Raw genomic sequence first — 72,089 nt, 5'->3', positions numbered from 1 at the left:
TATCTCTACAAAATTTTTTTAAAAAATAGCCAAGCATGGTGTCATGAGCCTGTCCTTCTAGCTACCCAGGAGGATTGCTTTAGCCCAGAGTTCGAGGCTGCAGTGAACCAAGATTGCACCATTGTACTCCAGCCTGGGTGACAGAATGTGACTAGGTCTCTAAAAAAAGAAAAAGGAATTATGTTAGTACTTACCACATAGGGTTTTATGGAGATTAAGTGGACTACTATGTATAAAGCTCTGAGAACAGTGCTTGGCACATGGTAAATGCCAAATAAGTGTTAGTTATTACTACGTACTACTGCCACCACTACCTTTTACCATATTTGAATACCACTTACTTCTAAGACCAGAGGTCACGCTACTGAAAGTGGTCTGTTCTCTAATGTGGAGCTTTGACTATAGTATTATCAGGTATTGGTAACTGCAGCTGGGTTGCTATTTCAGATCCTCTTTTTCCTTTTATTCTCTTTGTTGGCCACAGTGAGAAACTGGGATGCTACTCCAGAAGAAGAAGAATTAGTGCCTCTGTACAAAGGGATCTTTGTGCTGCCAAAAGAGTAGAAAAGTTTATCCCAGAACCAAAATATTTCAGAATTGTGGAAAAGCAAGGTTTGAAAACCTACTCAAAAGAGAAGAAATATTGCTATCATGGAATCCCTGAATTAGTATATGCCTAGCTGCTATAACAAAGAAGTTCAAAAACATAAATGACACTGTAAAAGAAGTTTATTTCTTGTTCACATAACTGTCCAAGGCTGCTGTTCCTGGGCACCTGGCAGTTCTCTTCCATGCAAAGATCCGAGGACACAGAGTTCTTCCATCCTGTGACTCTACCATCCCCGAGAGCCTGGAAATTGAGAGTAAAGAGGGTACACCTGATTCTTAACCATCTTCACCTGGAAATGACATACATCACATTCACTCATATTCCATTTGGAAGAACTAGTTCACAGCCCACCTGGGGAGAAGTGAAGGTTAGTTCATGTAGCTGTGAAATAGGAAGCCCGCTTCCTGGTGACAACTTCATATTAAAGGGGAAACACTAATTTGGAAGGATCATGAGTTGTTTCCACCACAGTATCCTACTCTGGCCCTAAATAACTATGTATACCCTTCTTCCCAAACATAGAACATAATCAGACCTTTCCCAGGGGAGCCAACCCACAGTCAAGGAATCATTGCACTCAGCTCATGGTCAGGGATTTCTGAGTAAAGCGCTGTCCTACCTAAAGGTGTGTATGTGACTCCTTGTGGTCTGGTGCTTAAAAAAAAAAAATCAAAAGGCTAGTTAAGACTAGATAACTCATGTGTATCATGGTATCATGTGTATTGTGGTAGGTTAACTATAATAAATACTTTCAATTGAAAAAAGAAATGGAAGAATCTCAGAGGTCAGGAATCTATAGCAATGATGAAATTCTGCTGGATAGACATTTTGAAGATCCCCCTTCCCTGCTAATGGCAGAAGTTTCTTAATTAGACCCTGATTTTGCTATCTGATAAGAACTATCCAGCCATTGTTGTTTTTTTTATTTTTTTATTTTTTTTGAGACAGAATCTTGCTCTGTCACCCAGGCTGGAGGGCAGTGACACAATCTCAGCTCACTGCAACCTCTGCTTCCTGGGTTCAAGCTACTCTCCTGCCTCTACCTCCTGAGTAGCTGAGACTACAGGTGCGCACTACCATGCCCGGCTAATTTTTGTGTTTTTAGTAGAGGCAGGATTTTGTCATGTTGGCCAGGCTGGTCTTGAACTCCTGACCTCAGGTGATCTGCCTGCCTTGACCTCCCAAATTGCTAAGATTACAGGTGTCAGCCACCACACCTGGTCTGAGTCATTGCTGTTCATTCACCTGGCTCCATCCTCTGGGGAGGTTCTTTTTGACATTTAGTCTTTTATACTCATCCCTGCCACTAAGGGATAGGGGTTTTGTTTTTACTTTGTTTATCCCAGAACCTGCTGTATTCAAATGGAAACATTGTCAATAGTATACCTTAAAAGAGAGCATTTATTCAAAAATAGATTTTATTTAAAACATTTCTTCAAAGACAGTATTTATTCAAAACATTGCAAAGAATGCCTCAAATATTTTTCAATGTTTGATTCTGAGAATAAAAAATTAAAAAATAGTTTATCATGAAAACATTGGTGAGTAAAAGGGAGATGAAAAAGGTCATATAAAGGATGGTAAGGGTAGTCAGAGAAAATATGTGGAAATGTTTAAGTGTTATCTGCAAGTATATGACTTTCTGATATTTTTGAAATCAACAGGAGGGACAGCTCCACTTCTCTCATCAGCTGCTTCACCAGGTCCTTACAAACCAAGCTTCTAGGGTGTTTCAATTTTCCATCAGACGCTGCACCCTCCTGTAGACTCCTTTTGTGCCTAGTAAAAGGATGCAGGCAGAGACTCTCCTTGCCCCCACCACTTACTCACTCAAGGCCAAGCACCACAGGCTAAAATTCCCCCACAATGACAGGGAAGATAAGTATTATTATGAGATAAAAGCCCTGGTCCCTGTCTTTCTGGAGTTTGTAATCTGATTGCAAAATTAAATTTACATACATCTAAAGAGATGGAGAGAGGAAAGCCCTTCAAAACTGAAGAGCATATGGAATGGTTGGAGCTACTCCTGCTTTATTGGTAAATGAGACAATGGAAGGGGGTGTGTGTTCTCAACCGGAGCACAATAGCTCAATATTGTCATGCGAACTGCTATCAACTGGAGCACGATAGCATGGTATTGTAGTGTGAACTGCTATAGTTAGGCATGCGCCTTTTCATTTGCTACACTCTTGTTTATCACATTACTTGACAAACACTGGGAGTCCAATAAAGGTTTTTTGCACAGAAAGTAAATTCCCTAACAGTGATAGCAAAACAAAACAAACGAACTAGAGCAGCGTATGATAGACAGAGGACAGTGGTCAGAGCAATCTTCTGGAGGAGACTAATTTTTCAGAAATACTCTTTTGAGATGGATGCAATTATGGATGAGCAAAAAGAGTTGGAGGGCATTTTGTGTGTGTGTGAAGAGGGGGAGTGGATGGCTGGTGGTAGAGATTTTCCAGGGGAGACACCTGGAAATAAACATTAGTCAATGATGTACATTGATTAGTGTGGCTTTATACACAGTAGGAAGTTTGTGGAATGGACACTAAGGTGTTCACAAACATTCTGATCTAACCATCTTTGCTTCCAATTTTGTTTTGCTGCTTACTTTGTTTGACTATATTATATATACCAACCCCCTAGTCATGGACCAGTACCTGTCTGTGTCCTCTTAGGAACTGGGCCGCACAGAAGGTGGTGAGTGGCCAGTAACTGAGCATTACCATCTGAGCTCCGCCTCCTGTCAGATCAGTGGCAGCATTAGGTTCTCACAGGAGTGCAAACCCTATTGTGAACTGCCCATGTGAGGGATGTAGGTTGTGCACTCCTTATGAAAATCTAACTAATGCTTGATGAAACAGTTTTCCAGCTGTGTTTAACACCAGGCGAGGTAGTGGGAGGCGAAGGGAGAATGTACCCAGGAGACCCCTCCCCGCCTTCTAGTGTCTCAAGGAACCTTTTCCTGCTTCATTTCCTGTTTGCCTGAGAGCACGTTCAGGCAACGACTGGGGAGAGAGATTCTTCCTTTTGCTTTTTTTTTTTTGCTACACATTGATACCCTTAAATTTTTGGCATATGTTTTCTAATTATAAAAATAAAAATCTATATATTATAAACTCATCAATATAAACAAAATAAAAGTCTGAAGTTAAACTTCGATCATAATATCCTTTCATCACTCCCCACCCATGTTGTTTTGTAGCTGTGGTTTTCAATTCAATGATAAATCTTGGATATCTCTCCCAGTCAGTACTTATAATCTTGCTATTTTTTTCAAGGACAACATTTAATAGGCATATTTTAGTGTTTAATTAACCTATTTTTGCTGGACATTTAAGTTATGTTCAGATTATCACTATTACAAACAATGCTGAAATGAATATCACTGTACGTCCGTCTTTGTACAGTTGTCTGGGTTTTTCAATATGATGCATTCCAGAAATGAGAATTTCCGGGTCAAAGAAATTGACCAGATGCTTCACACCATGTCTTAAATCCTGGCCCCATTTTTTGTCCAAAATGGTGTTGAGCTGCTATTTAATTCACACATGGCTACCATTTCCCACTTCCTTACTGAAGTACGGTGCTTATAGCCCAGATTTAGGCTAGAAAATTCCTCTTTGCACTGTCAATTCTGTTACCTCTCTGGGAGCATGGGAAGGTCACTTTTTTTGTTTGTGGGTTTATATTTTCCTATTACTTTCTCAGGAAATGAATGGAGTTTTCTATCAATTGTTCTCTATCATCCCTTGTGGCTTGGCTCAAAGCCCTGCTCTCCAATCAAGGGTCATGACAAGAACTTTGTTCCTGCCAATACATTTGGAAATCTGGAATCCTTCCATAGATGCAAACCCCTTACACTCTTATCTTTCCCTATTTTCTGCCACCTGGTAGAAAGCAAATCCCTGAATGCATCTCCAAAACTCTCTTCCAGCCCTAGGACCACCCAAGGCCTCCCTCACACTCTTCATTTATCTGCTAATTCATTCTCTCTCTCATTTTCTAGAGAATAGTCCTCTTTGGCTGAACTGGTTGGAAATTAAACTCTCAATAAGGTGAGAGAGTAGGAATAAGAGGATATACCATACTATGGGAAGGGAGGGTGGTGGAAAGGCCAGGGTTCATTTCAGCTTTAAAGCACTGGAGCTCCAAATGGACACAAAGCATCACATAGGAACTCATGATCAGTGCAGCTTAGAATGCTTCTCATCTCCCTTTAGGGGTTATTCTATTTCTATTAATGTAGTCAAGAATGGTGGCTGTTTTTCTGGGGGCAGATCATTTGGTACTAACTGGTCTTTCACAGAAGCCATTTTATCAAGTATGTTATACATTAGCTATAAGCAATTGTTGGTAAAAACCTCTTATCATTCTGTATGTTGCCATTATATATATGTCTCTGTGTGTGTGTACATATGAAAGAAGACTATATATTCTTTTTATCAAAATATATTTAGACCATGTACATTCTTTTAATTATACTATATATAAAAGTAATTTTATATTCTATATTTTAAAATATAAATATATGTAAATAAAATTACTATAACACATATGTAAGTAGCATATATTTTGTGTTCTTCATTATTCCTTTTTTTAACCTAGAGTGAAGATTTTACATTTTTCACAATTCGATTATATTTTATGAGACTTCTTACTTTTCCAAAGCATAAAGAACTATTTGGAGCCTGTCTTTGTAATTTTATATTTTTGGTTAATATTCCAAACTCATATACCATTGCCAGGTCTTCCAGGTCTGAAGCAAAATACAGCAGCGTTTTAGTTGTGTGGCCCTGGGGAAATTGCTTAACCTCTCTTTGCCTCTGCTTCCTATCACAGATGTTTACTGTAAGGATTAAATCAGCTAAACCAAGAAAAGCCCCAAACTGCACGCTGTTAATACGTGTTACTGGACCCTTCTCCACACCTCCCTGCCGCACTAAAGCAGAGAGAATTATCTCCTGAATCATGTTTACAGACCTTCTGGGCACAATGACTCAACTCCTATCTATTCTTGCCACAGGTTTTATCTCTTGGAGTCAATCCAGCCATGGAGATCACTGGTCTTGTGACTTATTTTTTCTCTTTCAGTATGAAATCATTAGAACTGAGACAATGAAAACATTCCTGTTATTACTTCCTGAGAGAAAGAAACTGAGTAATATGTTTTGGTAGAAATTGTTCTTCTTTCTCTTGCTGTGACCCTCTTGTTGGTCCCACCAGGGTTCTTGGTCCTGAGCCTGATTTATACCAGGAGCATAATCTGATCAAAAAGAGGGAAACTGAAGAAAAGAGGCAGGATTATATGAGGGGTTCTCAAAATGGCAGTATATAATCCCTTACACCTCGCATTTATGTAGCCCTCTGTGTTTCCAAGTTATTTTTGTAATATAGGTAAGTGAGCATGAGACACTTAAAAAAAAATACAAAGAAAAACAAGAGAAGCATATTTACATAAGGAAAGAGTGCAGAGGGTTTCTTGTTTTCTTTTTTTTTTTTCTTTTTTTAAAAAACAACAACAACGTAGAGTAAAAGTCACTAGATAAGTTCAAATATAGTAGTACTTTGTTTTCTTGGAAGATGATTGAAAGAAGGCACCTTACTGCCTCCAATCCAGTCATATCTCTAAACCCAATCATGACCAGCAGAGGTTGTTCTAAATTGTTTCCTCCAATATAGAGATAATTGCCAATAATTTTTCAGTGGTTGTTCTCTCTGTGTTCTCTGTATTTTTCTGAATGACTGAGGAAAAATTTAGGGAAGTTGAACTCAGAAAACATACTTTGTCCATCCAGCCATCCATTTATCTTTATGGATCCATCTTTATTCATTCATTAATTCACTCAGTATATATTGAATTTCAACCATGTGTCAGACACTGTTCCTTGCCTCTAATGTTCTGCGTATAATGCAAGTAAAAATAAAGATAGCTTTATTTTTTGTAAAACTTTATTTACAAAAACAGGTGGCAGACTGGTTTAGGCCCATGAGCTGTAGTGTGTTTACCTTTGCTCTCTGGCCCTGTGAATTCTTCATGCTCACAGAGCATCTTGAAGAAATGAGGCCCAGTAAAATACCCGGTTTTATTTCTAATCTGCCTTCTTGCTATAAATGACCAATAGCTCAAGAATATCTCAATGAATACCCACATATGCTGTCTGTCTTTACATTGGCTAAGTCCTTTGACCAGATTATGAGTAATGTCCTGTCAGTTGTGGCTTTCTTCTTTCCCTAGCAGGCTCCTCACAGTTCCCCACTTCACAATATTTTTTTCAGCACAACACTTTTCAGGGTGTCAAAAATGTTCTTAACCATCAGCTCTGTTTCCTCAGAGCCTTTGTTGATGCTTTACAGAAGCCTAGGTAAATTGGGTTCCAGTCTCATGGTCTCCTGAGCTCCTGCTTCCCTGACACTGTGTTTATGCTGCTTATGTTGATCCAGATGTGAAACTAACTTCCCAGTACCCCCAAAATAGTCACACATAGTGCCACAAATGCTTCCTCTTTCTCATCCAGCTCCCCCTACCTCTAACTCCATTTTTCCAGAGGACACCCAGCTCCTCCTCTCATCTTCCTCCTACAATGAGGGACAAAATGTTCCACTCTGACTCTAGAAAATGTATCAAGTTAATTTCTTTTATAAACAAAAAGAAAAATAAAAAAAGAATTCTTTATGCTTCCCTCCCCTCCACCAAAAGAGGAATTCTGATGTTAGCTGTTTAGTCTTCATTTCTGTGATAGGGCACAAGGTTGTAGCTAGTGTTTATAACTTCTTTCTTTTACCTGTCTTCAGAGTGACCAGACAACCTACAGAATGGGAGAAACATTTTGCAATCTATGCATCTGACAAAGGCCTAATATCCAGCATCTGTAAGGAACTTAAACAAATTTATAAGAGAAAACAACTCCATTAAAAAGTGGGCAAAGGACATGAACAAACACTTCTCAAAAGAAGACATACATGCAGACAACAATCAAATGAAAAAAGTTCAACATTACTGTTCATTAGAGAAATGCAAATTAAAACCACAATGAAATATCGTCTCACACCAGTCAGAATGGCTGTTAATAAAAAGTCAAAAAATAATAGATGCTAGGGAGGTTGCAGAGAAAAAGGAACACTTTTACACTGTTGGTGGGAGAGTAAATTAGTTTAGCCATTGTGGAAGACAGACAGTGTGGTGATTCCTCAAAGACTTAAACACAGAAATACCATTCAACCCAACATTCCCATTACCAGGTATGTACCCAGAGGAATATAAATCATTCTATTATAAAGACACATGCGCATATATGTTCATTGCAGCACTATTCACAATAGAAAAGACATGGAATCAACCTAAATGCCCATCTATCATAGATTAGATAAAGAAAATGTGGTACACATACACTATAGAATACTAGGCAGCGATAAAAAGGAATGTGATTATGTCTTTTGCAGGGACAAGGATGGAGCTGGAGGCCATTATCCTTAGCAAACTAACACAGGAATAGAAAACCAAATACCACATGTTCTCACTTATAAGTGGGAGCTAAATGATGAGAACACATGGACGCATAGAGGGGAACAATGCACATTGGAGCTACTGGAGGGCAGGCAGTGGGAGGAGGGAGAGGATCAGGAACAATAACTAATGGGTACTAGGCTTAATACCTGGGTGATGAAATAATCTGTACAACTAACCCCCATGACACACATTTACTTATGTAACAAACCTGAACATCGTGCACATGTGCCCCTGAACTTAAAACAAGTTTTTTTTTTTTTTTTTTTTTTTTAAATTTTCTTTTTTAAGACAGAGTCTCACTCTGTGTGCCCAGGCTGGAGTGCAGTGGTGCAATTTTGGCTCACTGAAGCCTCAACCTACCGGGCACAAGTGATCCTCCCACTCCAACCTCTTGAGTAGCTGAGACTACAGGTGCATGCCAGTATATCTGGTTAGTTTTTGTGGGTTTTGTTTGTTTGTTTGTTTGTAGAGCTGGAGCTTCGATATGTTGCCCAGGCTGGTCTTGAACCCCTGAGGTTCAAATGATCTGCCTGCTTTGGCCTCCCAAACTGCTGGGATTAGAAGCGTAAGCCACTGCGCCCAGCCTATAACTTCCTTCTTTTACTACCTATTCCATATTACACTTGCCCTTGGCAAACACCGGTTCTTGTCATGAGTCCTTATCTGGTAAGCTCTCCCAGACCTCATTCTTAAAGGGTCAGTGCCATTAGCAGTCCTCACTGCATTGAATTGTTTTCATTTTAATATTGATTTCAGGATATGGGAATACAAAGAGGCACCCCAGAAGACCTCCTGCAAGCCACCATACTCCTTACCCACACTGTGTGGTAGCAACCCCATTTTCCCTTCATAGCCAGGATAAATCACCCATCAGAACAATAATCACCTTTTCTAAACCTGTTGGTTAATTAGCATAGGGAGTACAAAGTGGCTGGGGACAGTTTTACCTTCCAGATTAATGGAGCCACAAATCAATGTAAATTCATCACTCTGGTCATCTCTCCTTCTAGGAACAATGAATATCCAGGTGAACCATTCAAAGCTCTTTCCACTGGGGGAATCTCCCATAACCACTGTCTTCAGAATCGTCCCTAAATGTGACAGGAATACTGCATTGGCCATTTTTGGGTAATGCCAGTGTATTGTGCAGAACCATCTATAAAGTGTACCAAATAGTCTCTTCCTCAGTCAACTGGTTACATGGAACTCCCCATGAGAAGACAGATGAGAGAGAAGAGGCAATGTAGTATGCGTAGGGGTCATGGGAATCTTGCTCATGTGACTTGTGCCTTCAGGACCTATGTAAGTCTAACTTCATTTACCACTTCCGTATGATGGAATGCTGCTGTGCACACTCAACTTTAAAGTTTGATAACATCCAATTCATAGCTCAGGTCTTGGGCCATTGTTAAACATTCAGTCTCTACTAGAGCCCCAAAGTAAGTCAACACTGTTCATCAAAAGAATAGTTATCTGCAGGGGATGACATAGCTGTTCTCCAAGATCCTAAGGGTATCTTCTGTGATTTACCTGCTAAAGATGCCACAGAGCATCCCTATCCATCACAGACACTTTGAGCACCATCAAATCTGTTGGGTCATATGATATGAGTAGCAGAGCAGCTTGCCTTTAGCTTACAGCTGTTGCATTCTCTTGCTCTGGGCTCTACTCAAAGCTGGGAGCCTTTGCGGTTATTCAGGAAGTGGGCTAGAGGAGCAGGCCCAAATGAGGTATATGTTGACCTCCAAAGAGGTCCACTAGCATTAGTGCCTCCTTTTCAGTGGTAGAAGAAAACAGATACAGAAACGTATCCTTCACATTGGAAAGGACATATCAACATGCTCCAGACAATGGACTTCTGGAAATCGCGATAAGGTGGCAGTCCTCTGAATTTATAAGGGGTTTATTTCCCTCCCACTTGTGTCTTGCCAACGTGTCCAGAATGCGTGCTATTTCCTGCTTACTTGGTCTAAATCAGCAAATACTATCAGTATCACATTGGACCACATGATGTATTGTGAAATGGAGAAGTATAAGTTTTTGCTGGTAAAAATCTTTGCAGTTCTGGAGAATTACATATCCCTAAAACAGGACAATGAAGGTGGATTTCTGGCCCTGACTGGTGGAAGCAAACTGCTTCACCTGATCTTTACCAACACAAATAGACAACATAACATTTGTCAAATATATTGTGGCACACCACATGCTAGGGAATGTGTCAATTATCTCCAAGAAAAAGACATTTAGAATAGTAGCTACATTGGAGTGACCACCTGATTCAGTTAATAATAATCCACAGCTATTTACCAAGATCCATCTGCACTTTGCACAGACATAACTGAACAATCCTTCAAAGAGGAAGAAATTGGAGTAAAGGTCACACAACTTATGTCTGACCAGAATTCAAAGCACTCTGTCTCCAAAGTCTAAGCCCACATACCCACAACTTAAGACCTTAGTGGCTCTGTAATCTCATCAAGTTGCCACCTACAAATCCGTACCTGCAGATTCATGGTTAAAAATTAGTCTCAATTTTTAGTAAAGAATAAAGTTTTTAAAAAAACCTCATCCTCCCCCAAATTTTAAATACAGCAAAGTATGGAGGGTCAGTTATAGGACATTAACCTTTGGTAAGGAAATTAATATTTTTGAAGCTACAATTGCATTGCTGTATTGCCAATGTATCACTTTACATTTCCCCAAAAGAGGAGCACGTAAGCTTCAGAAACTCCAGCCTCTCATGTACAAACTTTCATGTCATCTTAAAGGATTATATGGCTGACTTCAGAGAAAAGTAATGATTATGTCATCAAAGTTTTATTTGTCAAATACTTTGGAGCCTTTACACAATGTTGAAGAGAAGAATAAAATATTAATTAGAGCAAAAAAAAAATCTTTGAAGATATACCTACATTACAAGTTTTGTTTCTAGGGCATGATCCCAGTGAAATTACCATGGCTATAGAGCTTATCCTGGCTTAAAAAAATAGAAGTAAACCAAACTTCTTAAAGAATTCTTTTTTTTTTTTTTTTTTTTTTTTTTTTGAGATGGAGTCTCACTCTGTTGCCAGGCTGGAGTACAGCGGTGTGATCTTGGTTCACTGCAACCTCTGCTTCCTGGGTTCAAGCGATTCTCCTGCTTCAGCCTCCCGAGTAGCTGGGACTACAGGCATGTGCCACCTACTTTTTTTGTATTTTTTAGTAGAGAAGGGGTTTCACCGTGTTGACCAGGATGGTCTTGATCTTTTGACCTCAGGTGATCCAACTGCCTCGGCCTCCCAAAGTGCCGGGATTAGAGGTGTAAGCCACCATCCCTGACCCTAAGTATTTTTAAATAAAGTAAATCATTTAAAATATTTTTACATAAAGTAAATCATTGTAACTCCAAATGACAAAATAATATATGCAACCATTAAAAATGATTTCAAAAAATGCTGAATGACATATTTAGATTTCTATTATTGAGTGGGAATAAAAGTGGATAATGAAATAATATATATAGCATGAGCCCATTTTTGTGAAATTATGTATCAGAGGAAAACAAGTTTGAAAGTACATACCAAAATGGTAACTATATTGAACCTACATAGTAACTAGAATCCATTAATAATCAGCAAATAATTTGGATTCATAAAAAAATTACTGTCAGGAAAAATATTTTAAAATACACAATCAACTAACATCGATGGAGTGCAAGGTGCTATTCTAGGCACTTAACACATACTATCTTGTCCAAACTTTGAGATGTCCCTAGACAATATTAATTCTATTTTACAGATGAGAAATCTGACTCAAGAAGAAGTTAAAATTCTTACACTAGTTTGCACAGCCAGCAAATTATAGATGTTGTCTTGAACGTGGGCAGCCTGACCCCTGAGTCTGCACTCCTAACTACAATCCTAGACCTCCCATTTTCCTCTTCCAAAGGAGAGTGAATAAAGATCATGTGAAGGATCTCTCACATGCAGCTGACATTGAGTATTTGGGGCACACATTACATGAACAGGAGGGTTGAAGATAATTTAAAAATAGATAATTTGTGGGAGTAGACTTGATGGTCATAAACAAAGATATTTTAAGTTTCATATTCATAGCCACCCACAGCTTATTCCCCATTTCTTATGTCCCCTGAGTTCCGCTTTCCATCATTCTCCACTCTACCCTGTAAAGTGGGAGGCTTACAGCAGACTATACTTGCAGGTTCCAGTGTCCTCCAGCTACTGGTTGGGTTTTGTTGACAGGTGGCACCTGCAGGAGATTGAAAAGAAGGAAAAAGTGATGGTAGAGTATTTATTTCTTTGGTTCTCTCCCTGCTGGGACTGCCTGGAGCAGGCTGTGTCAGTCTACTGAGGAATACTTTTCCTTTCAAGGAAGCTTCTATGAGACTTTCTCCTTCCATTTTCCAGTAACAACCTCATCTCTTTGAGCCTAAGGGTGGTTAACAGCTGAACTGTTACTTACCTGGGGCTACTGCACTATCTTATGGTTCCCCTGCCCAACAACTGTTAAATAGTCTGTTTGCAAATCAGCTGTCTTTGAATCCTTCCATTTTGAATGCCTTGTTAGGATCCTGACATACAAGTTGTGATCCCTGCGTTCACAAAGCTGACGTTGAGTATTTTGGAAACACATCACATGAACAGGAGGGTTGAAGACAATATGAAAATAGATAATGTGTGGGAGTAAACTTGATGGTTATAAACAAAGACATTTTATTTGACATTCATAGCCACCCACACCTTATTCCCCATTCCTGATTTCTCCGTCCTAGATAGGCTAGATACACTTTAGGAATATTTGTAAAGCATGTTGCATGGTAATCTGGATGCATCTGCAGTTTTACAGATGCTGCTATCTCAGAATAATCACACAAAAGCAATTCTCTCTGCAGTTCTCAGGGCAATATACAGAGATTCTGGCAAACACAGACATTAAGTCACAGAGCATTTTATAGACCACTCTTGCTCTGGAACATATTGACTGCCTTTAATTAGAAACTGGGAAATAGAAAATAGTCAGACATGAGAAAAACATTTTTTATAAAGTCTCTTTATTTTCTACTCAAGATAACATAAAGTACAGATTGAGTATCCCTTATCCAAAATGCTTGGGACTAGAAGTGTTTCAGATTTTGGAATATTTGCATATACATAATATTTCAGGCATGGGATCCAAGTCTAAATATGAAATTAGTATGTATTTCATATACACCTTATACACATAGCCTGAAGGTAATTTTGTATAAGATTTTAGATAATTTTGTGCATAAAACAAAGTTTGTGTACAGTGAACCATCATCAGAAAGTACAGGTGTCACTCTCTCAGCCACACATGTGGACAGTCTGTGGTTGTTTGGCATCACCATCACTCTTGACTCTGAATTTATATGCTACCAATACACAGTCATTTTCTTACATTAATTCACACATAAGAATTTTACAGTAAAAAAGGATATATCATTAATACAGTGAGAAAGAATGTGTCTAGGGTAACTAAACAGCACCATAGCATCACTGGCATATCTGCGTCAGCTGTTAAATGACAGCAACAACGAACAACAGCAGGCTTTCAGTCTCCACCTATGATGCTGTGTTTTGATTAAAAAGTTACTGTACAAGGTATTTTTTAATGTGAGAATCTGGGGATGTGTAGAAAACATATATCACAGCTGAAGTGGGCTGGGAGGTTCTTTCTTAGGGACGCTGAATAAACTGTGTGTTGCACACATGCATTTTGACTGCAACCTGTCACATGAGGTCAGAAAGGAATTTTTCATGTTGGCCCAAAAATGCTTTGAACGCCAGAGCATTTTGGATTTTGGATTTTCAGATAATGAATGCCCCAACTGTAATAATAACATAGCATTTTCTTTGGTTTTTAGTCCTCTAATGTTGAGGTCTCTCTCATTAACTAGTGAGCTATCCTACAAGTCTGAACACAGCAAAGATCGGAGAACTTGCAAGTTAGGAGGAGCCAAAGAAAAGGTTTGTCTATAGTCAAGCACCATGGACAACATCTTCTATGAGTTTCCAATCTTTCCCAGTGTTAGACACTAGACTGCACATTATCAATACTCACTAGATATTAATTGACCCTATGAGCAACGTTTAAAAATGTAAAAGAAAAGTAAAATAATTCCAATTCAAGTCCCAAAGAACAAAAGCATCTTTTCTGTATCACTTGTTTTATGTAGTTGAAAGCTACTTATACACTGTTCAAAAATGATTTTCCACAAAAGGATATGTTTACTGATTCTGATGGCAGCAGTGGCCCATCTGGAGTGGCCTCTGTGAAGATGCCAGCTGCACCAGGAGAGGTGTGACCAGGACTGTGTACTCCATGGAGCTGGCGGGAGCCCTGTCTCCTTCTGAGTTGGCAGGTCAGGAGCCCCACCCTCCCAGGCACAGCTACAGCTGCCTAGCTGTAGCTGCAGACCTGGTCATTCCTGCAGTTTGGGGGCCCAGGACCCCATGGCCCCCACTTCCCCAACCCTCCTGCATCCCACCCCTTGCCCCTTGCCCCTTGCCCCTGCAGGCTCAGAAGTGCCTGCTCCTACTGCCTGGCCCCTCCCTGCTCCTGGCACCCACTCCAGAGCAAAGCTGTGGCCAAGCCTGGGTGCTGTTGTGACCTGGTTAGATGTGGATGTGCTCAGGGTGGCACCAACATGCCAGTTCCCTGCTGCCTGGGCCTCCTCCAGAATTTGGGTGCCAATGAGCATGGGAGGGAGGCTGAGGAGGATGGTGCTGAGGGTTGCTTAGCATAGGCCTGCAGGTTTCCCTCAGCACAAACAACCCAGGTGCCGTGGATGACATGCAGATGGCAGCAGGAAGCAGATAGGCCCCTGGGCAGAAAGGGGCAGTCCCAGTGAAGCACCACCTTGAAGCCAGGAAGGGCCTGAAGCCTGGGGGCCGACCTGTCAGTTCCAGGTGGTGTCCACAGCCCAGAGTTAGAACTTATGGTGCTTTTTCTGGGCCCACCCATGGCCGCTCATGGACCAATCAGCATGCACTTCCTGCCTTCTGAGCCCACAAAAACTCAGGACTCAGCAGACTCAGATAGATGTCAGGATGACCTGCCTATGGATAGGAGCTACCCACTCTGGGTGTCCTCTCTGCTGAGGGCTTCTGCCCACTTATCAGGACAACCTGCCTGTGAATAGGAGCTACCCACCCCAGGTTTCCTCCCTGCGGAGGGCTACACACTTGGGATTACCTGCTTGTGGATAGGAGCTACCCACTCCGGGTCTCCTCTCCACTGAGAGCTGCACAGTCATTGGGACAACCTGCCTGAAGATAGGAGCTGCCCATGGGGGGTCTCCTCTCCACTGAGAGCTGATCACTTGTTGGGACGACCTGCCTGTGGAAAGGAGCTACCCACTTTGGGTCTCCAAGAGCTGTACTGTTGCTCAATAAAGGACCTCTTCACCTTGCTCATGCTCCAGTCGTCTGCATACCTCATTCTTCCTAGATGTGGGACAAGAACTCAGGATCCCCTGAATGGTGGGACTGAAAGAGCTGTAACACAAATAGGGCTGAAATATGCCCCCACCACCCTGCCTGCTTGCCATGTTGCTGGTGATGAGAAGGAGAGAAGGGCAGCAGAGAAAAGCAGAGGCCCTTCCAGGAGCCCAAATCTAGGGGCTCCCCAAGCCAGGGCTGTGACACCTTCTTTGGGATTTTGTGGTTTCTGGCATCTCCAAGTCTATGAAGGCCAGCACATTCCCCTCATCTAGACTTGGGTGCCCACAGCAGAAGCTGCTTGTGGTGCATCTTATCCAGCAGTAGGCTGGCACAGAGCTGGCTTCTGTACTGGTGCCTGCAGCTGCCCACCCCACCAGAGCAACTGGCTTGCCTGACTCTCTGCAGTGGCTGGACCCCACACTCACTTGCTCATGCACCCCTTGCCACTGTACACCTGGCCTGCCCTTGGAAGGCATGGGATCTGGTCAGTTAGCATGAGCCAAGCACAGCCTGCCAGGCCGAGTGGGCAAAACAAGCCCAGCAGGACTGAGTAAAGCTCAGGCAAAGGTGCCAATAGCCACAAAGGCTTCTGGCTGGAAAAGTGACACCCTAAGTATTTTATGACAGTTCCATATGCTATCAGAACTTCTTTGAACTAAATCTATGCTTCTCAAGCAACTTTTGATTAATCATAACTTTCTGTGTAGGTTTTGTATTGCTTTGGCATGACACGTTTGGTAGGGTTAGAGGACAGGAGAGTTTTTACCATGGCAAATAGAAAGGATCACAGAGATGAAGTTGTTTTCCTGAACATAAAACCAACAAAAGATGCAAGCATATCAAAAGTGTTATTTGTAGTTTTTGGTAGCAATCCACCAAAAGATATCTGGTAATTTCCCACAAAATGGAGCACTTAGTAAGTAAAATCCAATACCACTAACACGACCTTCTATTGTTTTTATAATCTTTCTAAAGTCAGAATAAGGTCACCAACCCTGGAGCAAAACCAAACCTGTTGTCATCCAGCAGGAATTCAGGATCTATTCATGGACCAATAGGCTTGCACTTCATTTAAGAAAGTTCACTGAGGGAGTCTTGGAGGTGGTGAAGGGCAATTAGGAGGAAGAGAAGTGAAAGTCAAAGCCAAATTGGCCCTGATACCCGATATCTATTTTGTATGTGAAGAGAAGTTCCGGGAAGAAAGGAGTAAGGAATGCATGAAGACTTGATGGGATCTCTAGTTGCCGCTCCTCTTTATTCTGCATCAGCTGCCAACAGCAACATGTTAGTATGTTTTCATAACTCCAACAACTGCACATGTGATTGGGCTTGGCAGTTTTTACTGTTCGCTTCACAAAAAGTGATTGTCAACTGTGAGGAATCCTAGATAAGGGCCCACTAGGATTTCTGAGGAAACGTGAGGAAAGGGTTTGGAATTGTTTTGATGAAATTTACTACAAATATGAAAAATACGTTTAACATATAGAATTAGAATCTTGTAAAGAGTGCTTCTCAAACATTCCTCATGGGAATCACCCCGGGATCTGATAAATATGCAGACTCTGATTCAATAGTTTGGAGGTGAGGCCGGAATTTTGGCATTTCTTACATCTTCCCAGATGATCTCAAGGTGCTGGGCCAGGGACCATTCTTTGTATAGCAAGGTTGTAAAAAGGCTGGGATAGTCTGAGGACATCTGCGGAGTGAAGATATAAAAATGTCAAGGTTTGCTTTGCAAAGCTGTGATTCAGACAGGAAGAAAGATACTGAGTTTCCATGACCCTGTGCTCATTGTGGTGTCATTTAGGAGCCTTAGGCTGTAGGTATAGAGAGAAAAGGAAAAGAGAGATGCCAACAAGTGCTGAATGGAGAATGCAGAGGCAAAGAGAATGGCTTGTAAACAGACTCCAGGGATGACCTGTGGCCACTGAGGGAAGACTTACTAGACACTCAATGCTGTTTAATTCATGCCTCATTGCCTGCATAGTAACTTGCCACTGTCAGATGTTATATTCTGATTTTTCATTTTGGAAAGTTCAGTCCATTTGTGTGTGCTAAATGAGAGAACTAGCAATCGTATCCTTTCCCATAGGGAATACCAGGAGTTTACAAGTCCTCAGCACCAGTCAGGTAACAAGAAAAATCTCCTTTTCTATTGTCTCATCTTTCCCTGATTCCAGCTTGAAGAAGCCAGCAGTAAGCATTGGGTAGGTGGGTAAGGAAAGACCTGGGAAAAGGGAAAGAGCAGATCACATACTATTTCCCATGGCTGGACTTCATCTTAAGCAGGTCTGAAGTAAAAAAGGGGGAGCACTTTGAATTGAAAAATGATTGGAATTGGATTGGTTACGGGAAAAAATCAACCGGGCTGTTAAGTGATAGGGAGGGGAGCTCAGAAACAGCACATTGCAGGGCAATCATAGAGAGACAGAATTTCTTAATGTATCCCAGCAAGTTCAGCCCATTCAATATAAACTAGTGTTAGATGCACAGGTCGGAACAAGGAAGAAGAATAATAAACCACAGAAGGTACAGAATGAGACGAGTTCTATTTTCCTTTGCACTGACAGGCGGCTGGACTTGACCTATGCCAATGAATTTTCCCACAATTCTAAGACATTTATTTCATCTTGTAATCAAGAGCCAGCATTCTCTCTGTTTTTCAAGAGAAGCCAGGATTATATATTTTTATGTGAGCTCTTCTGATTTTTTAAATTTTAATTTTTATTTATTTATTTATTTATTTATTTATTTATTTATTTATTTATTGAGAAAGAGTCTCGCTCTGTCACCCCGGCTGGAGTGCAATGGCACGATCTCAGCTCACTGCAACCTCTGCCTCCCGGGTTCAAGCAATTCTACTGCCTCAGCCTCCCGAGTAGCTGGGATTACAGGAGTCCGCCATCACACGCGGCTAATTTTTGCATTTTTAGTAGAGATGGGGTTTTGCCATGTTGGCCAGTCTGGTCTTGAGCTCTTCTGATTTTTAACTGTTGACTACTAATTCAAATTTCTAGAACACCCAGAGGGTCCAGCTATTTTGGCAAAGGATGCATATCTGAAGGCCTCTGGCTATGACTTCTGGACTAGGCATCACATCCAATTCCTCACATTATGTGGGAGGACACTGAAAGCTTGGACTTAGTCATTTCTGTGTCCTCAGCTCCAGGCTAGTTCTTTAGTAGGTGTCCATACATGTTGTTAATAGGAATCAAAGGCAACTATGGGCTGGAAATTAAAGACCCTTAGACAATAATTTCTAGAAATTCTTCTGGTGCTGGAATGTGTCACTACTAGCTACCTTTCACCTTTTGTCATGAAACTGACTGAGAAGCCCAGCATAGGAAAAGGAAGAGGAACCCTTGCTCACCATCGCGGGTCAAAGCCTGGAGTGTCCTGGATACCTGAACTCCATCTTTAAGTGCATGTTAGTAAACCGTTTATCAGCGCTTCCAAAGGAAACAAAACACAGTGGGACATGTTTAAATTGCCTCCCTTAGGGAGGCAGGGCAGTCTGCCCTGTATGTGCTCTGTAAAGCCTCTTTCCCTTTACTGAACATATGGAGATGGAGGACCTTGAATTATTAAGTACTGAAATGTGTGTGGAGGTGGGGAAAACATAGCCAAAGGCCTGTGAGACTCTGAGGCCCCAGTACCAAAATGTGTCGGCACCTCCCAGGAGGAGGCCCAAGCCTGCATAGGTCCAGACTCGGTCTTCCTGGGGAACTTCTGCCCCCTGCTGGCAATGAAGGGTGAGACAACATTCAGTTCTAATTGGCTCAGCCAATCTCCGCAGCTACCCAACCTCTCATCCACAAGCCAGGTGAGCTGGGCCTTCCTGTTTTGAGCCTCAGGTTCCCCATCTTCTTGCTTCCTCCACTAGGCACTGAGGGTAGGAGCCAGGTATCCTTGTTCAGCTCTGAATCTCCAACCCTCAGGAGAGTGGCCTGTCACTCAAAGAACTGCTGAATGAAAATGGGTTAAATTCTTGATAGTGAAGAAGAGCTGGATCTTTGGGGTTAAGCTACTTGAGTTTAAATATCATCTCATGGCTTGAGTCTCTATATCATCACCTGAAGAAAGGGAAAACACCTCTGTTGGGTGGTTACTGATTCAACAAGATAATGAATGTAAAGTATTAGGATTCTATCTGTCATATAGCGGGGCTCAATAAATAGTGACTATTAGTATTTTTTAAAATAGGCTTATCCAAGTATGACAGATGAAGATTAAATGGCACATATTTAAATTGTACATTTTGATGAGTTTTCATATGTGTATATACCTGTGAAACCATCACAACAGTGAAGACAGCAAATATATTTATTTCCTCCAAGTTTCCCCATGCCTCTCTGTCATCCAGCCTCCTCTCCTCTCCAAAGAAAAATATCCCCTCTCCAGGAAACCATTAATTTTCTACCACTGTAGATTAATTTACAATTTCTATATTTTTATGAAAATGAAATGAGACATGTACTGCTTTTGTCTGTCTTCTTTCTCTTAGCATAATTATTTTGAGTCCTTCATGTCGCTGTGTGCATCAGAAGATCACAATTCTTTTATTGCAGAGTAATATTCCATTGTATAGATACACAACAATTTGTTTATCCATTTACCTGTTGATGGGCATTTGTGTTGTTTCCAGTTTATGGCTATTACAAATAAAGCTGCTATGATCATTTGTGCACAAACACTTTCATTTCTCTTGAGTAAATACTTAAGAGTAGAATAGCTGGGTCATATGATAGATTTACTTATAATCTTTTATCTAAAGTGATTGTCCCATTTTACATTCCCATCGGCAATGAAAGAGATTCCTGGTTGCTTCACATCCTTGCCAACACTTTTTAATTTTAGCCATCCTGGTGGGTAGAATAGTGTTATCTCATCGTGGCTTTCATTTGCATTTTCCTAATGATTAACAGTGTTGAGCATCTTTTCACGTGTTTATTCATCATCCATATATCTTCTTTAATGAAATGTCTGTCCAAATATTTTGCTCATTTTTGATTGGAGTTTTAGTTTTTAAGAAGCAGACCAAATCATTTTATAAAGTTAAAAAATACTTACTGAGATACAATCAGCATACCATTCAATTCACCATTTAAAGGGAAAAATGGCATTCAATATATTTGCAGAGCTGTTGCACTTTAAAACAGCTGTGCAACTTTGGGAATCACAATCACAATTAACTTTACTAAAAAAAACATTTTCATTACTCCCCTGGGCGACAAAGCACTCCGTCTCAAAAAAAAAAAAAAAAAAAAAAAAAAAAAAAAAAAAAAAAAAAAAAAAAAACTTTAAAACATTTTCATTACCCTAACACCCTCTCCTCCCCATCTTTTAGCCATCAACCCACCATCATCCCTAGGCAACTGCTAACCTACTTTCTGTCTGCAGAGATTTGACTATTCTGGACATTTCATGCAAGTGGAATGGTCTTTTGTGAGTGGCTTTTTAAATCTGACATAATGTTTTCAAGATTCATCCATGTTGTAGTTTGTATAAATACTTCATTTTTAAATTATGGAAGAATATTCCATTGTATGAACATATCAAATTTTATTTATTCATTTATTCATCAGTTGATGAACATACAGTTGTTTCCAATTTTTGGCTATTCTGAGCGATGCTCCTATGAACATTCATGTACAAGTTTTTATGTAAACATCAATTCTTATTTCTATTGGGTATATACTTAAAAGTGCAGTTGATGGGTCATATGATAACTCTATGTTTACCCTTTCGCGGAACTTCCAGACAGACTGTTTTCCAAAGTGGCCACACCATTTCACATTTCCAGTAGCAGTGTGCAAGGGTTCACATTTCTCCACATCCTCATCAACACTTGTTATTACCTGTATTTTTTCTTATAGCCATCCTAGTGGGTATGAAGTGGTATCTCATCATGGTTATAATGTGTCTTTTTTTAGAGAAAAAAGTTATTTTACTTTGAAGGGGTCCAATTTGTTGATATTTTTTCTTTTATAGGTTGTGCTCTTTGTGTTGTGTTTAAACAATCTTTGACAAAACACAAATTCCTTAAGATTTTCTTATTTTCTTTCCGGGAACTCCTGTAGTTTTAACTTTCAAATGTATGTGTACAGTCCATTTTGAGTTAATTTTTCTATGACTTAAGGGTCTAGGTTCATTGTTTTGCATATAGCTATTTAAGTGTTCTAGCACCATTGTTAAAAAGATTATTCTTTCCCCATTGAATTGTCATGGAACCTTGATAAAAATCAGTTGGGGGTCTACTTCCCAGTATTCAGTATTCTTATTCTTATTCAGTATTCTTATTTTTAAAAGGCAGCCTTAATTTAGGGCTGATCTTGCTCCAATACTGAGACAATAGTGTTAAGAATTTTTTATTGAGTGCGTTGTGTATTACAATGTTTTCCCACTCTGGCTGATTGTAACTGAAACCATTCCAAGTTCTGTGTGAGCCTTGGGGATCTTACTGTTTGCAGGTGGTTCCTTCCGGTAAACTATGATCTAGCATAGTCTCTTCACATGCAAACTGTTAGTTAAAGACCTGAAGGAACCCATCTGCAGCTTGCCACAGCCTCCCTCTCTTCAGCTCTCTCTGCTCCAGTACTCTGCTCTGCAACTCTGCTGCCTTATGAGAATTCCTACTGCCAGATGAGAATGCCTTCTGAATTCTCATGTTTCTCCTCTATTCAGATCAACGGCTGGATTTTGCTTGGATTTGGCCTCCCTAAAGTACAGCCTGGAAAATCTCTCCAGGCAATTATCTGAGGCAGTGCAGGGATCATTTCACTTGTTTTCCTCTTCTCAAGGATTGCTCTTTCTTTTGCACTATTTGTTGTCCAACATCTGAAACTATTGTTTCATATTTTTTCCACCTTAGCTGTTTAAAGTAGGAGAGTAAATCAGGTCATTGTTACTCTATCTTTGCTGGAAGCAGAACTGCTATTAGTATTGTTTCTGTCTTTAATTCACCAGTCTGGCTTATTATATAAAGTGACCATCCCAAACACACATGTGCATATATGGACACACACACACACCACTGCTACCTCCTGTTTTCTGTAAAACTTTCTTTTTATAGTTGTGAAAATTGTCAAAATCAAAATGAAGTCCTTTATATTAAAGAACTGGCAAATGGACCCATGGAAGGTCATAAAGCGAGTGTTCTCACACACATGCCTGAAAATCAGAACTATCACAAAAGACTGCCAAAAATGCAGCCTTGCACAGAAAATACTTCCGCAAGGACGTCTATTCAGCAACTGTCTGTCAGACCTTGGACCAATGCCACCCTTGTTATTGATCCTTGTAGCCAAGGACAATTGATTCAAAACAACTTATTTGTTCTTTCTCATTTTGCCTTTAAAAACTTCCCCTTGTCTTAACCTCTTTAAATATGCACATAGTATAATATGGTACACTTATTCCCATTGCAAACCTGAATCAATGTCATTTTCTTCTGTAGAGTCTCCTTTTCTCTTTCATTAAGTTTAACATGGAAAAGGCATGCGTCATCCACCAGTCATTGTGGATCACAATGGCCCAAAGCAGGAAGTAGGAGAAATCTTCCCCTACCTGGGTGAAGGAACTTTGTGGTTATATTTTCATTCATTCACTCACAGATGAAAACCTGGATTCAGTTTGCCTGGGTTGTATTTTGGGCTGCATCACTTTTTACTTTTGCGAAATTGTGCTAAGCCCTCTACATAGAGTGTTTCATTCAATCCTCAAAACTACCTTTATATCCCCATTTTACAAGTGAAGAAACTGAGGCTTAGAAAGGTTAACTATATTGCCCAATGTCTGACACACAGAAATGCTGCTCAATCTGTTGCTCATTTCTCAGTACTCACTTCACTTAAGCTATCATTGGCACTTGCCTGGGCTGATCATTTCCTCTTTCATGAAATTTCTTTCTTCACTTCATGTCAAGTACAACACACTCAGTTCTCCTCCAACCTCATTGTCTTCTCAGCTTTTATGTCTTCTGAATCTCTATGTGTGTTCTTTGCTACTTATGCTTACTTTACAGGGGATCTCATCCAGCCTCATGTCTTTAAATACTGTTTCTAATATGATTAGTCACAAATCATATCTCTAGCCTGGAGCTTGAATACAGCATCTATATTTCCTAGTCCCTACTCAACATCTCCATGTGGATATTTTGCCAATCTTCTCCTTTTTGTCTCCAAATCCATTCCCTGTCCTACCCCTGCTCTGCTCTGTCTTGTGGAGGGTGGAGTGGTCTGACCTCTGCAGGCTCTTGTGTCAGCCAGCTTTAGCCTGTCTAGGATCCTCAGAAGGGACTTGTGGAAGACTGAAGGAAGAAGGAAGGGAAGGTCCAGCTATTTCTAGTTCCTTTCTTTCTTGGCAAGGGGTAGTGTCTCTGACGGAGGCTGCTGCTCAACTTCTGGTCTATGGTATGATACTTCCTTCATCCAATGATACTCCAGCTCTTCCCACTGTTGTTAATAATTTCTGTGGTGCCACCCGAACCCTGGTTGTCTTCTCAGCAATGCCGTCACCTGTGTAACCATGTCCTCTGTTTGCAATGCCTAGAGTGGCTTCTTCTTCCTGATGTGGCCTGAGTTGATACAGGTCTCTAACAGGCATCTCAAAACCAACAAATCTAGAACAAACTCCTCATTTCCCTCTCAAGTTGCTCTTCCTGGTACTTTGTCCATTCAAATTCATGGCAACTCCATTAGTGCCATACTTGATGCTACTGTCCCTCTCATACCTGTATTCAATCCACCAGCAAGTCCTGTTGGTTTGACGTTATAAACATACCTAGAGTTGGCTATTTTTCTCCACTTTCACTGCTATCACCATCCTGGTCCAAGTCATTATTAACTCTCACTTGGACTATCGTGGTAGCCTTCTGATATGGTTTGGCTGTGTCTCCACCCAAATCATTATCTTGAATTGTAGTTCCCATAATGCCCACATGTTGTGGGAGGGACCCAGTGGGAGATAATTAAATCCTGGGGGCAGTTTTCCCCATACCTTTCTCATGGTAGTGACTAGGTCTCATGAGATCCGATGAGTTTATAAGGGGAAACCCCTTTCACTTTGTTCTCATATCTTCTCATGTCTGCTGCCATGTAAGACATGACTTTTGCCTTCTGCCATGATTGTGAGGCTACCCCAGCCATGTGGAACTGTGAGTCAATTAAATCTCTTTCCTTTATAAATTGCCTAGTCTTGGGTATGTTTTTATTAGTAGCATAAGAACTGACTGCAGTGAGCCAAGATCACGCCACTGCACACCAGCCTGGGTGACAGAGCAAGACTCCATCTCAAAACAAAAAACAAAAAACAAGAACTGACTGACACAGTAAATTGATTCCAGTAGAGTGGGGTGCTATTGTAAAGATACCTGAAAATGTGGAAGTGGCTTTGGAACTGGGTAACAGGCAGAGGTTGGAACAGTTTGTTTGGAGGGCTCAGAAGAAGACAGGAAGACGTGGGAAAGTTTGGAACTTCTTAGAGAACTGTTGAATGACTTTGACCAAAATGCTGATAATGATATGGACAATGAAATTCAGGCTGAGATGGTCTCAGATGGAGAGGAGGAACATGTTGGGAACTCTAGTAAAGGTGACTCTTGCTCTGTTTTAGCAAAGATACTGGGGGCATTTTGTCTCTGCCCTAGAGATTTGTGAAACTTTGAACTTGAGGGAGATGATTTAGGGTATCTGGGGGAAGAAATTTCTAAGCAGTAAAACATTGAGATGGTGACTTGGGTGCTGTTAAAAGAATTTAGTTTTAAAAGGGAAACAAAACATACAAGTTCAGAAAATTTGCAGCCTGACAACATGATAGAAAAGAAAAACCCATTTTCTGAGGAGAAATTCAAGCTGGCTGCAGACATTTGCATAAGTAACGAGGAGCCAAATGTTAATTGCCAAGACAATGGGGAAAATGTCTCCAGGGCATGTCAGAGACCTTTGAGGTAGCCCCTCTCATCACGGGCCCGGAGGCCTAGGAGGATAAATAGTTTCCTGGGTTGGCTCAGGTCCTCCCTGCTATGTGCAGCCTAGGGACTTGTGTCCCAGCCGCTCTAGCCATGGCTAAAAGGGGTTAAAGTACAGCTCAGCCCATGACTTCAGAGGGTACAATCCCTAAGCCTTGGCAGTTTCCATGTAGTGTTGAGCCTGTGGGTGCACAGAAGTCAAGAATTGAGGTTTGAGAACCTCCACCTGTATTTCAGAGAGTGTATGGAAATGCCTGGATGTCCAGGCAGAAGTTTGCTGCAGGGGTGTGGCCCTTAATGAGAACCTGGGCTAGGGCAGTGCAGAAGGGAAATGTGGGATTGGAGGCCCCACACAGAGTCCCCACTAGGGCACTGCCTAGTGGAGCTGTGAGAAGAGGACCATTGTCCTCCAGACCCCAGAATGGTAGATCCACTGACAGCTTGCTCTGTGCACCTGGGAAAGCTGCAGACACTCAACACCAGCCTGTAAAAGCAGCCAGGAGGAAGGGTTGTCCCTGCAAAGCCACAGGGGCAGAGCTGCCCAAGACCATGGAAACCTACCTCTTGCATCAGTGTGACCTGGATGTGAGACATAGAGTCAAAGGAGATCATTTTGCAGCTTTAAGAATTGACTGCCTTGATGGATCTGGACTTGCATGGGGTTTTTAGCTCCTTCATTTTGGCCAGTTTCTCCCATTTGAAATGGGTGTATTTATCCCATGCCAGTACCCCCATTGTATCTAAGAAGCAACTAACTTGCTTTTGATTTTACAGGCTAATAGGTAGAAGGGACTTGCCTTGTCTCACATTAGACTTTGGACTGTGGACTTTTGAGTTAATGCTGAAATGAGTTAAGACTTGGGGGGGGCCGGGCGCGGTGGCTCAAGCCTGTAATCCCAGCACTTTGGGAGGCTGAGGCGGGTGGATCACGAGTCAGGAATCGAGACTATCCTGGAAATGGTGAAACCCCGTCTCTACTAAAAATACAAAAAACTAGCCGGGCGTGGTGGGGGGTAGTCTCAGCTATTGGGAGGCTGAGGCGGGAGAATGGCGTGAATGAAGGTTGGCTTTTCGAGAACGCCACTGCACTCCAGCCTGGGAGACACAGCGAGACTCCGTCTCAAAAAAAAAAAAAAAAAAAAAAAAAAGGACTTGGGGGGATATTGGGCATGATTGGTTTTCGAAATGTGAGGACATGAGATTTGGGAGTTGCCAGGGGCAGAACGATATGGTTTGGTTGTGTCCCCACCCAAATCTCATCTTGAATTTTAGCTCCCATAGTTCCTATGTGTTGTGGGAGGGAGCCGGTGGGAGATAATTGAATCATGGGGACAGTTTACCCCATACTGTTCTTGTGGTAGTAAATAAGTCTCACAAGGTCTGATGGTTTTATAACAGGAAAACCCTTTCATTTGGTTCTTTCTCTCAGTTCTGCCACCATGTAAGACATGCCTTTGCCTTCTGCCATGATTGTGAGGCCTCCCCAGTCCTGTGGAACTGTGAGTCAATTAAACCTTTTTCCTTTATACATTACCCAGTCTTGGGTATCTTTATTAGCAGCATGAGAACAGACTAATACACCTTCTAATTAGTCTCCCTGCTTCTGTAGTTCAGAATGATCTTTCTAAACTAGATTATGCTGCCCTTCTATTGAAAATATTCTACTGGCTTCTCATCTTAGTCAGAAGATATGGTAAAATCTTGACAAGTGGCTCCCAAGGCACCAAACTTCTAGGACTTAATGTTCCGCTACTTTCTACTATGTACATTCTGTTTTAGCCTCAAAGACCTCACCACTCTGACTAGGACCCACCAGGAATATTCCTACCACAGGGCCTTTGTACTTGCTATTTGCACCCGGAATGTGCTTTCTCCAGTATCTAAGGCTATTGACTACCTCCTTGCCTGTGCTTAGATGTCACTTCATCAGAGTCCTTTTCTGATTACCATATACATATCATCCTCCTTCTTATCCCTGTTTTTTTTTTTTTGAGATGGAGTCTCACTCTGTTGTCCAGGCTGGAGTGCAGTGGCATAATCTCCACTCACTGCAACCTCCACCTGCCTGGTTCAATCAATTTTCCTACCTCAGTCTCCCAAGTAGCTGGGATTAAAGGCGCACACCACCACACCTGCTGATTTTGTATTTTTAGTAGAGACGGAGTTTCCCCATGTTGGCCAGGCTGGTCTTGAACTCCTGTCCTCAGGTGATCTGCCCTCCTCAGCTTCCCAAAGTGCTGGGATTACAGGCATAAGCCACTGTGCCCAGCCCCTTGTTTTTTTTGTTGTTGTTGTTTGTTTGTTTTTGTTGTTCTTTATAGCACTTATCACCACCTCATGTATTATGTAGTTATTCATGATGTGTCTCTTCCCATCAGAATATACACAAGAGAACAGGGACCTTGCTTAGTTCGTTTCTATATCTCCACTGTCTTACTACTGCCTGGCATTTAGTAGGTGCTCAATAAAAGCTTTGTTTTAGAAAATGATTTATAAATAATATGTGCATATTGAATATTGTTTCCTCTTTTAACAAATCTTTAATAATAATAAATTAAAAGCAGCAAGATTGCTTTGCATCAGGCACAATGATAAACGCTTTAAATAGAGCACATGATTCACTTTCATTTATAGAGCCCACATGCTCTCTGTCAGGCGCTGAGGGTGCCAGCCCTGCAGGAGCTTCGGGGGCGGAGCAGAAGGCCGCCTAAAGGAGCCTCTGCTAAGAGAGCATGCGTAGGCGGCGCGCTGGTAGAGCTGGGGACCTGCCAGCCTGGGAGGCGGAGGACGGGTCCCATCTCTTAGGACCGCCTACAGCGCATGCTCTGCAGGATCAACTGGCTAGCTGGCAAGCGGCCGCGCTGGGCTGGGGCGGAGTCTCCGCGGCACTTCCCGGTGGCTGGCTGCTCTGATTGGCTGAACAAATAGCCCGGTGGTGGGCACCCGCCCGCCGAACAAGGCCGACCAGGCCCCCTGCAGGTACCCTATCCGCACCCCGGCCCCTGAGAGCTGGCACTGCGACTCGAGACAGCGGCCCGGCTGGACAGCTCCAGGTGAGAGTGCCGGCCCCGCGGCGCTGCCAGGTGCGGGTGCGGGTGCGGCTTGGAAGCTGGTGCCTCCACCAAGGGGAGGGTCGCGCCCTGAGGCTCTGCCGGCCGGCAGGACCCTCTGCGTTTGAACCCGGCGAGTCTTGCCTGGGGTGCCTGCGGGTGCTTTTTCTGCGGGCGTTGGCTCAAGGCATCTGCCAATCAGAGAGCTGAAGTTGCCCACTCTTCCCTGGGCGCTGTTCACTTTCCTGGACAGGCGCGGTCGCCGGTCAGTGAAGTTGCCCAGTGCTCCTGGACCGTGAGGACAGCAGGGATGTCTGAGTCCTCTCTATCCTCGTGCTCTCCTCCTATTAGCTCCTCCAGGCATCCCATCCTACCTCTCTTGTTAGCCAACGGCGTGGTCGAAAGCAGACTTGGGTATCAATCCTGGTTAAAGTCCCAGCGATATTGCTTTTTAAACAGCTGACACTTTGCTTCCAGTACTTAAGCTGGGTGAACCTCAGATTCCTGAAAAATGGAATTAATGGTACTGCCATAGGGTCGTTGGAGGAGTAATTGACATAGTAGATCAGATGCGCTCCCTGCGGTGGCTGGCGCCTCGCTAGAGCTTAAATGTGAGTCGTAATAATTGTTGTTAGTAGAAAGCTAAATGGCATGCTGCGTTGGGGCCTTTTCTTCTGCCACTGAACTGTTGGGCTGCTCCTATCTTTTTTCAGAATTTGTACTATGCGTCCAATATATACATGGCACTTCGCTTGGTTCTTGGGGTGCAAAGCTGAGTCAGACTCAGGCTGTGCCTGTGGCCTTGGGCTGGGGTGAAATAAGGGCAGACAAGTATCTAATTGCACTGTTACGAAGTCTAGAGAACTGAGATAAAGGTGTTAATACAGCCCAGAAAAGCACACTGAATTCAGACTGGAGGGTTTTTTTTTTTTCCCCCTCCTTCGAGATTTTCACAGTTATCTCCTTTGTAAGAATTGCTTGGCTTTGTATGTTGAGAAAAACATACTAAGTATGTAGTGTTGTGTTGGAAGGAAAACTTAACTGGGTGAGATTTTCAGCTGAGTAGATTTAGCTGTTACTCTCATGGACCTTCCTCTGGGCAGCTGGTGCAGGTTCTGTAGGAAAACTGCTGAATGAAAGCAGCTACTGCAGATGCTACTGTTGTAAATTGTGGTAATTCCTTTGATTTTTTCCCTTTCAGTTTACTCCTTGTTCTCTGGTAATAATAGACTTTTGGGAGGTTGCGTTTATGATAAAAAAAATAGCCTGTGGCTGTACAATCCTTCCTATCATAAAGAAGTACAAAGTTGTAAGTAGAAGCAGTAGCCTTGCTTTGCCAGTGCACACTGAAGGGGATAACGTTTGCTCCTGTTTAGAATTTCGGAGTTTACGGCCGGGCGCGGTGGCTCACGCCTGTAATCCTAGCACTTTTGGAGGCCGAGGCCAGCGGATCACGAGGCCAGGAGATCAAGACCATCCTGGCCTACACGGTGAAACCCCGTCTTTTTTTTTTTTTTTTTTTTTGAGACGGAGTCTCACGCTGTTGCCCAGGCTGGAGTGCAGTGGCGCGATCTCGGCTCACTGCAAGCTCCGCCTCCCAGGTTCCCGCCATTCTCCTGCCTCAGCCTCCTGAGTAGCTGGGACTACAGGCGCCCGCCACCGCGCCCGGCTAATTTTTTGTATTTTTAGTAGAGACGGGGTTTCACTGTGGTCTCGATCTCCTGACCTTGTGATCCGCCCGCCTCAGCCAACCCCGTCTTTACTAAAAATACAAAAACAAAATTAGCCGGGCGTGGTGGAGGGCCCCTGTAGTTCCAGCTACTCGGGAGGCTGAGGCAGGAGAATGGCGTGAACCCACGAGGCGGAGCTTGCAGTGAGCCAAGATCTCGCTACTGCACTCCAGCCTGGGCGACAAAGCCAGACTCTGTCTGAAAAAAAAAAAAAAAAAAAAAGAAAAGAAAAGAAAAAAAGAATTTCAGAGTTCACTACTTCTTGAAAAAAAAATAATCCCAGGAGGAATTCCATCAACAGAAGGGAGTCAGTTCACTTTTGCAATCTCCTGAGAATCAATTTCTTAAGACTTGTGGAATATTCAGTTTAAACACAAGACTAAAAACGAACAGCTGTATTGGGGTATTATTGACATACGATAGCATGGCATATTTCAATTGTACAATTGTATAAGTTTTTACATGTGTACACACATGTGAAACCATTGGTACATTCAATATTATGAACCTGTACATCACCCCCAAAAGATTCTTTGTGCATACTCCTTTGTAATCCTTTCTTACTGCCCCTTCTCTCCCCAGGAAACCACTGATCTGCTTTCTATGAATATAGATTAGACAGCATTTTGTGGAGTTTTATATGAAGGGAATCAGACAGTACTTTTGTTTTTCTTTATTTTGATCTGGCTTCTTTCAGCATAATTAGTTTGAGATTCATCTATATCGTTTTGTGTTCATTCTCTTTTATAGCTGACTAGTAGGTATATACCATAATTTATCCAATCATCCATTTAAAGCATTTGGGTTTTTCCAGTTTTTGGCTATTACACCCAAAGCTGCTATAAACATTTATGTACAAGTCTTTGTATGGGCATACATGCCTGCATCTTTTTAAGTGATTCTATTTATTTTTTGAAAATGTAGAAGTTCTGGACTATAGTCATATGTTTTTCTCTAACCATTTGTGTTTTCTTAGGAGAGGCATTTAACTTTGCCTTCAGCATCCTCAAGGTCTTTGCTGTGATTTTGAGTCATCACTGCCAGAAACCAAGATGGTCTTTGTTGATTTGATGGTTAGAGAATTTCAGAAGGAGAGAAACGGGTCAAATTTTTCCTTTCTTTTTCTTTTGAAGGCTCTATTTTCTTTCGTTTCATTTTTTTCCCCCATGAATGACAAATTTAATTGCTGACATATAATTGGGGCAAGAACAGAAGTGGTTAAATAAGTAGGAGGAAAAGCTAATAGTGGCTGAACTTAAACATGTCTAAATCACAGGTGGAGGGCAAGAGGTAGGAAATAAGCAAGCTCAGAAATTTTGTAGCTCTTTCTTTTTCTCAAACTATCCCCTTCTAAGTTTTACCTTTTGTTATTTCTCCATGAACAATTTGTTTTTAACTTTGGGGTTAGGAGGTATGTGGGTATGCTGGACTCCAAAGGTCGTATATTAACTGGAGGTGGTGGGTGGGAGGTTTCTTAGTTAGAAATAATTCCTCTGGGAGGCGGAGGCGGGCAGATCACCAGGTCAGGAGTTTGAGACCAGCTTTGCCAATATAGTGAAACCTGTCTCTACTAAAAATACAAAAATTAGCTGGGCATGGTGGCCCGCTCCTGTAGTCCCAGCTGCTCTGGAGGCTGAGGCAGCAGAACCACTTGAACCCGGGAGGTGGAGGTTGTGGTGAGCGGAGATCACGCCACTGCACTCCAGCCTGGGTAACAGAGCGAGACTCAGTCTCAAAAAAAAAAAAAAAAAAAAAAAAAAAAAAAAAAAAAAAATTCCTGGCCGGGCACGGTGGCTCATGCCTGTAATCCCAGCACTTTGAGAATCTGAGGTGGGTGAATCACGAAGTCAGGAGTTCGAGACCAGTTTGGCCAATATGGTGAAACCCTGTCTCTACTAAAAATACAAGAATTAGCCTGGCGTGGTGGTGTGCACCTGTTGTCCCAGCTACTCGGGAGGCTGAAGCAGAAGAATTGCTTGAACCCAGGAGGTAGAGGTTGCAGTGAGCTGAGATGGCACCACTGCACTCCAGCCTGGGTGACAGAGTAAGACTCTGTCTCAAAAAAATAAAAATAAAAATAAAAATAAATAAAAAAAATAAATGAAATAAAAAATTCCTTATTTTCTCCTTTCAGATATGGCTGGAGTCATTTGTTTCATATTTTCCTGTCACCTTTTACTTGCCCTAAATCTGGTTCAGAACTTTTTGTGGGAGCATTAATTTACCAGAATATTTTTGTGTAGTAAAATAAGAGCAAATAATAATAGACTGTTTTATTATACAGAATGAAAATGCGGTTCTTGGGGTTGGTGGTCTGTTTGGTTCTCTGGACCCTGCATTCTGAGGCGTCCGGAGGGAAACTGACAGCTGTGAATCCTGAAACAAACATGAATGTGGTAAGTTTCTCAAAGTTATGTACTTTTAAAATGCATCTGTGACAAATGTTATTTTCTCAGATCCAGTTATGTGAGCTACATGAAGCCATACTCATACATTCATCTCTTTACAACTCCTTTGCTTTTCAATTTCTCTGAATCTTTTTTTTTTTTTTTTGAGACGGAGTCTTACTCTGTCACCCGCCCACCCAGGCTGGAGTGCAGTGGTGCCATCTTGGCTCATTGCAATCTCCACCTCAGGGGCTCAAGCGATTCTCAAGCCTCAGCCTCCCGAGTAGCTGGAACTACAGGCATGTGCCACCACGCCTGGCTACCTTATTTTGTATTTTAGTAGAGACAGGGTTTCACCATGTTGCCCAGGGTGGTCTTGAACTCCTAAGCTCAGGTGATCTGCCTGCCTCGGCCTTCCAAAGTGCTGGGATTACAGGCGTGAGCCACCACAATTTGCCCAATTTCTCTGAATCCTAGGTTCAGTTTGCTAGCTTTTTCTCATCAGGTAATCCGTAGTTAACAAACCTCAGTTTAATGTTATATATACTTCTTAATAAGCTAAATTATGATATTTATTAATTCATTTCATTTTTAAGTCTCAATAAGTTTGTTTAAACTATAAAAAAGTATTTAAACTTTGCAAGAACTTTACTGCTATTGAGTGATGGTTTTAGAATACATTGAACAAAGATTGTGATTAAGAACGTCCAGGGAACATATTTCTATACAGAAGTCAAAGTATCTGAGCAAAATTTTGTTAAAACAAATATGCAAAAATAACCAGTCGACTAATTAAAACATCTGAAAGTTATTAATCTTAAGTAAACAACAAATTCTGGAAATACTTCATTTAGGCACAAAATATCAGAAAAGTACAAATTATTAAATAAAACAGCAACTTTAAAATAGACGTTGCAGTGACCCAGCCGAAGAATCTGGCAAGCTTAGGGACTCAGAGAGAAATTCACAGTGAGCCAGGAGAGTATGACCTGATAGCAGGGTCTTAGAGTTAAGTTTTACTTCTTAACTCAAAGCTTTTCTTTTGCCTCCCAACTTTTCCAACTTTTAAAAGAATTTTTTTAATAAGAATGATAAAATTAAATTCTTTCAAGTACTTACATAAGAGAGGGTATGTGCGCTTATTTACATTAAATCCTCTGGATACTTGAATTATCAATATCCCACTGAGCTCCTGATTAACAATTGTCCCATGAATCTTTTCCTGTAGAGAAGTGAATGTGAGCATAATTGTCTATTTTGTTCAACTTTTCTTCCATCCCACCTTGACATTCTATGTAATCTTTTTAGTCCATTGATAAAAACAGGTTAATATTTTTTATGCTTTATTGGCCAGCAGGGGATCTCTCAAAACAAAGAAAGTATTTTATACATTGACAGTTCTAGCTGGCATATTTAGAAAAGAAAGAAATGAGCATTTATTTGTGCCTGGTAGGCAGGATGGAAACAAAGAGGCCCAAGCTGTGGTAAAGTTAGACACATTTGGTATAAACATGCTAGAATGATGAAACTGAAGTTTAATCAAACATCTGTAGGTAGAACCCAAGCGTGAAACAAGGGAGGATTTACTGTTGTGATGGGCCACTAGATTTAGCAGGCTAAAATTTCAATGACAAATGCTTTCTTAAAGCCTGGAGGACATAGTTTATCTGCTCCTTTGCTTGTTAATGTGGGAGACTGTTACAGATTCTGTTCACCCAATTTCCATTGTCCTTTTTCTCTACAGAGTGAAATTATCTCTTACTGGGGATTCCCTAGTGAGGAATACCTGGTTGAGACAGAAGATGGATATATTCTGTGCCTTAACCGAATTCCTCATGGGAGGAAGAACCATTCTGACAAAGGTATGGGAACGCTCTTAAAAGTAAAAGCCAGAATTTGGCTGGGTTTTGTGTTAGTAACCAAGTTCAGATTTAACTTAAAAACATTGAAATGGGACTATTTTTAGACCAGAGCACTAGCTGTATTGCAGTTTTGCAAGGCACAGACAAATAATTTTCTTTTAAAGAAGTAAGGACAAGGGTCATCCAATTTTTTGTTCAAAGGTCAGATTCATTTGAGGATATGCTGAAATCTCTGTGGCTTTGTTTTTTGAAGGAAGCATCTTGTTTAATGAACTGTTTTGAGCATTAAGTCAATGACTTTTGCTATGTAAAAATTATTTAATTTTTTTGAATTCACATAATCTAAAAATCAGAGAATTAGAAGACATGCAGTAAAATGCCTCCATTCTCGCTCACTCCCTACTTCCTGCTTTTTTGTGTGTCTTTCTAAAATAACTTCATTTTAAAATCTTTTTATTTCCAAAAATCTCATTAGAAACAAGTACAAACACAGATTCTTATTTTTCTCTTGCCTCCATTTTAATGCAAAAGATGGCACTATTTTCTTCTTTGAATTTTTTACTTAGCACTTGGAGATCTTTCCATACAGCACATAAAGCACATCTTCCAGAGGTGCATGGTATTTCACTATATGGCTGTATCATGATTTATTTACCAAGTGTCCTATTAATGAGCATTTGTGCTATTTTCAGTCTTCTGTTAACAAATATTGCTGCTCTAAATAAGCCTTTGTGTATGCAAGTTTATGTATACAATACATGTCCAGAAATAGAATTTTTGGATCACAGGATATATGCATTTGTGATTTTGATATATATTGCCATGCTGATTTTCATGTGCACGTGTCCTGATGATAACTATCACTATGAATATATGAAAGTTCTTGTAGCTTTGGCTTTAAAAGTATATATGTACATGTATATGTATATCTTTTTTCTCTCATTTTATAACTCAAGCAAAACTGCAGTTTGCAGTGCGGATAAAGGAATTTCTAGACAGACTGATTGAAATTATTAAGCAGGTATCAGAAGAAGGATCTAATCTTTATTCAATTAACTCTCCAGATGTAGCTTATTTATTTATTTATTTTTTTGAGACGGATTTTCGCTCTTGTTGCCCAGGCTGGAATGCAATGGTGCAATCTTGGCTCACTGCAACCTCCACTTCCCGGGTTCAAGTAAGATGTAGCTTATTCTGTAACATTTTTTTGTTTCTGGAGACTTTTCTTGGGGAAATTAAAGTTTAGATTAAGGTAGTTAGGTAGCTATTCTTTAACTTAAGTGTTATACGGGCAGCAGAGCCATCTTTGCCTCAATTCCTGCCCAAATTGTTATTCAAAGCAAACTTAAAAACCCTCTGTGTTAATGTGAGCATTGTATTATTATTTGCTTTGTTTTTTCTTAATTTATCCTAATTTAGCTTTTTTCTTCCATGTGTTCTAGCTATAATAATATTTTAATAATGTTTAGGTGGCCATGACAACCATTATTTTTGAAATTTGATTTCTAACTCTTGAGATTTTTATGGTTTACAGATATATGCCATTAAGCTTCCTTTTTATACATATGTTATAAAATGAGTGATAATTTATAGTGAGAGCTTTTAGTTTTTCCTGTGCTCAAAACACTCAAAACATATTTTATGCTAGAGCAAGCATATAATCTTGGTTTCCTTCCTTTTTTCTGCCAAAGAATAACCTCTGTATACTGATTTCAGACACTACATAAAGAAAAATGTTTTGTATTATTTTTCTTAAAATTATAGTTGATTAATTAGTAATGAGTGAATCACTGTTAAACGATGGTAAGAATTTCAATAAAACATGCTGAGAGCTCTCCTCCTATATCCACCTTCAGACTTCTTTCTCCATACAGTGGTTAAAACACTCAGAGTCACATGCTCTACCTGTGTGTATCACACTGTTGGAGGGGAAGGTGCAGTGCCCTGGAATATGAAGAAAGTGAGCATGAGTCTTGATATGCTCCCAGGTAATAGAAAGGAGACTTATGGGACCTTGGTGCTAGACCTGGGTCTGCCCCTGACTTCTTGTGTGCTTTTGTTTTTCATTTTTTTAAACCTCTGTGGGATATATTATATATACTTTATTTTATTTTTGGCAGGAGGGTTGGGGATTGGGAGAGTGGAGAGTCTAGGTCTTTAGAATGGGGGAATATAAGCCGGGCGCGGTGGCTCAAGCCTGTAATCCCAGCACTTTGGGAGGCTGAGACGGGCGGATCACAAGGTCAGGAGATCGAGACCATCCTGGCTAACACGGTGAAACCCCGTCTCCACTAAAAAATACAAAAAACTAGCCGGGCGAGGTGGCGGGCGCCTGTGGTCCCAGCTACTCCGGAGGCTGAGGCAGGAGAATGACGTAAACCCGGGAGGCGGAGCTTGCAGTGAGCTGAGATCTGGCCACTGCACTCCAGCCTGGGCGACAGAGCCAGACTCAGTCTCAAAAAAAAAAAAAAAAAAAAAAAAAAAAAAAAAAAGAATGGGGGAATATAGACCGAAAGTACTTACTCTAAGCTAAATCTGTTCATAGCATTTGATCCTTATGTTCCTTCTGTATTCTGAAGAGGCCCTCCCTGTAGGGGATCACTGATATGAATGTCATACCTGCTGTGAGCTAACCTCAATGGGGAGTTTTCAAGGAAGTCTACGGTGAACAACTCAGTTCTCTAAAGGAATTGTGATTTTCCTAAGAACTGCATGGGTACTTTTCTGATGGTTTGCATTTCCACAGTCTAAAACAGAGCATGGACAGAGGCTCTTTACTGTCCTCCACTCGTATTCAAGAGCGAGGTTGTTGCCACTGGTGTTATTTCGGCTGTTTAAAGACAAATAGATAAAAAGAATGGAAAAGGCCTTTCACACCCAAAGTGAAACACGTCCTCTTCTCATGCATTCCACTTCCCCTCCTGACTTCCTCCTCTATTATTAATAGCACCAGCATCCTAATGACCTAGCCTGGAATCTGCAGAATCATTCTTGACCACGGGTCCTTTCTAGGCCACCCACATTAAATTGCTTCAGTTCATATTTTTCTTCTGTTTCCCTGATCACCGTGCTACATTAGGCTCTTGTTACCACTTAACTGGGTGCCTGAAATAAGCGCAGCAGCTGAGAGAGCCTTGAGCCATTTCCCTTTTCAAGGCTCCTCGTATGTTAACAAAAAGAAAGAATTTCCAAACAGGATTTTGAAAATTCAGTTTGCTTATATAGTTTAAGAAATTAATGCTTTTAATACACACAAAAATACTGCTATACCTTCATACTATTTCCAAGTAATTAAAAAATATATTAAAACATTATTCATTTTTTGGTACCACATTCCTTGTGGAACCTGAGTCTACAGCTGAATGGTGGGCATCTTTCAGTCCTGTTGCCGTAGGCCTCTTTGACTTACTGTGTAGCCTCACTTGGAGATCGGATTTTTTTTTATTAACACAGGGCTTGGCCACATGGCTTCTCTGCCCATATTTGCTTAAAAGCTTTACCTAACTGCTCTTTTCTCTGCCAGCCTTCCTGTTCTCGTTCATCCTACATGGTTTTGCAGGATTAAGTTTCTTAAAACTCAGCTATAATTATGTGAAATTGCCATTCAGAAAGCTTCAGGAGTCTCAGAAATGAAGATATACGCTGTTCCTTAAATATTCCGTCCTAGCTGGTATTTGTACTTTTTACCTCCATTCTGTATGGTAGTAGCCCTTGGCTACTTGTGCAGTATGTGCGTGTTGTTTCCCATCATTAAGCAACCTTCTTCGAAAGTGTTGAGCAACCCTTTGCTCCTGAAGGGAACTGAGATTCAGAAATTAATCCTTCACAGGGAAGTGGCTCTGTTTTCATCTGCTCAGCCTTATTTCAGAAAGTCATAGGGAGTTAGCACTAGAGGGATCTCAGATTCCTGCCTGGGCTAGGGATTTTTGTTTTTTTTAACACACTTCACTGGTGGGTTCCAAGGTAGAATTCTTGGTTTTGGCAACTTGTGTTCTAGACTAACACCCTCATTTTGTTGGATAAGATAGCCAGGTTCAAATAGGGAAAGGAATTTGCCGCAGGTCGGAGGGTCATGGCCTGGCCTGTCTAACTACAGATTCAGTGATCTTTGAACTGGAGAATGTGGCCTTACATAATAAATATTAACCAACTGATCCCGTGATACGCACAATATATATTTTATTTGACTAAAATAAGGAAATACCCACTGGTCTTGCATTAAATACGTAAAACAGCAACAACAAGGCAGATTTACTTCTTGCCTGACTAGGATATTGGCCAATCATCAAAACACCAAGAGTGGCACATTTGTATCTGAAAGTTATGCATCAGATTGCCAAGTGGGTGAAGTGGCGCTCTAGACTGTGAAAGCCTGGAATGACTGCCTTCAGCATCCAGAAACAGGCTTTTCAACTGTGGCCTCAGCAAAGATTCCCCAGGGGTTGCCCATTGAGATATTAAGAGTCATACCTGAAAATTCACAGCATGGCTTGTGAGTTAAGTCTTTAGAAGGAGACTATCAACTTATATTTTGCTTTGATTGTTTATTTTAGAATTCTGATTGATTTCTAGATTTTTCTTTCTTTATAGAAAAATCCTTTACTTCTAAAGAAACTATTTTTTGAATCACTGCAGTGCTCTAACAGGCTACACATAGGCCTTGGTGATCGGGGATGTAATTCCTCACCCCTGATGGTGCCGAACAGATGCGGGTTCATTAATCAATGCCTGAGCCTGGTGACTTGGGCTGAACTCAGGCTCATGTAGCACTCTGATGGTGCGTTGAGTAGGGGATTGCATTCAGAACCTTTGCCTAATGGAGCAGCATAAGTGAGGTCAGCTGTACAGTTTGTCTCATAGGCCCAGGATGGGATCAGAGCAGAGAGCCGAGTGGAAAGGAAGACAGTACTCTGCCCTGTCCCCTTCCCTCCTCTTCCTCCTGGTTACCGCTCTGACCTGTCCTCTGTCTTCAACCTAATTTTCACATCTTCAGGGAGGATTTCCTCAGCCTTTCACAACAGATCAGGCACCTGGCTACATATTCTCATAGTTCTCTGTGTTTTTCTCCATTACAATTAAGACAATAAACAATATATTATTATGTAGATGATGATGTGTGTGACCTCTGTCATCCCCACCAGACTCTGTGGGGGTGAAGACTTTTCTGATTCTCTTTAAATGGTAAATTGCTTTAACTCCAGGCTGCAGTCTACCCAAGTATGCTCCTGCAACCCTCCTGTGACACTGCAATTTAATAGTGTCCCCTGCTCAAGGCCACACTGCATTAAGGATTTCCTACTCCTGGACTCCTAGGAGTCCACGAACACAACTTGAAAGCTTCCTGTGGTGGGTAAAACTTGAAGCTGTATTGCCTCGTGATTAAGGTGAACATGTGAAGAGCCACCAGTCATGGGTGTAAGTTCTGGCTCTACTATTTAACTAGCTGTGTGACTTGCCAATTTTCTTTACCTCTCGAAGTTTTGACTTATTCAGTTATTAAACAGGAAGAATAATACTGGCTCCTTCATAGACTGTTGTGAAAATTTGATAAGGCCTGTGAAATATATTATAATAAGTGCAGGTGATACAGTTTCTTTTAAGACATTTATTTATCTAAAATATTTAAATGAATAAATAAATATTTTAAAAGTCTCGTCCTGTCTCCCAGGCTAGAGTGCAGTGGTACGATCATAGCTTACTGCAGCCTCAAATGATCCTCCCTCAGCCTCCCAAAGGGCTGGGATAACAGACATGAACGATGGTGCCCAGCCTCTGTTTTTAATTTTGAAATATCAACGTGGATTTGATGGTGGTCTTTGATATTGACTTCTTCAGGATTAAGCCCTCCATGACAGGGATATATTCTAAATTGTATGGAAAGGAGGAAGATGCCTTTGTTTACAGTGGACAGAAGTAAGAAAAGTAAGAAATGTCATAGAACTATGTCTGGGGGGTCAGGTGACACGCACTGTGTCATCTCTAGCCCTGCGTCCCCTGAAAGTGCCTTCTTCTGTGGACCCTCTGCTCCTTCTGTTGAGGGAGCATTTTGGATGAGAGCTGGATAATTTCCCAAAATTCGGTCAACTCTGAAACTCTGGAACTCAAGTTGCTGTGCTGCAAAGCTGTCTGAGGACAGACCATGGTGACAGAGAGGGTCAGGGAAGACAGAAAGGCAATTTGGCATGGAGATGATGGGCACGTTTGTCACATGACCTGGGTTTGATTCCCAGCTCCATCATATACTAATTGTGTGTCCTGGGTCAAATGATTTATTCTCTCTAAGACTCAGAGGCGCCAAAGGAGGAAGAATGATGTAAATGGCCCAGCACCATCCTGGGTGTATGGAAAACTCTAATTATGACAATGTCCTGGAAAGTTCTGCAGTGAACAAGACAGACCACATTACTGCTTTCATGTTGCCTGGTGATCAGAGTGACTATTGCTAGTGGTGGGGAAAACAGCTTTCTGAGGCATGGAACGGTTTTCTTCCCTGCTCTGTGATGCAGGGCGCTCTTGTTGTGTTCACCCTTGCAGGCCACCTGCTCCCTAGCAGGGTGACAGTGAAGTGTGAGTGCCGTGGACTGCACAGTGGCAAAGGCCATGTGACTCTCTGAATGTGTCCTGTGGACTGGTCAAGCACTGTGCTCTGTGTGAATCATCAGGTGAACTTTCATACAATTCTAGGGTGTAAGAACTCCTATTACCTCCTGTTTTACAGATGAGGAAACCAAGGTTTATAGGGGTTAATTAACTTGCCCAAGATAAAGCAGCTGATGGGTAGTGAAGGTGGGAGTCACACAGCCCATGACTGTTCCTGCCCACTTGGTCCTCTTCTCAGGCCTCAGAACAGCTATGATGTCCCTGATAAAGTCACACTATGGAAAGTATCTGACTTAGATGTCCTGTATCTTCTAGATGTCCTGCTTCTGCCTACTACACCAACTCAGAGAGCTGTTAGGTGACTTATCTGAGATAATGCATGTAAAGCGCTTAAGTGCTTAGCATGGTGCCTGACACATAGTCAACATTTAGTACACTCTTGCTGTTACTATGATTATATTACCTGGACCAAAGAATACCACTTCACTTTATCCTTCTTCATAGCGGTTATGTTCTAATAATATTTTATTACTTACAGTTGACTCTTTAACAACATGGGGGTTAGGGGTGCTGGCCTCCAGAGCTATTGAAAACTGCATATAACTTTTGCATTCCTCAAAATTTAACTAATAACCTAGTTGACCAGAGGGCTTACCTATAATGTACATAGCCGATTAACATATATTTTATATATTATATGTATTATATACTATATTCTTACCATAAGTAAACTAGAGAAAGAAAATGTTATAAGGAAATCATAAAGAAAAGAAAATGTATTTACTATTCATTAAGTGGAAGTGGATCATCATAAAGGTCTTCATTCTCATGTTGGAACAGGCTAAGGAAGAGGAGGAAGAGGAAGAGTTGGTCTTGCTGTCCTATAGCAGAGGTGGAAAAGGGGGAGGAAGTGGAAGGGGAGACAGGAGAAGTAGGCACATTCAGGGTAACTTCATAAAAATACATTGTAATTTCTGACCTTTTTTCATTTCCCTAGAAATGTTTCTATAGAATAGCAATTCTTCCATCATTCGCTTTAGTTTCAGTGCCTGTGTCGTAGAAGCATCAGTGTTGTAAAGGAAGTCTTGAATAATTGCAGTTGCCACCCTTCTCCTGAATTGTCTAATATCAGTTTGTTTTCTGGTACTGTATCTCCCATGTCTTCTTTCCCATAGTCTGGTGCTGTTTTAGAAAGCACTCATCTCCATCAAGTTATCTTCTGTAAATTCCTCTGGTGTGCCTTTTAGCTCTTGACTTTATTTAAGATGCATATCTTGAAACTCTTTACCTGCTCCCACCCTCTACCTTTTTGTCATATCCACAATCTTTTTCTTGATTTCCTTGATTGGCTAAGTCATGGATATGGATTCTGTGAAGTCATGCACAACATCCGGACACAATTTCTCCAGCAAGAATTTATTGTTTCAGGCTTGATAACTTTAACAGCTTTTTCTGTAACAGCAGTGGCATCTTCAGTGGTGTAATTCTTCCAGACCTTCATGATGTTCTCTCTGTTGGGATTCTCTTCCATAACATTGTCCATCGTTTCCATAGTGTATGTGTGTAATGAGCCTTAAAGGACTTTATGACCTCCTGATTTAGAGACTGAATTAAAGATGTGTTTGGGGGCAAGTAGACCACTTCGATGCCTTTGGTATTGAATTCATGGGGTTCTGTGTGGCCGGAGGCATTGTCCAATATCAAAAGAACTTTGAAAGACATTCCCTTACTGGCAAGGTGCTTCCTGACTTCAGGAAAAAAAGCATCAATGGAACCAATCTGGAAAAATAGTTCTCATTGTCCAGACCTTCTTATTGTACAGCCAAAAGACTGACAGCTGATGTCTATATTTTCCCTTCAAGGCTCAGGGATTAGCAGATTTATAGATAAGGGCAGACCTGACCATCAACCCTACTGCATTTGCACAGAACAGTAGAGTTAGCCTATCCCTTCCTGTCTTAAATCCTGGTGCTTGCTTCTCTTCCTTACTAATAAATGTCCTTTGTGGGATTTGTTTTTTTTTCAGAATGGGACACTTTCATCTGCATTAAAAACCTGTTCAGGCAGACACGTTTTCCTCCAGGAACTTATATGTGGCCTCTTGGCTGGCAGAAGCTGCTGCTTCTGTTATCTTAGCATATTTTTAAAGTTTTTAAAATTTTTAATTCTTAAAATTAATTAATTTTTGGCTTTTTAGAGATGACATCTTGCTCTGTCACCCAGCTGGAGTGCAGTGGCACGATTATAGCTCACTGTAACCTCAAACTCCTAGGCTCAAGCAGTCTTCTTACTTCAGCCTTCTAAGTAACTAGGACTACAAACACGTGCCAAACATACTCGGCTAATTTTTAAAGCAATTTTTGATAGAGATGGGATCTCACTGTGTTTTCCAGGCTGGTTTCGAACTCCTGGCCTCAAGAGATCCTCCCACTTTGGCCTCCCAAAGTGCTGGGATTACAAACATGAGCCACCGTGCCTGGTCTGTCTTGGCATTTTAAAAGCCAAACAAACCTCTTTGTAAAATTATCAAAACATCTTTTATTGGCATTAAATTCTCCAACTTTAGATTCTTCGCCTTCTTTTTTCTTTAAGTTGTCACATAATGACTTTGCTTTTTCTTGACTCTTAGAGTCTAGAATCTATTCTTGCTTTATCTTGAATATAAGAGTCTAGAATCATATTAGGGCAATTCCGCACCCACATCAAAGCTGCATTTTCAATATGAGATCAAAGGTATTTCAGAAAAAGTGCAAGGTTTTGGCATTTGCTGTCATAGCTACAATGACAAATGGCTTCACAAACTTTATTTCCCTTTTTTTTTTTTTTTTAACAGTTGTCGTTATATGTTATTTATCTTGAAATGAAGATAATTGAAGCTGCAGACCTTAATCTATGACACATATCAAGCAATCCAACTTTTTCTTGTCTGGATTTTTCTCTGCTTTTTGGGAGCACTCCCAGATCACTATTAGTTCTTTGTATGGGTCCCATGGTGTTACTCAACGTTTATGATATTGCACTAAACATGATGAAAAACATATGAGAACTGCAAGAGATCACTGTTTACTGCAATATGCATTTACTGGAGAGACGAACTGCTCACGTGGAGATGATTAGTGTCACGGGAAATTTAAGCAGATATTTACAACACTCACCACAAGAGCAACAGGAGGTGGCTACAAAATTATTACAGTAGTACACAATATATTCTAGTTAATTTTATGCAGTTATGATTTAATACCGCATCTTTACATTTGTTTACATTTCTCTTAACTGTCAATGGCACCATGTATGGTCTGTAAGTGTGTGTCTAAGTTTTGAAAATGTTAACTTTGGCCGGGCGTGGTGGCTCAAGCCTGTAATCCTAGCACTTTGGGAGGCCGAGACGGGCGGATCACGAGGTCAGGAGATCAAGACCATCCTGGCTAACATGGTGAAACCCCGTCTCTACTAAAAAATACAAAAAACTAGCCGGGCGAGGTGGCGGGCGCCTGTAGTCCCAGCTACTCGGGAGGCTGAGACAGGAGAATGGCGTGAACCCGGGAGGCGGAGCTTGCAGTGAGCTGAGATCTGGCCACTGCACTCCAGCCTGGGCTACAGAGTGAGACTCCGTTTCAAAAAAAAAAAAAAAAAAAAAAAGAAAATGTTAACTTTTTATACTTCGTGTATATTTATGGTAATAAATAAAAAATAGGCCAATATCTAAATATATTTTATACATTCATGACATACCTAAACTTTTAGTAACTTGTTATTATTTCTAGACTAGAGTTGGTCTGTTTTTCTCAAATTGTTGCAAATCTCCAACAAATTTTTCAATGTTTATTGAAAAAGAATTCATGTATGAGTGGACCTGTGCAGTTCAAACCTGTATTGTTTAAGGACCAACTGCATAGATTTATTATGTTACTATCAGGGACCATTATTTATTCAGCTCTACTATGTATTAACTACTTCATCATTCTCACTTTAGAAAAGAACACCTATATTTCAGAGAGAGTTGAGCAAATCGTACGAAATTTTGTAGCAGTAAGAACTGAGGTCTGCTTCATGCTAATGCCCCTGTGTCTGACCTCCTCCTTTGTTCTCTGTTTTGGTTCTGCCCTGGACCTCAGCTGGTTTCTCACATGTGTTTTGGAGTGTGACAGGGTCCTGTCCGGACTCAGCATCCTGGCAGAGAAGGCCAGTGCCTTGGGAGGCAGGAGGAACTTCCCCACCCACCCGGTCATCTTCCTCCTGCGGAACTGTGGGCTCAGCACATTCAGTTTCGGAGCCTGAGTAATCCCCTCCTGGCTTCCACCCACACTGGGAAGGCAGCGTCATGGTGGACTGGCACTGGGCTGCTTCTTTGTCAGTTTTGTCCTATAGGGCCATGATGAACTCACTTGCCATCTCCAGGCTGAGAAATGGTCCTTTAGTCTTTTCCCTTAATCCCCAGCCCTCCTAGAGCCACCCATAGGGCACAGTTGGGGAAGGCAGCCCTTGATCTGTCATGCTGGTTTGTCACTCAGACAAACAGGGCTTCAGGGTGCCTGAGTGCATTGAGCAGGTTGGGCCTTGGAGCAGCTGCCTGAGCAGGCGAGGCTGAGTGGGTGCCTCTCCTTTCGTTCCCTATCCCCTCCATCTACTAGAGATTACTTTCTTTAAGCACTTTGTCCATAACCTCTCAAAAAGAGCTTCCTGCCTTCAGCCAGAAACCCTCAGTGTGTTCTAGAGACTTCTCTCTTGTTAACCTTCTGTCCCTAGCAAAGCGGTGAAAAGCATGGCCTGTGGTGTCAGACACACCTTGTTAGACTCCAACTCCCCCGCTTCCTAGCTCTCGTTCAGCCTTAGGCAAGTTACTTGACTTCTCTGCCACAATTCCCTGTTCTGTTCAATGGCAGTAGTGCCAACTTCAAAGGATTTTCAGTACAGTACCTACAGCATATAAGCGTGCAATCGGCGCTAGCTATCATTTCAATCAGCTATTCTCAGCAAGGTGAAGTGAAATCTGAAATAGTTCCCTGGAAGATGTGAGCGGCAATAGGTTTTACCTTCCCAGAGAGAAACATCCTTTGCCAGTAAATCCTTAAATCCTTGTTTGGTGGTGGGATGGGAAAGAACCACGTTGTACCTTCCTTTCTTCCCCCTGCTGGGAGCAGGTGAGAGAAGCTGGTAGACAGTTGGCTGGGCCTGCTTCCAGCGTCCAGTCAATATCATTCCCTTTTGTATTCACCCAGTGCCAGAGGGAAGGGGCAAGCAGTTTAGCAGCCATTTTTAAAGGTTTTCCATGCTAGGATTTGATACTATTTTCTTTGTTGAGGATCCATGATGCCTAATGGAACTGCCGTCTCTGGAAGCTCAGTAAGTTATGTCCTCTGCATCTCCCTCCTCAGAAGAGACTTTTTTGTTCTCGGATGAAAGGAAACTGGCCCAGCCTGGAAGGAGGTGCATCCCATGAAGTCCTTCCTGTTCCCTGTGTTCCCAGGTCAGACAAGGCACTTTTTTCAGACAACAACTTTTCCTAGTTGTTCCCCAGCCTGGCTGCGCATCAGAATCAGGCAGGGAGCCTTTCGTGTGCACACTGGTCCCACCTGGCCAAGGCCTGGGTGGGATGTCAGCATTCTGTTCATCTGGCTCCTATGTTTTCTATAGAACCCTTTGTGGAAACATCTGTCTCTTACTTAGAATCCAGGTCAAATATTTGTCCCTCTGGCCAAGTAACTTTCTCCTTCTGGGCCTTCCTGAGTGGTGTTCTAGCCTTCTTCTTCCTGGGCTAGACAGTCATTGTGTGTCTGTCTCCCTAGAGGATGCAACTCCCTGTGGGAGGGAGCGGGGTTACCCATCTTTGCATTCCTAGCATCTATTAGGTTGGGGCAAAAGTAATTGTGGTTTTTGCCTTACTTTTTTATGTCTTGGGGGTGGGGGCTAATGGAATCCCTCTCTGTCACCTAGGCTAGAGTCCAGTGGTGCGATCTTGGCTGACCACAACCTCCACCTCTTGGGTTCCAAAAATTCTCCTGCCTCAGCCTCCTGAGTAGCTGGGATTACAGGCACCCACCACTAGGGTTTTGCCATGTTGGCTAGGCAGGCCTCAAACTCTTAACCTCAGGTGATCCGCCCGCCTTGGCCTCCCAAAGTGCTGGGATTACAGGCGAGTCACCACGCCCGGGACTGCCATTGCTTTTTAGGGGCAAAAACCACAATGACTTTTGCAACAACCTAATAGCAGTGGCTGCTACTCAGTAGGCACCACTAAAGGTTTACACAAAACGTAATGTGTGTTTTCAGATCACCTCTTGATATTTTACCTTCTAGTGTACTGCTTAAGATACAGCAGATTTCCATTAAAAACTTTTCACCTGAATGTGGAGGACACAGCTGAGTGGCCTCCATTGCTCTAAAGCCATGCCATTTGTCAGACATTTACCTTTCTTCATCAGTCGCTTTCCTCATCTGCCAGCATTTCCCATGAGGAAACAGTGTGGTCTGCAGTACCCTTTGCAGTGCTTGGCCCTGATTCTCCAGATTTGAAAACATTTAGCTTGTAAAGAATAGATTCACTGTTTCCTTCCCATCTGGTGCCTCTTTTGTGTCTGTTGTTAATTGAGCTTTTGTATTCAGCTTGAAGTAGGGGATGGACAAACCCAAACAAACAAAAAAGGACAATTAGAAAAATAGTGGCTTTGACTTGTTCTTTAGAAGGCTCTCCTTCAAAGGATAAAGTAATTCCCTGAGAAAAGTGTTGTGCAGGTGTGAATTAGGTCTGGTGGAACAAGGGTATTTACAGATGTTCTTAGAAGCTGCTCAGCCGCCCTAGGCATGGTCTCCTGGGTAGCGTGTGCTCCAGCTGTCCACATGCCATTCCTTGCTTCACACTCACCTCCCAGGAAAACTGCAGTAGCTCCTCATTGCCCTTGGGAATCCAGGAGTTATTTATTGGGGATGTTTAAAGACTTTCCTGATATGTCTTCAACTTGTCAACTTCCACATTTCCCCATTCAAAGCTCCTGGAGGTTAGAGAGGGAAGTACAGGGACTTCAGGGAAATTTTGAACATTCCCATCGAGAGAAGGTGGGGAGCTGAGTCCTGGTCCCATGCACTGGCCAACATCTCCCCTCCCAGCCTCTGTCCTGGCCTGGCTGCCACACATCACCCTCCTCCTCCTCTCGCAATTATCCTTGCCCCAGGGCCCTCTCTGGTTTCAAACCATTCCTGCCTTTCTCTGGACACTCTCCCCTGAGGAGTGGACTAGGCAGCCCCGGGTTTTCCATGTTAACTACAGAGGCACAGACTGGAACAAGTGCCAAGGAATTAGGCCACCTACCGAGCCTTCCTCTTGCCTCACTCTGACTCTCCATCCTGAGGGAAGACGATTGCAGTTGTTTTTGTTGGAAATGACCTGACCTGTGGGAGCATCCCGTTCCTGGCCTTTGAAAGTCAAGTCGCCTTCCTCATGGCCTAGTCCCCGATCACTCTTGGTGGGTGAAAAGTGTCTCAACATACCTAAGGAGCTGTGGCATGAGCAGGAAAGCCCCTCTTTCTAGAAAGTGTTGGGCGCCATCAGTAGGGCAGAGCCACTGCATCGTACAGCTCCCGGTCACCATTCTCACTGCATTGTACAGTTACCATGAGATGCTGCTGCTGCCTGCAGTTACACATTTTTCAACTATAATTTAGTGATGAATTAATTTTGGTAATTATTATTGTCACACTGATGTTTATAATTTTGAATTTTTAATGATCATTTTACATATTTTCCCAGCTGGATTATCATCTTCTTCATTGAAGCCAAGAAGCCTGCGCATAAGATGCTGTATCTACCACAGTGCCTTCCACATACACTTTTCATAGTAAATTTAGTCTTGTTACTATCACATTAAAATGAACCTTTGAAGGCAAAAATGAGCACATAAAGCAGCCCTAATATTGTCCTATTTGCTTTCTATTTTCTCCCCATGGGTAGAAGTTCATCTACATGGCCCTGGCATTTCTATTTTGTCATTAGAAAATCACAGCAGCCAGACATGATGGCTCACTTCTGTAATCCCCGCACTTTGAGAGGCCAAGGCAAGAGAATCACTTGAGGCCAGGAGTTTGAGACCAGCCTGGGCAACATAGTAAGACCTCACCTCTATGAAAATTTTTTTAAAAAATTGGCTGGATGTTGTGGTACATGCCTGTAATCCCAGTTCTTCAGGGACCTGAGGTGGGAGGATCACGTGAGTCCAGGAGTTTGAGGCTGCAGTGAGCAGTCATGCCACTGCACTCCCGTCTAGGTGATAAGACAAGACCTTGTCTCTTTTAAAAAAAAAAAAAAGTTATGGGAATCATTTTATACTCTTGGCCTGGGGTCCTGCTATTTTAACAACATGAGGGTACAGCATCCCTAGGTTGTACAACTCCAGGGAGTACCATGTATATTTTCAGGTATGTGAGCAGTGCCTTCCAGAGTGGTCCACAGAAGCTGCCTTGCAGCAGAACTGTCATTTAAAAACAATTTGCTAGTTACCAAATCTATATTAGGACATTAGCAGAAGTGAACATTTGTCAATTCACTTATAGTCTTATCATCCGGACAAATCATTCTTCTCATTTTTCCTTGGTATTTTTCACTCCTCTTTGGTGTACATTATTTTTGCATAGCTATAATTCAGAGTAGTCTATAATTTTGTATTTTGCTTTTTTTTTCCTTTTGCAAGGTATGTTATAAGCTTTTCTATGCTGTCACTGTCCTTGTCATGGTCGATAGATAATTATTGTACCAAGTGGATTTCAATGAATTATTTGACCACTTGACAATTAGCTTATTTCCAGTTTTTCACTATTGTAAAGAATGAGCAGAGGGCAAAGGAAGCTCTCATTTGTTTACTGTGACCCATGTGTCAGTCACTATGCTGGGTACTTACCTCACTTATTCCTCTTAATAATTATTTTTGGAACTGAGACGCAGGCTGGTTAAGCAACTTAATTCTATGAGTTGATGTATAGTCAACTCTTACTGTGTGTCAGACACTTTGCTACCTACTTTTCATATAATATCTCATATCTCACTATGTCCTATAAAATGTGTATTATCATTTCTCCTCTTCAGGAAGTGATACTAATTTTAGGAGAAGTTTCCCCAAGGTGTCACATCAGAACTTGGAGAGGACAGAGTTGAGCCTAGGTTTGTCTGAGCTGTCTAAAACTCATGGTCAGACTGGGCGTGGTGGCTCACACCTGGATGTAATCCCAGCACTTTGGGAAGCTGAGGTGGGTGGATTGCTTGAGTCAGGAGTTCGAGAACAGCCTGGGAACATGGTGAAACACTGTCTCTACAAAAACACAAAAATTAGCTGGGTGTGGTGGTGCATGCCCGAAATCCCAGCTACTCAGGAGGTTGAGATGGAAGGATCCCTTGAGCCCAAGAGGTGGAGGTTGCTGTGACGGGAGATCATGCCACTGCACTCCATCCTGGGCCACAGAGCAAGACCCTATCTCAATCAATCAATCAATCAATCAATCAATCAAATGAGTGAATAAAACTCATGGTCAGTATAATGTCAGCTCCACGGGGGTATTTGTTTTTCCTCTTGTTTTTGTTCTCTGCTGTGTTCTCAGTGCTGAGAAGAATGCCTGGCACATAGTTGGTACTCAGTAAAGGCTTGTTTTTTTTTTGTTTTTTTTTTTTTTTAAAGACAGAGTCTCGCTTTGTCGCCCAGGCTGGAGTGCAGTGGCCGGATCTCAGCTCACTGCAAGCTCCGCCTCCCGGGTTCACGCCATTCTCCTGCCTCAGCCTCCCAAGTAGCTGGGACTACAGGCGCCCACCACTGCACCCGGCTAGTTTTTTGTACTTTTAGTAGAGACGGGGTTTCACCGTGTTAGCCAGGATGGTCTCGATCTCCTGACCTCGTGATCCGCCCGTCTCGGCCTCCCAAAGTGCTGGGATTACAGGCTTGAGCCACTGCGCCCGGCAAGGCTTGTTTTGAATAACTGAATGGTCTCAGCAATAGGTAAGCAGCTTGAGGTCAGGTTTCTTTGGCTCCTACATCTTTGTTTTTTTTCTGCTGTATCACTGTCTCAGGTACAGGTGAGTAGAAAATAAATTCTTACAGGCAGACACAGACACATATATTTATGAATTTGTGTGTGTGAGCCTTTTTATCTATTTAACTTTTATTCAGCTTTAAAAATTTTTATTACATTTTATTTTTTAAAGCAGTTTTAAGTTCACAGCAAAATTGAGTGGAAGGTACAGAGATTTCCCATATACCCTCTGGTCCCCACACTCCCCTGTTATGAACATCCCCTGCAGAGTGGAATTGTAATTGTTACAGCTGATGAACCTACATTCACACAAATTCCATAGTTTATATTAGGGTTCACTTTTTTTTTTTTTTTTTTGAGACTCAGTATCGCTCTGTCCCCTAGGCTGGAGTACAGCGGTGCAATCTTGGCTCACTGCAACCTCTGCGTCCCAGGTTCAAGCAATTCTCCTGCCTCAGCATCCTGAATAGCTGGGATTACAGGCATGCACCACCACACCCAGCTATCTTTTTTGTATGTTTAGTAGAGACAGGATTTTGCCATGTTGGCCAGGCTAGTCTCAAACTACTGACCTCAAGTGATCCACCCGCCTCAGCCTCCCAAAGTGCTGGGATTACAGGCGTGAGCCACCACACCCGGCCATTACAGTTCACTCTTGATGTTGTATATTCTATAGTTTTGGACAAATGTATGATGGCATGTATCTACCACTATAGTATCATACAGAGTAGTCTCACTGACCTAAAAAATCCTCTTTGCTGTGTCTATGAATGCCTTCCTCCCTCCTAACCCCTGGCAACCAGGATCTTTTTTACTGTCTCTATAGTTTTGTCTTTTCCAGCATGTCATATAGAATGCAGCCTTTACAGATCTTAGTAATATGTATTTAAGGTTTCTCTACGTCTTTTCATGACTTGATAGCTCAATTCCTTTTAGGGCTGAGTAACACTCCATTGTCTGGATGTAGCACAGTTTAGTTACCCATTCATTTACTGCAGCACATCTTGGTTGCTTCGAAATTTTGGCAATTATGAGTAAAGCTACTATAGACATCTGTATGCAGGTTTTTGTGTAGATGTAAGTTTTCAACTCCTTTGGGTAAAATACCAGGGAACGTGATTACTGGATTATATGGTAAGAGTATGTTTAGTTTTGTAAGAAACTGCCAAACTTTTCCAATGTGGTGCTACCAGTTTGCGTTTCCACCAACAATGAATGAGACTTCCTATTCCTCCCCATCCTGTTCAGCAGTTGGTGTTTTCAGTGTTTTTGGATGTTGCTCATTCTGATACATGTATAGTGGTGTCTCATTATGTGTGATCTTTTTCTTTCTTTTGGTTTATTTTGTTAGGAATTATTGTGAGAAATGCAATTATGAAAGCAAATTGTAAAAACATTTTACAAGTTCTTAAAAATATATTATATTGATTTTTGTTTTTGCTGCTTATATAAGTGTGTCTTATTAGTGGACATGCAAAAAATGGTCCAGTTTCACTGCTACCTTGCCAGTGCTGTTTTAAAAAAATTCTTTACTAATGTTATATGGGAGTACATCAACACCTCAGTCTTTCAATTTATTTCTAGTTCATTATTTGCTTATGGATCTTTTACGAATGTTCTATTTAGCAAGATGTCATATTTGTTTTGAAGCTTGGTGCTACTGTCTCCTAAACGATGAATGTTTTTCAGGTCCCAAACCGGTTGTCTTCCTGCAACATGGTTTGCTGGCGGATTCTAGTAACTGGGTCACAAACCTTGCCAACAGCAGCCTGGGCTTCATTCTTGCTGATGCTGGTTTTGACGTGTGGATGGGCAACAGCAGAGGAAATACCTGGTCTCGGAAACATAAGACACTCTCAGTTTCTCAGGATGAATTCTGGGCTTTCAGGTATGTTTGAATTGATAATGGCATGGATGTATTTCCTTAGTACTCTTAAAGCAGGCAACAGGATTCCAGCAGAAGAGGCAGATAGGTGGGTACCTCTGAAGTTGTAGGAGAGGGAAAGTTGGTGTCTTTTGAAAGGTTTTAAACGTTGCTAGGAATTTAATGACTAGCAGTTAGGTAAATTTTAAGCAAATGATTACATGAAGATTTACATTTAGTTAGGAATTCTTAAGTTATTTTGGCATTTCTGGTGGTGTGGGTGCTGCTGGGTAAATGTTGCTCCATAACTTTCCTGCTTTCTCCATAAATATGTAATCCAGATGTTCACTTTTCTTCTTTCCAGAAATTCTCCTTTCCTCCCTCTTACTTCTGGCTCTACCAGTTAATTGCTATATGACATTGGACATCTTACATAAGTCTCCTGGGTCTTGGTTTCCTCATTTGTAAAATGGAGCATAAGAAACACCTACCTCATAAGGTCACTGGGGGCTTAAAGGAGAGGATGCAGAGAAGGAGCCTCCACAGAACCTGGCACATTGTATGAACTTGCTAGGGGTTGGCTCTTCTCCTGCCATGGCAACATGCGCACGCGTATACCTATATGCACACTTGGGTTTTGGTCTATGTTCTGGTACCAGGTATCAGAGAAAGTCAGCAGCACTATAGCAGCCTCCAGGCTGGCTTCCCATTTTTAAAACCAGAGGCACCCCTGAGGACGTGAAACACAAGAATGAGAGTTTTTACCAAAAGGCATATACAAGAATAGGTTTATGGTCACGCTATTTGTAACAGTGAAAAACAGGAAACTACCCAAATGCATGTCGGCAGTGAATGGATAAAATGTTGTATATTTTTATAGTAGAATAAGAATGAACAACTTACAATTATATGCAGCAAAAAATGGATGAAGCCAGATACAGAAGAATACACGCTGTATAATTCTACTTACAGAAATATTTAAAAACAGGTGAAACTAATTTCTGGTGTGAAAAATGAGGACAATAGTTACCTTTGGTAGACACAACTGGAAGAGAGCCCAAGGGGGCTTCTGCAGTCCTGCTGGTGTTGTTTCCTGGACTCACTGCTGGTTTTCCCAGCTGTGTTTAGTTTGTGATAACTCATCAAACTGCATACTCAGTATGGGTGTGCTCTTCTATTTTATGTACTATTTCAATGAAAGAGTTCCTTTCTTGGATTACAGTTACGATGAGATGGCAAAATATGACCTACCAGCTTCCATTAACTTCATTCTGAATAAAACTGGCCAAGAACAAGTGTATTATGTGGGTCATTCTCAAGGCACCACAATAGGTATGTATGTAAATAAAACTAGAAGTTGGTATAAATTCTTCATTACAGAGTTTGTACTTTTCTTAAAAGTGATATATAAAAAGATGTTAGTTCAAATTCCATTTGTTTTTAAATGCCAAGCAGAAATAATGAATAAGATAAGGAATTTTGGTAACATTTAGTCTTCTGTGAAAATTCATGGTATATGGTTCTCTTGAAATTGAAGAAATTAATGTAAGCCACAATATATTATATGTTTTCCTAGATAAAGCAAGATAGGGATGGGAGAGGGTAGAAAACAAGTAGTTTCTAAATTCAGAGGCTTATATAAAGAAAACAAGAAAATATACAGCCTCCTGAAGTTAAGTGGAATATAACTAACTACAGGTACATTTGGTTTACAAAAGATTTTGAAAAGTTGTATGATTTTAATTTATGCTGATTATATAAGTAATGCATATTCACTGTAGAAAAGCAGAACTGAAGATTTAGCAAAATTAAAGAAAATAAAAATTGCCCATAATTCTAGCAAGCAAGAGTCTTTGTAATTAGGGGCTAGGAACCTGTCCTATAATTTATTTAATCTCCCTTTTAATGTTTACTATGACTAACACCTTAGTGTTCCCGTCACATGCGTTCCTTAGAACATATTCCTAGAAGGAGCCTTACTATATGAAAGATATGAATGTTTTTAAGGGTCTCAAAACATGTGGTTATATTGCCAGAAAAAGATGGAGTTAGGCATTTTTCTTTATTTATAGTTCTTCTTTCATGACTTGCCTGCTTGAGCCCTTTGCCCCACTGCTTCCTGAAGTGACATTCTGGGACCAGGTGGCAAGACGTCAGAGAGGGTTGTATTAATTCGTTTTCATGCTGCTAATAAAGACATACCAGAGACTGCTTAATATATAAAGAAAAGGAGGTTTAATGGACTCACAGTTTAATGGATTGTGAGCTAGGGAAGCCTTACAATCATGGCAGAAGAGCAAGGGCAGACAAGAGAGTGAGAGCCAAGCGAAAAGGGGTTTCCCCTTATAAAACCATCAAATCTCCCCTGGGCGCGGTGGCTCACACCTGTAATCCTAGCACTTTGGGAGGCTGAGGTGGGCGGATCATGAGGTCTGGAGATCGAGACCATCCTGGCTAACACAGTGAAACCCCGTCTCTACTAAAAATACAAAAAATTAACCAGGTGTGGTGGCGGGCGCCTGTAGTCTCAGCTTCTTGGGAGGCTGAGGCAGGAGAATGGCATGAACCCAGGAGGCAGAGCTTGCAGTGAGCCGAGATCGTGCCACTGCACTCCAGCCTGGGCGACAGAGCCAGATTCCGTCTGAAAACAAAAAACAAAAAAACCCAAAAAAAACCCATCAAATCTCTTGAGACTTACTACCACAAGAACAGTACTGGGGAAATCGCCTCCATGGTTCAATTATCTCCCACCAGGTCCCTCCCACAACACATGGGCATTATGGGAACTACAATTAGAGATGAGATTTGGTTGGGGACACAGTCAAACCACAGCAAGGGTTAAAATATATTTTAAAGCTAGGGGATTCCAAATGTGTGAGTTCCTTTGAAATCATTGGTGGTTTATTTGAACGTGGTGTCTGTTAATTGTTCGTTGGAGGAGGGGCATGGGGGGCATAAAGGTGATGGGGTGAGGCTCTTGGAAATACAGCCTGTTATTTACATTGTAAAAGGAACTGGGAAGATTTTCTGGTTCCCCCAGCCTGGATTTCTTACAGTGCTTATCTAGGTTGAGATTTGGAACAAGCATTAACAAATGCTTGATTGACTAGTTTAACCAAATTCAGTGTTAGGGCACACGGAAGTTCAGAGGGCGCCATGTCAAGTGTTTTGCCTCCTGCTAGTGGTGGTGCTTGCGTGGGTCTCAGGCCGCCACGAGAGGGTGGGCCTTTGTGTTTCCTGAGAAGGAAATCCCAGAAGATGGAATTCCTGTTTTCTTCCCTTTGTTCTCACAGGTTTTATAGCATTTTCACAGATCCCTGAGCTGGCCAAGAGGATTAAAATGTTTTTTGCCCTGGCTCCTGTGGTTTCAGTCGACTTCTGTACTAGCCCTATGGCCAAATTAGGGCGATTACCAGATCTTCTCATTAAGGTACTTGGACCCCTCCCATCCCTCTCCTCTCCCCACATATTTCCTCCGAGATCTGAAGAACTGGAAAGTGGAGGGAGAATCTACCTTCTTGCCCTGCATTTTGATATCAGTGGAGCAGTGGGCTTTTCTTCTTCCGTTTACCCCTCCTTCCAGACCCGGGGGCTGCGGAGGCCTGTCGTTTCCTGCACACTGGTGCCACGTGTACTCATGGTTGGCATGTGTCAGTACAGCTCTGCCCACCTCACAGGGAGTGCAAGGAGAGTCTGGGAGAAAATAATTTAAGCATTGGTGGTGTTGCCCTTTATCCCATGAGGGGAGCCTGTGCACAGAGGATGTAGGAGATGGCAGGTAGGAAATGTTCCCAAAAGCCCATCCCTAGCTACACTGAGGGTGACCTAACAACGCTATCATTATTGTATTTTATAATATGGCTCCTAAACACAGCCAGTAGCTTCCTCGGGGCTCTGCCCTAAAGCTGTGGCACCCGAACCTCTGTTCAAGGAGGAAATAGATTTCATGAAAAAGAGTTTTAAGCTAGGTAAGAGCAGATGGTCTATTATGCATGCAGTATATGTCTTTTATGAAATATATGTTTACACACACACATATGAAATCCTGTATAGAAATATATACATGAAATCAGGTATAACATCTCTCATGGACCATTTAGAAGAGTTTAATAGGAAAGATGGAAACTCAAGGCAGTCCTCCTGCCTTGGCCTCCCAAAGTGCTGGGATTACAGGCATGAGTCACCATGCCCGGCCAATAAAAAAATTTTTAAAAACAAAATAAAACAAGAAACAAGTGGTGGGCTGGATTTGGCCTGCTGGCCAATGGCATTGATTTAGATGGACACACCTCCGGCAGACATTACTGATCAATCATAGTCTTGACTGTTTCTTAGAAGTAACCACTGATCCATCAGTCACATGAAAACTACTTGGGATGGCCCTGGGAGGGGTGATCATTAAGGCCCTTTCCCATTGGAGAAGTCTGCTGTAAACTTATTTTTCTCCCTCCATCTCTTCATTTGGAGAATTTCAATACACCTCTGTAGTGTGTGAATTTTGCTTTGGTAAACTTCTGCAAAAGCATCCTGGTTTGATGTCCACTGGCTGCCATTCTTTCCTGAGACCATTCGTGGAGACACTGGGTACTTGTCTCTGCTTCTGAGGTGAATCATGGAGACCTATGCACCAGCATGAAATGCTGAGATGTTCTTGGGTTTCTTTTTATTTTGTAGGACTTATTTGGAGACAAAGAATTTCTTCCCCAGAGTGCATTTTTGAAGTGGCTGGGTACCCACGTTTGCACTCATGTCATACTGAAGGAGCTCTGTGGAAATCTCTTTTTTCTTCTGTGTGGATTTAATGAGAGAAATTTAAATATGGTATGCATGTTTATAGTAAGACTTGATTTTCTTTCATCTGTGAATGTGCTTATTTGTGTTGAATGATGTGGGAGAGGCAGGAATGACCTCATCAGAACTCTGAAGGGTCTTTCAAATGAGAGGCACAAGCATGAACTTTGGCCAATGCCTAGAATATGGTACCACCTGCTGCTATCCTCAGGCTGGCTGTGGTCACCTTCTTATGTTGTACCTGGATGGAGTCTATTGAATGAGGAGATCTGTCACAAATTAAGTTGTAATATTTATATTTACTCTAGTGATTTGTTTCTTTTAGAAATTATTATAAGTGGTAGACATAAAGATGGGAACAGTAGACACTGGGGACTCCAAAAGGAAGGAGGGAGAGGGAGGAAGGAGGGAGAGTGACAAGGGCTGAAGAACTTCCTATTGAGTACTATAGCCAATATTGAGTACTGTGGTTATGGGATCAATAGAAGCCCGCATCTCAACATCATGCAAGCTACCCTTGTAACAAACCTGCACATGTACCCCCCGAAAAAAATTACTCTAAGTATTTAAATTTGGAATGGCCATTTATATACACATATGTGTATGCTTGCAGTGTGTGTGTATTTATAAAAATACATTTTATAAAATGTAAACCCATTTTATTTTATAGAATGTAAATCCTTGGCCAATACTATGCTCGTGTTTCTGAATGTATTTATTTGTTAGTTTGTCATGTGGCATTTTGAAAAAAAGGGTTAAAATCCTGGAATAAAGGCCCTAAGGAATTTAAGTGCCATTTTCCTTTTGTCTGGTAATTAAAGCAAGGTGTGATTGTTATATGAAATTTGGGAAATTCATGAAAGCATGAAGAAGAAAATGAACATGCCTTGTAAACGCAACCCACACAGTCCCGTGCTTACCATATTGTTGCACCTCCTTCTTAGGGACTCCGTGTGTGGTTGTATGTATTTTTATAGGACAGATTTTTAGTCAAATAATTTTTTTCTATCTCTGATCTCATGTACTTGAGATTATGGCTCTAGTTTTTAGTGCTTTGAAGGGCAAAATACAATGTTTATTATCAATGTCACCTTAATGCTGTTTTCATTCTTCATTTCAATGTATTTATTTTGCAGTCTAGAGTGGATGTATATACAACACATTCTCCCGCTGGAACTTCTGTGCAAAACATGTTACACTGGAGCCAGGTAGGCATTCCGGGAGTGCATTTGGGGCTCATGTAAAATCAACATCAGAAAGGTCTGGGCATGAAAACCCTTCCCAAATAGAAAGACAACCTGCTTACACATCTGATCCGGTTTTCTTCCGCAGAGTCCTGGGTTTTTGTCATCGTGCTTGTGTTGCTTTTGATATCTGTAGTGGGGCACACTGTGTTATACGTGGGTCACAAACAGCTACTGGGGTTGACATTTTTCTTTTCCCTCCTCTCCCTTCCTCAAATCTCAGGTTAATATATTCTCTCCCTTTCCTTCTCCCTGCCTTTCTTTTCCTCCCCGTTTCCTCCCCTCCATCTTTTTGTCATTGAGTCCTAGATTTGTTTTATTTGTGTGTTGCTTCATAAAGAGTGATTTTAAAGCTGTTTCGAAGATAGAAACTGCTGTTGCAACATTAACCCCTGATCGCAATATGCTTAGAACAGCAGTGAATAAACTGGAGCTAAACCAATGATAGATGTGAATGGGGGCCCCTGACTTTTAAAATACAGTTTTGATTATTTTATCACTTAAATAAGTCATGTTCATTCTAGAAAATTTAGAAACTACATGTAGAAAAAAATTATCTTAAAATAAAAATAGAATCATTGTATAACCCTAGACAGAGAGGAAATGCATATCCATAGATATTGAATGTCTCTGCATTCTATTCTATACCGCTTTTCAAAACGATGCTGTTAAAGACATGGATAGAAATAGTAGATGTAGAAATAGATTGATTTTTCTTCTGCTTACTGTTTTATAGCTTGCTTTTGTTTTTTTCACCTGACAATATGTCAGGGACTTCTTTCTACCTCAGGACATAATTTTGTGCCATTTATTTTTCAGCTAACTTCATTTTCAATATGAAACAACTCACCATTTAAGCCCTAAACCAAGATACTGTAGGTGTCTTGAATAGTAATTTCAAAAAACACCTGGCAGTCACTGCTTGCATCAGAATCACCAAATTGCTTTAGAAAGTACACCCTTTAATAAATCATTGCTTTAAAAAAGTATTGGGAGTTGGGATTATAGTGGAACTCTTAGATTGGCTACCCTCCAGGCTTATAAAACAAAGACTCCTGTGTCCCAATCATTTGGACTAGAGAATCTGTACTTTTATTTTTTGTTTTATTTTTTTTTTTGTCTGTCGCCAGGCTGGAGTGTAGTGGTGCGATCTCGGCTCACTGCAACCTCCACCTCCTAGGTTCATGCTTTTTCTCCTGCCTCAGCCTCCCGAGTAGTTTTATTATTTTTTAAAAAAAAATTTTATTGAGGTATAAGTGACATACAGTATTTAAAGTATACAATTTGATATATTTCAGTGTTTGTGTACACCTCTGAAACCATCACCATAATCGACACAGGAAATATATCATCATCCTTAAAGGTCCCTCCTGCCCCTTTGTGACACCTCCCCCATCCCTCCCCTCCATCCCACTGATCTGCTTCCTGTCGCTGTAGCTTAGTTTGCATTTTCTAGAGCTTGTAGGAGAACAGTCATGCAGTTTTATACTTGTTTTTGTCCAGCTTCTTCCACTCAGAATTTGTTTTGAAATTTACCTATGTTGTGTATGTCAGTATTCATTCCTTTTTATTTCTGAGGATCTGTATTTTTAAAAAATCTGCCTGGTAGATTATTTTGCTCAACCAGGTTTTCGGCACATCCTGATACTTTCATCTCCTTCTTCAGTTGCCCCAGGAACTCTGACAGTGCCATAGTTCTCCTCTCCCTGGGGCTCATCTCTAAGGAACTAGGAAGAGCCTATCAGGCTCTTGGCCCTTTATAGTAACTAGAAGGCTGAGAGTTAAATGTCAGTCCCTCAGGGGCAGTTTGTTGTGGCCTAAAAAGGGGCATCTGGAATGCAAATAGTTCATGACATGCTGAACAGCACATGCTTACCACTTAAGGAATGCCCCCAAACCTTCAAAAATCCTCAAATTCACAGAGATTGAGGATTTCGGTTCTTGTTCAGGTCTCTGCTTTTCTCCTTGGTCACATTTATGCTTATAGTCACTTGTTTTCTTCATATACCCTGTCACTAGAATCCCCTACATTTTTGAGGATGCCTAGAACCTCTTACCTAATGGACATTTTCCTAAAAGGCCCAATGTCTGTCACCTCAGCAGTTTTTGCACCCCCAGAGATGATGGAGGGTGACTGAGCTGCCTGGAGGCAGATCCTGAGCTTTCCCACCAGCTTAGTGACTGCCAGCAGCCCACGCGCAGTACACGCCAGGCCTCAGCAAAGGACAAATGGCCACCAGACCTGGGATGTCAGAGGCCCTTGGGAATGTTGAAACCAAGGCTGTCCTAGACCAACCCTATTTTATATTACAGACCTGTTTGCTTCGCCCTTCTGTGTCTTGGGCCACCACTGAGCATGGGGCTTGCAGTAGAGACGTTGGATTGGCTGTCATCCAGGCTACTGCTCTTGTTCAGCCCTCTTATCCAGCAGCTAGCCAGGGTCAAAGGCTGCAGGCTGAGGGCCGGGCACTGCTCTGTGCCCCATTTGTGACCTGGTGACTTTAGATTCTAGCTACCATGGAACATACCTCCAGAATATTTGCAAAGCCCAGATTTGCTGTAGAAGGCAGCCTGGTCCTTTGCTCTTCTGCCCACTGTACCATCTTTTGTCAATAAAATGGTTGGTTGCTTTGTGCAGCCGTTGTGTCATATCTTCCCTTTGGCCCTCCCTCCTCTGGGCTGTTGACTAGGGGCTGCCACTGGTGCAGGCTGCAGCTAGAGGCAGCGCAGGAAAAGGCTTCTGTGGAAGTGACCAGGCCTGGATGCCGGGCAGGCTGGGGCTAGAATTCAGATGTGGCATTAGAGGGCTGCTTGTGGTATGAGTTTGGGGTTGACCTTAAAGGCCATTTTGTTTACAGTACCTTCAGAAGTTTTTGTTTAAATAATTAGTATTAACTTGTTAATAAATTCCATACCTCGTTCTTTAGTGGGCTTTTAAATTTAGTGTACTCATCTTTCCATTCTCCTTATAAACCTGATGAGTATCACAGCTCCCCAGAGCCAAGACTTGATATTACTGCTCACTTTCTCCCTGGCCCTGCCCAGAGCCCGGGTACTCTTGCCTGTTTGAAGAAGGCCATCCCAACATAGCTTTCCAGTGTTGTTCTGAACTACCTAAGGTGCTACTAAAAATACAGGTTCTTGGGCCTGTCTGAGACCTGTGGAGACTCTGAATTCCTAGGACTGTGACCCTGGGATCTGTGTTTGAATAAGTACCTTAGATGATTATGATGGGCTCTTGTTTTTTTTTTTTCTTTAAAGGGAAAATGCATACTTTTGGTAGGCTTTTAAAGAACACTGTAAAAAGGATATTTGTTATCATTTTGTTATATATGTAATACGTTTTATGAAATTTTAGAAAATATGTGAGTGAAAGAAAAATGACTTGTACATCTAGCACCCAGGAATAGCCACTATTAATATTTTGGTATAATCTTACAATTTTGTAATATAATCATTTCCATTACAAAAATCAGATCATACTACATCTGCTTTTAAGTAAATATTCATTTAATGAAATGTCATTATATTTGTTAGATACAAGCTTAGTTGTTGTATTAGAGACCCTAAAATACACCTGATAAATAGTTTCTTTCTTTCTCATAATAAAGTTTAGAGAGCGGTGGCCCAGACTGATGACAGTGGGGGGTTTGGCTATGTTCCATGAGGCCGTGCAGGGACCCAATTCCCTCCAGACTATAGCTCTGCCATCCTTGGGGTGCTGTTCTCTTCTGCCCGGTTGCACCTGGGTCACCTCCATGTCTCTTCCAACTCACGGGAAGGCAGGGGAGAGGGAGCTCAGGGCAAGTGACTGTGTGTGAAGGAGACAGCTCAGAAGTGAGCGTTATGGCCATAGACTGGCTGCTCGCAGGAGGATGAGGATGTGGTTTCTATCCTGGCAGCCATGTGCTTAGGGAAAGCTTTGGGGATTGTTACTGAAAGGAAGAAGGCAAGAATGGGCATGGGGACAGTCTCTGTCCCAATTAAAAATGCCTTTCCAGGTCAGTAACTAAATTTTTAAAATATTTGTCATAAAGGGCAGTTTTCTGTTGCTTGAATTTTATTATCATTTTTTTACAGCAATAGTTGTTTTGCAGTCGTAAGTCATCTGTCCTTATATGTTAGTCAGAGTATTTTCTTAGGATGATACATTCATAGTAGTAGACTTAGTAGGGAGAGGGTAGGCATAGCTTTAACACTTCTGATACATATTGTACTTTAGAAAAGTTGAACCTGTTTACATTTTTGTTACCATTCAAGACCTAAATATAATTTTTTAAATTTCATTTTAAAACCATTTATCCTAACACTATTGGTTCCTCCTGATCATTATCTACATATACTCTGTGATATGATTATCACAGAAGTATAACCTTAGTGTATATTCAGTTTCATTTTCTTTTTCCACTTAGTATTGTTTATGAGATTATTTATGAGGCATTTTCTGTTTCTATTTTATTTATATTTATGACAGTGGCATACTCCTTGTATATATTTATGTAACATATTTACCCAAATATCTATTATTGGGCTTTAGTTTATTTCCAGGTTTTTGTTACTGTAAATCATCTTAATACTTTTCTTTTGAAATACCCTTTCAAGTGGATAGCTTGATGTCCTAAGTGACTCTGAGCACAAAGTCAAAGTTAGAACTTCAGTCTGAGCTATAGGCAAGTTTCAGCTTTGTATTCTGTGCTCTCGCTGGTGCTTCATATACATGCTGAAGGACATGTGACAAAGTGGTGAACTGCTGTCTGTGTTCAGTGGCAGAATAGTTTGCATCAATATATTTTCACTGACAAAGACGGGGAACAGATGTACCAACAGGTGCTGTGAATACAAATTTTGTTTTGCTTGTTAAATATGCCACAGGTATTTAATATCTGTCATTTGCAATGGCAAAAACAGATGCCAAACATTTGTCCTGTAACAATCCCCTGTAGTGTATCATCTCACTCTGTCTTTTATTACATCAAACAGTAGAATTGTATGTAGTTGATAAGAACAGACTTCACATAAATCAAAAGCAGTTTTGACAAAGAATGTCTGGGCATTTCTTTTTACCAGGCGCCACCTTGTGACCAAAACTTACTATTTCCTTTTTTTTGTTTTGTTTTGTTTTGTTTTGTTTTGTTTTTTTGAGACGGAGTCTCGCTCTGTGGCCCAGGCTGGAGTGCAGTGGCCGGATCTCGGCTCACTGCAAGCTCCGCCTCCCGGGTTCACGCCATTCTCCTGCCTCAGCCTCCCAAGTAGCTGGAACTACAGGCGCCGCCACCACGCCCGGCTAGTTTTTTGTATTTTTAGTAGAGACGGGGTTTCACCGTGTTAGCCAGGATGGTCTCGATCTCCTGATCTCGTGATCCACCCGTCTCGGCCTCCCAGAGTGCTGGGATTACAGACGTGAGCCACCGCGTCCGGCAAAACTTACTATTTCCAATTCATCAGGCTTGCCAATTTTTGAGTTTAATTCTTGACATACATTTAATTTGAGAATGTAGAGGAAATATGGATTTGCACTATTTTGAATTTTAAAAATAAATGACTTTTTGCTAATATTTTGTATTATACTGTTTTAAATATGAATTAATGTAAATTTCAATACAATTTCAATTTCATGTCTCTAGTATCCCTAACTAGTTAGAGTTGTGCTGGCATGCAGTACTACTTGGTGATTATACTGGTACCAATACTCAAGAAAAAGTGTTTAATCAATACGATCATTAAAATTTGACTAAGTAATATAACTAGACAAGTAGAATGGGTACGTAGAAAATATACAGTTGTCCCTCAAGTATCTTTGGGGACTGGCTCCAGACATCACCCCCAAACCAAAATTCAGAGATACTCAAGTCCCTTATATAAAATGGTGTAGTATTTGCATATAGCCTATGCACATCCTTTCATGTGCTTTAAATTATCTCTAGATTACTTATGATGCTTAATACAATGTAAATGCTATGTAAGTAGGTGTTATACTGTGTTTTAAAGTTTGTATTTTTTATTGTTTTATTCCAAATATTTTCAATCTGCAAAATATCACTTGGTTGAGTCCATAGATGGAAAACTGTGGATATGGAGGGCCAATGGTATATTACAATTATTTTATCTATATATATATATCCATCTGTTTCTCTCTCTATATATATACATATATGTGTATGTAGATATGTATCTGTCTACCTATATTTCTCAAGTAAAATCACTAACTCTTTGAAAAAGCTTAGGATGCAAATTTCAGCAGAAAATGTCAGCCTAAAGTTCCCCTAGCAGGAGCAACTGTTGATTTAGTATATTTGACAGCATACGTGCATAGCTGCTTTCTTGTGTCAGGTGGTAGCTGCTTAACAACCATACAATGAGAAATTGAGTCATTCAGTCAAGCAGAGCAAAACCATGCCATTTCAGTTAAAATAATGCCTTGGAAATCAAGAGTAAATCTGGATATTGGTATAAAGTTGATTTCCGAGGTCGTGGCTAGCTCCAGCAACCTAGGATGTTATCTCTAACTTTGGTGTCAGATAATTCTTTCCTAAATTATCTTCTTTTTAGGCTGTTAAATTCCAAAAGTTTCAAGCTTTTGACTGGGGAAGCAGTGCCAAGAATTATTTTCATTACAACCAGGTAAAGTTTTTAGTCTTTTCATTAAAGGGGGCCCTGAAAACTCATCAAGAAAGCCAGCCTGGCCTATCAGGATTCTGGCTAGGCTCGGGTGCTGTGGGAAATGTTTGGGGGGAGTTGACTAGTGTTTGTTTTTCATCAGTCCATTCAGAACAATCCTAGCTTTGTAGCTGATATTGTGGGCTGGGCCTCCTCTCTGTCTTGTCCCCAGCTCTAAATAAGAATCATCACTGTTATGCATTATTCAGAGTAATCACGAACACAGCCTGTAGAGTCAGATAGTACTAGGTCTGTTATCTGGTAGCTGTGGGGCCTTGGCCAGATTACATTGCTTAAGCCTCTTCTTCCCTGTACTAATAAAATTAGCATTTTTGAGCACGCTAAATACACGGAAGTGTGAGACACTTTGCTCTGTTTTTAAAATTTAATTCCCAGAACATCTCTGTGACATAAACATGATTATCTCTGACTTAAACATGAGGACAATGAGGCTTAGAGAATTTCTGTGACTTGTCTTACACCCAAAGGGAGGAAGTAGGAGGGCATGACTCCAAACTCTTTCCAGCCACTTGGTTCTGTTGCCTTGCGTCTACTACCTATGGAGTACAACACCTTCCTTGCCGGGGATTAAACATTCATTTTGGTGCCCAGCCTAGGGTAGCAGCTCCACAGCTAGTGGCGATTATAATTAGCATTCTTTCATTTGGGGTTAGATTTCTTTTTTTGTGCTGGTAATGGTAACTTGAAAAGATACTCAAAGGGATTTTAAAAATTTAGTTTGTTATTCTTAGTCAAACTTATTAGACAATGTTTAATGGAGATTGTGCTTATTGTGATTTTGAAAATTAAAACAACAACAACGAGGCTTTCTGTGGTTCCTTTTCATTGTAGAGTTACCCTCCCACATACAATGTGAAGGACATGCTTGTGCCGACTGCAGTCTGGAGTGGGGGTCATGACTGGCTTGCGGATGTCTACGACATCAATATCTTACTGACTCAGATCACCAACTTGGTGTTCCATGAGAGCATTCCGGAGTGGGAGCATCTTGACTTCATCTGGGGCCTGGATGCCCCTTGGAGGCTTTATAATAAAATTATTAATCTAATGAGGAAATATCAGTGAAAGCTGAATGTGAGCTGTGTACCACCAAGTCAATGATTATGTCATGTGAAAATGTTTTTGCTTAATTTCTGTAAAACATTCGTTTTTCTTTCCCAGGCCTTTTGTATTTTTATATCCAAGAAAATGATAACTTTGAAGATGCCCAGTTCTCTCTAGTTACAATTAGACACATACTAGCTATTTTTTCTTTGATTAGGACTGGAATAGGAAGCCAGTGTCTCAACCATAGTATTGTCTCTTTAAGTCTTTTAAATATCATTGATGTATGAAAAGGTCATTATATCCATTCTATTTTAAAAATTTAAAATATACTATATTGACTTTTTGCCCTTCATAGGACAAAGTAATACAAGTGTTGGAATTTTAAAATTGTGTTATTGGTAAATCTGTCACTGACTTGAGCTAGGTATAAAATTATGCAGTTTTCATGTCCTTGCCTTAAAGAGTGCTCTAGTCTAATGGTCTTGTAGTTAGAGATCTAAATGACATATTATTATGTTTTCCTGCAGTAGGTGCATAGTCAAATCCAGAAATATCACAGCTGTGCCAGTAATAAGGATTCTACAATTAATTTTATGAAACCTAACTGTGACAGCTGTGATTTGACACATGTTTTAATTGCTCAGGTTAAATGAAATAGTTTTCTGGAGTCTTCAAAAACAAATTGCACTGATAAAAAACCAAAAAACTATGTTTTAAATGCTTGAAGACCGATACACTCAACCATCTATGTTCATGAACTCTTAATTTCATGGCAGGCCATAATTCTACTTATCTGAGAAGCAAATCCCTGTGGAGACTATACCACTATTTTTTCTGAGATTAATGTACTCTTGGAGCCAGCTACTGTCATTACTGATCACATCTGTGTGAAACCAAAGCCCCGTGGTTGCCCATGAGAAGTGTCCTAGTTCATTTTCACCCAAATGAAGTGTGAACGTGATGTTTTCAGATGAAAGCTCAGCTCAGGGATTCATTTTGTGTCTTAGTTTTATATGTGTCCTTATTTTAAATATGCCTGCTTCACGTCTCTATGTTGGGAAGTCCATATTTGTCTGCTTTTCTTGCAGCATCGTTTCCTTACAATAATGTCCAGTGGACAAAATGACAATTAATGTTTTTCTGATACAGTTACTTTGGCTGCAGTAACAATACAGTGCTTGTTATTGGCTAATACAGGCAGGCAGAATACTACTTTGTAACTTTTAAAGTCTTACTTAAACTTTTCAATAAAATTGAGTGAGCCTTATAGGCCCAAAGAATTGTGTGTATGTTTTTTCTCTTTTATTTAATAGCCGTCTGATTCTCCCCTTTCTCCCGTGGCGGGACTTGGAACTGTTCTCTAAGTTAATGTGTTTACTCTGGGAAATGAAGGGCTACCAAGTAACTAGTGATTTTTAAAAATCATTTTTTTGTTTGCCACAAGAGGGCACTCTTGGCTTTGCTTGCAAATCTTCCCACGCTCCCTTCCCTCACTACTTTTTCTAAGATTTTCTCCAGCGTTCTTCCTCTAGGGAAGGTAGAGGACTTTGTTGCTTTATGAGCGGGTTGGTAATTTGATGGCCAGCCATGGTAGTATTATTTCTGTTCAGGAGTATAATTAACTATTGCCTAGTGGATAACATCTGGCAAACCTTCTCAAGGAATAGCTGCCCCTCAAATGTAAACTGAAAATGAAAATTTGCCTAATAGGTAAATGAGTGATCAGAACTTCAGATGTGGTTGGGGGATGGATGGCAGGAAAAGGTTTTAACTCAAGCCTCACACATATATAGGACTGAAATTTAGACTAGTGACATCCCCAAATAATGATTATTTTGTGTTTGTGGGTATTAAAGGTGTTAATCTGTTAAATGTAAACATTAAAAATATACTGTAATTTGATCTCTTGTTATTTAGTTTTTAATGTATTAAGAGATTTTCAAAAGATAAGTCACCCTGATATGTTGTGACACTAAAAGTCACCTTTGAATAGTAATTCTGATTTTTAAAAGTTACTCAACCAGTACTTCATTATGTTGTGCTAGGTGCAGATTTCAAGTTCAATTCCAAATTAAGCAAGCAAAACTCTTTCTCTGTCAAATTGTCTTACATTACTAAAAATAATACTTTTCATAAGGCTTTGATATTTGCAATAACCCCTTTGACGGGTGAGGCGAGTATTTGTTTCTCTACAGGCAAGGGAATGCCTTTTTAATGGGGATGATTTTATATGCCTTAAACGTTTCAGAGAGGTTGGTGAGAGTTTCACCAGTATGAGTGAGTAGAAGCGCCCACTTATATGCGACATGTAAGTGGATCAAAATATGAAGTGTTTAAAACCAAATATGCACAAGTATTTGGACTAATAGGAGCATCAAGGGAGTGTCTGGAGGAAGCTGACATCCCCACATTCTTCATCAGCATCTCCTATTGTTTTTGGCATGACTAATTAATGTTTTCTGAGTCTTTTGTAAGGTGTCACACAAAAGCAGCTTCAATGACCCCTTCCAACACCAAACTCCTCCTGAAGAGATACTTACCTTGGAACCAACACTGGCCCTTTTCTGCTCAGTTTGGCTGTAACTTGCTTTTTAACCCTAGTTAGTCTTGTCTTGACTTTTCCAAGACTGCATTTTTAATCTTTAGTCCTTAAAATGAAGGATTAGATTTTGATATTCGAGATCATTCCACCTCTACGAGTCTTCCCTGTTACATAACACTATACATCTCTAATATCCAGGAACGGTTTTGGTTAGACAGATGCCCACATGGCTTTACCTAATTTGGGAAAGAAAAAGAAATCATAAAGGTCATTTTAAAAAAGGGATGATGTGATTGGTAACAGGCTTTGCTACCTACATGTTCTATTTGCTGGGGGAAGGGGAGCGGTATCCACAGTCTTTTGGTAAGTTGGTGCCATATAACTTTGAGATTGTGATTAGTGTGCACAGACTTGATTGTTGTACTCTCAGAAAAGTGACTTGACTCCTGTGATAAGCAGAAAATAAAGGATTCCTGTCCTCCAACCCTGCCAGAAAAACCATGCCAATACAAAAATGATACGCAGGAAGCCATGATCAACTGGAGAAGAGATGGCATGGCCAAAGTTCTAATGCTACCTGTCAGACAACACCCCTTTTTGCAGAAAACTATCAATTGGACAAGAAATGGTGTGGGCAAAGTTCTAATCAGAAAACACACCGTTTTAGGGAAGACCATCTTTATAGGTGAGTAGATCCAAACTACATCAAGCGGTACTCCAGAAAAATTAAAAAAAAAAAGATTTTATTTTTTAGCCTCAACTTACAGCTAATATCCTTTAAAATGAATCTTGAGTCCACAAATATCTTTTGAACACTCATTATATAAAAGACGCAATGCTTGGCACTGTGAGAAGTCCTAGAAGATACACCCGGTGCTCTAAAAAGACCTATTCATCTAGCAAGCTATTACATGCTTGTGCAAATGAAAACTGTTCAAAGGTGCAAGTGTGCCAAATTCAAGAAATGATACCATCTTAGTCAGCACTTGATAGTGTTCAATTTTATTTTGGTCCATTAAGTGTTACTGTTTTTGGTTACCTGATATATTGTTCAGCATTCCACATGATATAGAGTGGAGAACTAATACGACTGTAATTCATCAATTCCCCTGGGATGTTTGCATTTGTATGTTAGACAAAAATTTCTGTCCTGGTCAGCTGCAAGTGCAGAGATGGCAGAGAAGCTTAGTTGCAATTCTTCAAAATGCCACAAAGTCAGCGGGCAAAGTCTGGACAAAGCAGGCTGAAGCCAGAGCTCTCAAGTTTTACTGCCCACAGAAAATGAATGGGTTGGTTGGGGCTGGGGGCTCAAAGGAGACAGTCTTGACAGCAAATCTAGCAGCTAAATCCAAATTAAGCAAACCTGCCAATCCCACTCACTTAAAAAAAAAATCTGCAAGAGCAACCAAAGCACCCAAGCATGATAACTGAGACCACAAGAAAAGGACAATGTGTGCTGAAAGGAAATTTGAGGGCTAACTTCTGTTGAGGGTAAATTTGAGCGATATTTTACTTATGAGCAGAAACCCAATTGTAAGGCTGAGAAAGTGAGCTCTAATGGTCCCTTTGGAGCAGTGAGAAGGACGCTCTTCTCTGAAACACTGCATCAAGGACAAGACCACATCTAGCAGGAATGAGAAAGAAAAGTTTCTGGGTTGCCCTAAAAGTGAACTGAAAACAGAACTGGAGAAGGGAGAGGTTGGGGGGGTGGTGGTGCGGTGGAGGTGGACAGCCTAGCAAGGACAGGTTGTTTAATTGGAAGAAACCAGGGGCCTACATTATACCTATTTTCTGCTATCATAGAGAAATCAAAGCAGCAGCATCAGAAAAATTCAACCTCGTTCCCTTTTTGCATTGGCTGTCAAGAAACTCAACGCTGCTTCTGGACCTTTATCTCATCAATAGCAAATATGTCAGCAGAATATAATAACATTTTCATGGCACACTGGGTTAAATAAAAAGGCTACTGTAGGGCTGGAGGCTACTGCTGAGGGCTTCTGGGAATGAGCTTCTAAGGAATGTCAGTATTCCATCAGTGGCAGTTAGTGGACACACACCGGTTAGGAGATTCTGAATTACAAATTGGCCTATTATATGCATCTATATCCTATATATTATATATTATGAATTGGCCTATTATATATATCATATGTATGCATATATACCATCTATTATCATAGTTTTAGGTCCATATATTGGTCCATATTTTTGTAGTATTTGTTCTTTCCTCATAATAGATTGCTTTATATCTTTTATTTCTCTTTACATAACCTTACTTGATTTTAATTTCAAACTTCTCAGTTATTCTTTAGGTAACATGTGGAGTACAAATTTAAAATACCATGCATATTACTTCGTGTGTTTTTTGTGTGCTAGGGCCTATGATTTTACTCCTGTAAACCCACAGCAGTGATAATAATCCTACTTCTCGGCAGGGTGAGGAAGCCAGCTCTTTTGAGGATTGGATAAAATCTATTCAAATAAAACATTCAGCCAATCTGTGGCACCTAGTAAGTGGGTTTTACACGGTAGACATTATTTTTCCATTTAATACTCTCAATTTCCCTTTGTGGGGAATCGGGGAGAATAAGAAAATGCAAGCTTCAAGGAGTGAAGGGCTGGACCCAACCACATAGATACAAGACACTAAGCAAGAATCAGGAGTGCTCCTCGGCTTCAAAGCTGGTGTCCAAAACATCTATCCTCTAAGGCACCCTTGTGTCGTGTCATGTGTCA

The 72,089-nt window shown here is 41.1% G+C and overlaps 1 protein-coding gene across 2 annotated transcripts; it reads left to right on the top strand.

The window, feature by feature from the left end:
- Positions 1–28,284: 28,284 nt before the first annotated feature.
- On the top strand, positions 28,285–68,088 carry LIPA (lipase A, lysosomal acid type). Of its 2 annotated transcripts, none has more exons than XM_050805730.1 (10): positions 28,285–28,603; positions 32,615–32,726; positions 34,462–34,579; positions 52,877–53,075; positions 54,274–54,383; positions 56,345–56,481; positions 57,726–57,872; positions 58,979–59,050; positions 65,636–65,707; positions 66,596–68,088. In XM_050805730.1, the coding sequence occupies exons 2-10, from the start codon at positions 32,616–32,618 to the stop codon at positions 66,827–66,829; spliced, it is 1,200 nt and encodes a 399-aa protein (XP_050661687.1). In that variant the 5' UTR covers positions 28,285–28,603; position 32,615; the 3' UTR covers positions 66,830–68,088. The 2 variants fall into 2 exon arrangements, with proteins under 2 accessions (XP_050661687.1, XP_050661686.1); XM_050805729.1 differs by having other exon boundaries at positions 28,440–28,633.
- The last annotated feature ends 4,001 nt before the right edge of the window (positions 68,089–72,089 follow it).

The sequence above is a fragment of the Macaca thibetana genome, chromosome 9 (assembly GCF_024542745.1).
Source record: "Macaca thibetana thibetana isolate TM-01 chromosome 9, ASM2454274v1, whole genome shotgun sequence".
Lineage (NCBI taxonomy): Eukaryota > Metazoa > Chordata > Mammalia > Primates > Cercopithecidae > Macaca > Macaca thibetana.
This window is presented reverse-complemented; position numbering and strand designations above follow the sequence as displayed.

Excerpts from the sequence above, each read along its gene's own strand:
- LIPA (XM_050805730.1), top strand. The coding sequence starts at position 32,616 with ATGAAAATGCGGTTCTTGGGGTTGGTGGTCTGTTTGGTTCTCTGGACC. Across the intron at positions 34,580-52,876 it reads GAAGAACCATTCTGACAAAG|GTCCCAAACCGGTTGTCTTC; the intron begins GTATGGGAACGC and ends AATGTTTTTCAG. Across the intron at positions 54,384-56,344 it reads TTCTCAAGGCACCACAATAG|GTTTTATAGCATTTTCACAG; the intron begins GTATGTATGTAA and ends TTGTTCTCACAG.